Genomic DNA, 72,089 nt, shown 5'->3' on the forward strand with positions numbered 1-72,089 from the left:
AAGGTGCGTTAAATAAGGAAAATGTCGAACACCTATCTCCTCTTGTAGCAGTGAAGTTGCGTGCAGATGTGAACAGACTTGTGCAGAGTGTTTGTGCGGTGCTTTGTGGTGTGAAAAAAGGCGAATACAACGCGCAGCTACAGAGATTATCCTTACAATTCTGGCGCTTGAACGGCGACAGATGACCATACAATCGAAAAAAACTTCACTAACAACGTATTCTTAACCCTGTCTAAGTGAGTTAATACTGTAAATTGTTCCAAGCACACTCCTCAATTGTTCTAGACAAGCTTGGTCATGTCTGTAACGCCGGACGCGTTTTAACACACAAAAAAAAACACTTACCATGGCTTATACCGAGACTGATGAGGGAGCCTTGTCGACGCGGATTTTCAGTCCCGCTGGTCAGAGGTGCGAATATGCATACACCTGCTTCGATATGCTCAGAGCGGTGCCAAGTCGCCATTCGTAAACATAAGTGAGCCACAAACTCACCCCCACTTCACGATATTCTCACCGTAAGTCGCTCTGAAGGCGTTCACCAGGCGTCTTTGCTTCCTCCGTTGCACGTCGAGAAACAGTGGACGCGAATGCACAGTTGCCGCTCTGACCACCTATATAATGAGGCTATTTTATTTGATTCCACCGTGTTCGTTTAAAGAGAATCCATGGCCCGCGTGTTTGGCTGGAGGTTCTCCATTTTGTGGCGTGGAACAACATCACTCCGCTTGAACTGCTGGGCTTACGCGGCGTCTGCACGACCCCCTCGCCGCCACCCCCCTCCCCACACCCTCCCACCCCCACCGCACCCGATCGCTTGCAACGTTTGCCATTCACTACAGCTCGATAAAATTTGAAATTCGCCGCTTGGTGGTATGTATTCCAAAGAGATATGAGAAAAGCACAAAGTTCCCTCTGGCCCGTGCTTACAGACCGCGGCGGCATTTCAACCTTGCTCCAACGTAATTGCCCGTACGTAGTTTTTTTATCTCATGCATTTCCCACCTGAAGTGAAAATGGTATTGTAACGGGGGGTTTGTTACGAGGTACTGGGGCGACGGGAACGGCAACGGCAGCAGTCTGGGATCAGATCGGCAAAAGACACACAAGCGTAGCGCTGGCAAAAACTCTCGAGAACACTGTCACCTCGTCTTCGTCTTTTCAAATCATCCGACGCATCTTCTTCTTTAGCCTTACAATCACCCCGGGGACAAGAGGAGCCATCCTGGCGACTTAGGATGATGGCAAGACGGCGGGGTCGTAGTAGGGCTTGAGGCGCTGGACATGAACGGTCTCCCGTCCTCGGCGGCGGAGATCAGGAGACGGCGTGAGGGGTTCCACGATATAATTAACCGGAGAGGTGCGCTCCAGCACACGGTAGGGACCATGGTACTTCGCAAGAAATTTTGAGGAGAGACTGGGAGTTCCTGAAGGGATCCAGAGCCACACAAGTGCGCCAGAAGTGTAGTTCGGTGGGGTTTGGTCTTGGTCGAGGCGGGAGCGCTGGCGATGCTGGGTGTCAGTGGTGAGTGACCGGGCAATTTGGCGGCAGGCTTCGGCGTGTTGCGCGGCCTCGGAAACAGGCCGATATTCGGATTCATCAGGGCGGTAAGGGAGGATAGTGTCGATAGTAGCAGAGGGTTGGCGGCCGTAAAGTAGGAAGAAAGGAGAGAATCCGGTGGTAGACTGCGTAGCGGTATTGTAAGCATAAGTAACGTACGGAAGGACGAGATCCCAATTCGTGTGGTCAGAAGCGACGTACTTGGAGAGCATGTCTCCGAGTGTGCGGTTAAATCGCTCAGTGAGGCCATTGGTCTGCGGATGATAGGCGGTGGTAGTTCGGTGAATCGTGTTGCACTCTTTGAGAAGCGCCTTCACCACCTCAGATAAGAACACGCGGCCTCGGTCACTGAGCAGTTCACGAGGTGCACCGTGGCGAAGGATGAATCGGTGCAAAATGAAGGAGGCGACGTCCGTCGCTGTGGCAGCCGGAAGGGCAGCAGTTTCGGCATATCGTGTAAGCTGATCAACCGCTACTATAGCCCAACGGTTGCCGTTTGCAGTGTATGGAAGCGGACCGTATAAATCAATGCCAACGCGGTCGAACGGGCGTGGAGGGCATGGTAACGGCTGCAGCTCAGCAGCAGAACGATGGGGAGGTGTCTTGCGACGTTGGCAGGGAATGCATGCGCGCACGTACTTCATGATAAAGGTGTACATTCCGCGCCAGTAGTAGCGCAGCCGTATGCGGGTGTAGGTCTTGAAAACGCCCGCGTGACCGCTGTGGGGGGCAGCATGGAAGTATGCGCATATCTCCGAGCGTAAGTGACGTGGAATAACGAGCAGCCACTTGCGACCTTCGGAGTTGTAGTTACGGCGATAAAGTAGGGTGTCACGGATCGCAAAATGGGCAGCTTGGCGGCGGAGCGCACGTGACGGTGAAGCAGCCGTCGGGTTGGCGAGAAAGTCGAGAAGGGAAGCGATCCAGGGATCCATGCGTTGCGCTGAAGGCATGTCGCTGAGGCGAAGCAAGGGCAGAGAAGCGTCGGAGGTGAAAAGGCTGGCGACCTCGGCTGGAAGGGGGCAGCGTGACAGTGCATCGGCGTCTTGATGCTTGCGGCCGGTGCGATACACGACGCGGATATCATATTCTTGCAAGCGAAGGGCCCACCTAGCGAGGCGGCCGGAGGGGTCTTTCAGGTTGCAAAGCCAACAGAGCGCATGGTGGTCGGTCACAACGTCAAAAGGGCGCCCATAAATGTACGGTCGAAACTTCGCGAGGGCCCATACAATCGCCAAACACTCTTTTTCAGTTACGGAGTAGTTGCGTTCTGCTGGTGTGAGTGTGCGGCTAGCATAAGCAACGACGTATTGGTCAAAGCCAGGTTTTCGTTGGGCGAGGACAGCGCCGAGGCCAACACCGCTGGCGTCCGTGTGCACTTCGGTAGGAGCGGCCGAGTCGAAATGGCGCAGAATGGGCGGCGCCGTGAGGAGACGGCGCAAGGTGGTGTATGCGTCGTCGCACGCTGGAGACCACAGTGATAAATCCGCACTTCCAGACAGCAGTTGAGTCAAAGGCGCAGAAATGGACGCAAAGTTGCGAATAAACCGGCGGAATTATGAGCACAAACCCAGGAAGCTGCGCAGGTCTTTGATGGAGGTAGGTTTGGGAAAGTCAACCACAGCACGAAGTTTCGCTGGGTCGGGACTGACGCCCTGCTTAGAGACAACATGACCTAAGATGGTTAATTTACGAGCGGCAAAACGGCATTTTTTTAAGTTCAGCTGCAGGCCGGCGTCAGAGAGGCAGGTCAAGACGTGCTTCAAACGGGAGAGGTGGGTGTCAAAGTCCGGGGAAAAGACCACAATGTCGTCGAGGTAGCAAAGGCATGTCTTCCACTTAAGTCCGCGCAAAATGGTGTCCATCATCCTCTCAAAAGTCGCGGGGGCGTTACAAAGCCCGAAGGGCATCACCGTAAATTCATACAAGCCATCCGGTGTCACAAAGGCGGTTTTTGGGCGATCGGCTTCTTTCATAGGAACTTGCCAGTACCCGGAACGCAAATCAAGAGATGAAAAGAGTTCGGCCCCTTGCAAAGAGTCCAGAGCGTCATCTATGCGCGGGAGGGGATAGACATCTTTGCGCGTAATCTTATTAGGGCGGCGGTAATCTACACAGAAGCGTTTGGAGCCATCCTTCTTTTTGACGAGCACCACAGGCGACGCCCATGGGCTGCTTGAGGGCTGAATGACGCCGCTCTGGAGCATCTTGTCGACTTGGTCTTCAATAACTTGGCGCTCGGCGACAGACACACGATAGGGACGTTGTCGCAGCGGTGCGTGGTCACCTGTGTCGATGGCATGGGTGACAGTGGAAGTTTGGCCCAAGGAACTTCGATGTGAGTCAAATGATGAGCGAAACTGATTAAGTAAAGTGAGAAGCTGTGCCCTTTGCGGCGCTGGAAGGTTGTCGTCGATGGAGCGAAGGAATGCTTCGGTTGAGGAGGGATCGGGCGCAGCAGTAGGTGGGCTGAGTGCGGCTATGGAGAGGTGCGGCGCGTCGTCCGTCTCTTCGCGGATGAGCAGAGACGCGAATGGTTGTACCGTGCCGAGACATTCACCTAGGCGCAAGGCGTTGGGGAACGAGAATGGGGTAGACACGAACAGTACGTAGAGGCCAGCGGATATAGTCAGTACAGCGTATGGCAGAGGCAGACACTTGCGGTGCAGAAAGATAGGGGACGGAGTGAAGAGGACAGTGTCGTCGCGAAGAGGGCCGCAAGAGAGGGGTACGAGGACTGAAGAGCAGGGAGGCAGGTCAATGTCTTCGGCAACTAGGGCCTTAACACAGGCACCAGGAGGGGCAGTGTCCAAGACAGCTTCGGGCAGGTGAGAGAACTCGACTTCAGCTCGAGCACAATCGATGATAGCAGCATGGCGCGATAGGAAATCCCGGCCCAGGATAACAGCATGAGAACAGCAGGGCAGTACGACGAATTCGACGGCATAAATGGTCCCCTGGATTACAACGCGAGCGGTACACGCTGCTGACGGCTGGAGGTTCTGAGCGCTGGCGGTGCGCAGTGAGAGTCCAGCAATTGGCGTCCTTACTTTTCTTAAAGAACTACACAGCTTTGCGTCCATGACGGAGACGGCAGCACCAGTGTCGACAAGCGCCATGACAGAAACGCCGTCGACGGAAAGTTCAATGAGGTTAGCGGCTGACGGATCAGGCCTTTCGAAGTTCGTTGTGGACGCAGTTCTCGCCTCAGGAACTGCGGCGCCTAGTTTTCCTCCTGGTTAGCGGTGGGGCGACGTCGCATAGGCGAAATAGACCGGCGTCGTGGAGAAGAGGGCCGGCGGCTGGAGAGGGTAGAACGGTCCGGCGAGGAAGTACGACTTTGCGGCGGCGCAGCTGGTACAGAGTACTGACTCGGTGGGGGCCAGTACCCAGGAGCTTGGGGAGGAATTTCCGCGTCCGGGAGACGACGGCGGCAATGCAGAGCTACATGACCTGGGAGACCACAAAAGAAGCAAATCGGCCGATTGTCCGTTGTGCGCCAGGAATCGCTGACCCTTGGAGTAGGTCGTCGGTAAGCCACTGGCCCTCGCAAATACGCCGGAGGCGCACTATAGATTGGCGGCTGCGGTCTTGCTACGACATCGGCATATGTCACTGGAGCCGCGACAGGAGGCGGTCTCGCGACGGCTTCGGCATATGTGAGCGGAGCCGCCACAGGTTGTGGTCTGGCGACAACGTCAGCGTATGTCAGCGGAACCGTGACAGGTGGTGACGGATGAGCCGGTGGAAGAGCCTCAGCAACTTGCTCTTGAATTGTATGTCGGAGCGCTGGAGTCAGTTATGATGGTCGGTCGTGAGCGCTCGGCAGAAAGGAAAGTTGACGTGCCACTTCTTCCCGCACGAAGTCTTTAATCTGCTGTAGCAGCGAGGGGTCAGGAGCAGGCGTGAGCCCAGCGAGCGACTCAACCTGCTGTGGCCGCTGGCGTGTCAGAATCCGCTGCTTGCGCAACTGCTCAAAGCTTTGACACAGCGTGACGACTTCAGCAACGGTACGCAAGTCGCGCGCTAGAAGCATCTGAAAAGCGTCGTCATCGATGCCTTTCAAGATGTGTTGGATCTTGTCGGCTTCCGACATACGAGCGTTGACCCGCTTGCACAAGTCGACGACATCTTCAATGTAGCTAGTGAAGCTTTCACTAGCCTGCTGAGATCGTTCACGCAATCGCTGTTCGGCTCGGAGTTGCCTGACAGCCGGTCGACCAAATACGTCTGCAAATTTAGTCCTAAAAATGGACCAGGTTTGAATATCTGCCTCATGGTTGCGATACCAGAGGTTAGCCACACCGGCGAGATAAAAGATGACGTTGTTTAGCTTCGTCACATCGTCCCATTTGTTGTATACGCTCACCCGCTCGTACGATGTGAGCCAATCTTCCACATCGTTCTCGTCAGTCCCGCTGAAAATGGTCGGGTCCCGTTGACGAAGAGAGCCGGCACAGATGACAGCCTGGCCCACTTGTACGGCCTGGTGTTGGACGTCCTCAGGCATCGTGCGCGCCGGGAGAGCACGACTACGGAGCTCCAGGGCCGATGTTTTTACCCAGCACCTCCACCAAATGTAACGGGGGGTTTGTTACGAGGTACTGGGGCGACGGGAACGGCAACGGCAGCAGTCTGGGATCAGATCGGCAAAAGACACACAAGCGTAGCGCTGGCAAAAACTCTCGAGAACACTGTCACCTCGTCTTCGTCTTTTCAAATCATCCGACGCATCTTCTTCTTTAGCCTTACAGTATTTATAAATATATGCGCTCCGTTTTACCCGAGTTCGAGCCCGATGATGCGGAGTTTGAAAATGGGTCAACGCCACTAAACCTCCCATATCATGACGGCAGTCCTGTTATCCACTTTCTGGTCCCACCCTTCCCTCCCAAGCGGAGAGGAGGATTTCCTTTCTTATACTTAGGAACCTGCCCACTGTGACAGTTTGAAGCTGAATCTTGTTTGTACCCCGGGCTGACCGATAAAGGCACATGTCGTACTTGATAGGTCTCTCAACAAGTATGCGTGCGAATATGAACACTGAGATTATAAAATCAAACAGATGGGAGAGAACACTTGTCCTCCTGGAGGGGTCACTCATCACTGTGGATGCGTTTCTGCTTAGTCAATTTCAGATGAGCTGCTGCAGATGGGCACATATCACATTTGAAGCACCTCTTGCCAGCATGCGTGCGCTTCTGCAGAGATACATCCTTAATGAGCTGCTGCAAAAGGGCACAAGTCGCACTTGAAGGGTCTCTGATCAGTATGTGTGTCCATATGCACACTGAGAATATAAGACCAAGCACATGGGAAAGCACAGAGATTACCAAACCAAGCAGATGGGAAAGCATACTTCTCCTTCTTGACGGGTCACTCATCCTTATGTATGCGTTTGTGCTTAGTCAATTTCAGTTGAGCTGCTGCAGATGGGCACACGTCAAATTTGAAGGAACTCTTGCCACTATCCGTGCGCTTGTGCTGAGATAGGTCCAGAATTAGCAGCTGCAAAAGGGCGGAAGTCGCACTTGAAGGGTCTTTCACCAGTGTGTGTGTCCATATGCACACTGAGATTATCAGACCAAGCACATGGGCAAGCACAGAGATTACCACACCCAGCAGATTGGAAGGAACAGTTGTACTTTTTAAAGGGCCTCTCTTCACTGTGGGTGCGCTTGTGTTTAGTTAGTATCGGATGAGCTGCTGCAGATGCACACACGGCACACTTGAAGGATTTCTTGCAAGTAGGCGCTTGCTTGCGTTGACTTAGTTTCAGAATAAAGTGCTGCAAAAGGGCACATGTCACACTTGAAGCGTCTCTCGCCAGTATGCGTGAGTATATGGACACAGGTTTTCACACCAGCAGCTGAATAAGTGCGCTTGTACAGCCTCTCTCGCCACTATCTGTTTTCTTGAGCTGAGTTAAAGCCATAGACTGAGCAGCAACAAAAGTGTACAAATCACACATGAACGGTTCCGCCATTGTGCGTGCGCTTGTGGGCAGTGAGATCAGAAGACTTGGCAGGTGTATTTGAGGACTTGTGGCACTTGAAGGGTCTCTCGGTACTGTGCCTGCACTTGTGGATTATTAAATTGCAGACTTACCAGCAGCAAAACACCACAAGTCAATCTTGAAAGGTCAAAGTGTGCGTGCAGATATGAACACGGCGGTTATTTATGAGATCCAGAGGCTGCAAAAGAGCACTTGTCACTTTGAGTAGCCGCTCGTCACTACGTGCTTGCGTTTGGTCAGCTGAATATTCAGACTGAATAGCAGCAAATGAGCAGAAATCACCCTAGAAGGGTCCCTCGTCAGAATGCCAGCGCAGGTGGAGATTGAAAGATTGACGCGTAGTAGTTTAATATGAGCACTAGTCACACTTGAAGGGTCCGTCGCTGTTGTGCCAGCGCTGGTGGTTTGTTAAACCTGAATGGTGAGCAGCAGCATAAGGACACATGTCACATTTGAAGTTTTTCTCGCCAGTATGTCCGAGCATGTGGCGACGGAAATTAAAAATATAAATAGATGCATAAGAGCAACGGTCCCACTTGAACTGTCTCTCGTCAGTGTTTGTAGGCTTCTGCGGAGTTGTAAGTTTAGACTCAGAAGCTGTGGAAGGGCGCATTTCGGGTTTAAACGGTCGTTGTTTTGTATAGCACGGAATTTGGCTGCTGTAGTCACACTTCACAAGCGCCACTGCATCTATCGGGCTTTCAAAGGGCTGTGCTCCCGTGTGACCCTGCTCGTGTCTCCTAACATCGGCATCGTTCGCTGAAGTGTACGGACATTGCCCGCACCTGAAGAGATCTCCTCTTGCAACTGCTTTTCATCAAGGAATTCGAGAACCAAGCGCCTTTGCTGGAATTGCGTTCGCTGCTTTTCCACGTTGGTCGTTGCCGCCAATGTGCCTAGAACCGAACTTGTGTGACGAAATCGAGCAACTGCTTTCCATCAAGGAATTCGAGAACCAAGCGCCTTTGCTGGAATTGCGTTCGCTGCTTTTCCACGTTGGTCGTTGCCGCCAATGTGCCCAGAACCGAACTTGTGTGACGAAATGGAGGAACGCACGCCGCTTCTGGAAATAAAGATAGTAAAATTAGCACGGTAAAAAAACAATTGGTGTGTTTGTTTGTCTTGCTTAATCCTTCATCGTCATTTGCAATCAATGGCTCAAGCATTCCGGATATTTGGCTGCAGTGAAACAATATTCGGGCAGAGACTGATGCTAAGTTAACAGAAATTAAAAGGGCAAATTGAGGAAGCACACTACGTCGACGGCATCACGCACTATTAGCAATGTATTTATGGAGTTTTTCAAATTATGCCCGTTGTATGTGAACAGTGCTCGAAGTATATTCAATTCGCCCAGTGGGAAGGCATCTCTATATAATAACCAACTGTACAACATTATCTTTGAAACTGTGCAGCAGCAGACCACAATATAGGCAGCGGTCTTTCACCTAAACGATGGTTTTAACGCTGCAGCCTTCAACGGGACTAGGCGGAGAGAAATCTGAGTATTTTGGGATGATCGTTTGCAATGAGAGCATTTCTAAGGAGCAATGTTCCGATAAAGTTGAAGATATTTGCCTGATCTACTTCATTGTTAAGCAAACGGTACATTATTCGATGAGGCATTTCCTGTTGACGAATTCGATTATTATTGCATGAAAGCACACCTCAGTATCTATATGTTTAGCATAATCCTCACAGCATGCCAGAAGGTCATCTATAGTGTGGCAATTAAACACAGCTGGTGCAATAAAAATGTGACATACAATACGATCCCTCAAAGCAGTGTGCAACAAACTGAAGAACTAACAGGCAGAAAAGCCTTATTAATGCTCTTGAAAGAACTGCAAATCCTTACGTTTACCCTGAACACTGGAGTGAAAGAACTCAGCCAAGAAAGAACGAGTCTATTAAGCTAAAGGTATTGCGTCTCAAGCTAAGCATATCCGGCTAAGTTCCGAAGCTCCCGCAGCCGCGCAACCCATTTCACATGACGGCAGCCGCTGGTTCCGCGTTGCAGGCCTCTGCAAAAAAGCTGAAAAAAAGTATCTTCGATACCAAAACCCGATACAGGCGATAATTGTATTTCCGATACAGATACAAGGTACAGAACCGAAAGTGACTTCCGACACAGACACTCGTTCGTGTATCGTCGGTGCTTCGATACCTCGACGATATATGTAAAGCTAGTAATACAATTATCTGGAAATGTTACCGTGACATCAAGAATATTTAGTGATTTTATATAGCACACTGTTTATCGGATCAGCGGTGTCCGCAAAAGCTGTTACTTAGCGCTGTTACTTTACGCCATTCACTCTGACGGTGAAAACGGGTGCAAGCGTCCCCCGGCTCTTGACTTCGTCAGGGATGCCCTTCGGAAGCTACGGACACCCCGCCAAGCAGCGCTGCGTTGCACTTTACGAGATACTCGCTTTTTTAGAAGTTGTAACGTTGACCGAATACATGGTTGTGTTGAAGCGATCACTTCTATAAGCAGGGTGGCAAAATATTTTTTTAGCTATCGTTTTTCAATCATTCCTCGGAGCACATGGCAACTTAGAAGGAAACCTGAGAACGCCTCTAATGCTTTCTGTTTTATCTGCTGCATTAACGGGAAGCGTCGGTATATACGTATGCTAAAAGGTGCAAGCTCCTATCGCTTGGGACAACACAGCGGTTTCTCCTCAACGCAATGTTCAACTGCCACCCGTCGGGGCATTGGCCGGACGCTTAACTGCGGCACCACTGCCTCAGAAAATGGCACCGTTACTGCCCGCTATCTATGAATGTAAATAGCAAAGGGCGGTGTCTGCGAAATGACACACAAAGAGGAGCGCAGGCCGCTGAAGGGACCGTATAATGCGTTCGTGTCATACCCTTAACACGAATGTTAAGCATAGGGGTGGTGCAGGTGGCCAGCCCTCCCGCCCTCCCTCATCAATCGAGAAATTTTACATAAGAAAACTATGTTAAAGCCAATTTTCTGGCCACAAAAGTCTGAAAAATACTTCCACTTCCTTCCCACCATGCTCCCAACTTCCTTCTCCAGATGTGCCCTCATATATCTGCCGTGAGCCTAAGTGTGCCCCGAAGATTTATGGCGGACTTTCTACCAGCGGTAAAGAGGGAAGTTTATAGAGACGTCGAGTTGGGGATCCTAGCGGTATAGTTAAGAAACACAATCTTTACGAATACCTCTTGATAACTATGGCTTGTTGCAGGGCTTGCTTCTCTAAACGAAAAAGATGCGGACTCCAGGCCACTTCAGGGACCAATTTTCGACACGGCATTATACCCATCAGAAGGAGCTTAACTGTGCACTGGAATTTTTAGTGCATTATTGATTTTAGTGGCTTTTCTTGCATTTAGCAGTTGTGTGCTCCTTTCTTCATTTGTCTGTTCGGTCATCTGAAGTCTGCCCAACGGGCTGTGGGTAACCTGCCAGGCTAAAAAGAAGACAGTCTTAGATGACGCTATGGTCAGACACGCGAGAATACCTCACGTCCTGCTCTAATTAATGTACAATGTGAAGGAAGAAAGCATGTTCGTACTGAATGCTCACAAGCGCCTGGAAGATGGAAATGAGACACGCCTGAGGAGTTTTTCAATGACGCACTTATGTTCCCTATACCTAGATGAAACTCCCTCGTGGCAATGGGGCACTTTATTTCGGCTCACATTCTAAGCGGGTGTAGGACCGAGAACCTGTGGCCCAAAAAAAACTAACATTGCTAAACTGAACAACAGCACTCGACAAGACTGGCAAAGAACATTAATCTGGACGCGCACCCAGACTTGACTCTGGCATGGATTCAAAAAACGGTGTGGGTGGAGTAATTGAGCGAAAAATTGGGGTAGAAATCATTTTACACTGCACACCGTAGTCCAAAAGAAAACGTACGTTAAAACTGATCGCCTGGGATACTTTAAGAACCAGAGCGTAGCCCGAGAGAAAGAGGAAAAAAAGACGGCTCCTGCAAAATTGTTCAAGAAACTCTAGGCAGATATAACCGGTGTGACAACAGGGTACAGGCTACTGCAAACAATGCGGAAGTCGACCGATAATATCAAAACAGCACTGAGCAAGAAGGACCAAGAACAAAGGAAAAACGTTTTACGTGTGTGCTGTGTCTCTTCCGCTGTGTGTGTTCCCTTTGCTTTTTTCCTTGTTGCTTAGCGCTGTTTGAATATTATGGAGCATTTCCAACGCACTCAATCTGCCATTCTTCTGAAGGCGACCTATAGTTGCTTCACACGTGGGAGGCGAGAAGAGGGCTGACCCGAAGGTGGCGTCTACAAAAAAGATGAAGGGCAAACTAAAACTGAGGATAACACCAATAGCGACTGAGGTAGAGCTGTATGCGGCGGAGCTGACAAATGAACTGTAATCGAGAGAGTGATAAAATACAGGCATTAATGGGGACAGCCCAACGCGGGCTCTTGTCAAAGGGCTCACATATGGAACCATAACAAAAACGGAGACCTGCAAGGCGGTCCCTAAACTACTGCACAAGGAGGCGCACGAGAGAGCAGCGATCATCCACGTACTCGAAGACAGATACATAGAGAAGGGCCGTAAGCAGCAGTGCCCGAGCTAACCGTATGCGACAGAGGGGACAGTAATGAATGACGACACACAGAGGCACAGGACAAGCGCCCTTCAGAGAAATAACCAAAAGCATGGCGCGGGAGGCCGGCGAACAACCATGAAAATGTTATAACATGAGGTCGACGAACCGATAACCGCGCTGACAGAGTATCACAATGGAGTCTAGAGAGCGGACCCACTCCCAGAGGGATGGCGATATGCGGAGTTAAATTGCATCCGCAAGCCGGGCAAACCGGGCAGCCTCCAGAATCTCATCGAACACGCAGTACTCAGTCGATTACGCGTTCGCCTCGAAAACAACGAACTTTTATCTCTTCAATTTTTGGCTTACAACGCAAAAGCCAAGCGGATGTAGGGAAAAGGCGTTCCAAAATATCTGTCTAAGGCATGGCTTCTTAAAAAAAATTCCACACATTTGGCAATGCCAGCTTTTAACTAAGCACTATACAAGCTCGAATGACAAACAACATTTAACACAAATAATAATGACCAATTCAAAACGTTTACGTACATGATTGGGCAGTGCGATCTACATACGAAATAGTAAGAAGACTTCAAAAAATAGCTGGTTACGAACAAATCGTTTAAACATACAGTGTATCTGAGATTACAACATCGTGGTGAATAGCTCGGGGTAGGTATGTAAAACACGGGGAATTATAGACGTCAGCTGTTGATGGCAGTAATATATGCGGGACTTAGAAGGGTGGAACGAATTACATTGAAAGTTACAAATTTGCGGGGTGTCAAGAGAGGCTTCCTCGAAAATGTGTCCGCTTTGTTTTATTCGGTTTCTTATGTATATAGGAAGCTTCTTATGATACATTTTTTTCTATTAGAAGTAATCTAACCTGAAGAAATAACTACTTCTGTGTCTTCACTGAGTGCGAGATTGGATATTGCACGCATAGCTATCTTTCTAAGGAATATATTTTTGCTATACTAGCCAGTGTTGTCCTGCCCCACACAGGGCACAATATCACAACAAGCAAAACAAAATGCTTGCTTCCCGAAGGCATCCCTATAATGCAGGCATAATTCTGTAAATTAAACTGTGTGCCATAAAACACACTGCAAGGACCGTGACTAAACCGGTACTCGCAGTAGACCTCAACGGATCATTTGATAATGCGATTCATGAGGCTGTCCTGGAGGGCCTGGCCGCAACAAGCTGAGGAAATTGCACGTGAGAGCTTTGCTATCCTTGAGAACAGCCACACTAACCAACAGGATCCGCCTGACAGGAAAACGGACACCGAGGGGTTCGGGGAAATGGCTCCAGCTAGCGATGCTGGGGTTTTCGTCACGGCTGGATGAAATTTCTGATTTGAGGCGCGCCCTATATGCGGACGATGTACTGATATGATCAGCGAAACGGTTGGACCACCACACGCAACAAAATATACAAGAAGTTAATAAAGTAACGCTGAGAAGTAAAACTCAATGCAGACAAATACTTGCGCTGCGGAGAAATCAGAACTGTGATAAAAATACGAACAAGAACCGTGAAGAACAAACCCGGAAAAGGGCTGAAATCGAGCAGTATGCCTCTGCCGAATAAGGAAATGCTAAAAGTATTCGGCTTAAACCTCTTTCAGATGGACAACCAAACCGATTTTGCTACCCCTCAAATAATTACCCGTTACTTCAAGCAGACGAGGTGGCCTCTTAGAAAAAAAAAAACCGTACGAACTGTGCTATAACTCCTGATCAGGTGAAAACCCCACCATGCTGGCCAGTAGCGTTGCTGCCTTAACACGAATGTACAGCCTCAACGTGTCGATAATATTTTCATACAAATCTTCGTCTACATGTTTAGCCTCGAAAACATCAACCCAGCAACAGCACCATTTGGTTTTGCACAATGGAGCAGAACTAACCAAGGTCCAAAGAATAAGTCAAATAAAATGCCTCCAAAGCCTCTGGATGGGTATGACTGTTATAGGGAGCTTAGAATACACTGAAGCGAAAGACCCATTCCATGAGTGAGCACAGAAACTCTCATCGAGATTGAATGCGAAAATAAGTGCCGTTACAACACGAAAGAACATGCCCCCCTAATTACACAGAATCGCAGATAAGCCACGCCGAAGCTCTTCAGACGGTACGGAAATAACAATTAATTGGTGTACGCAGAAGCAGCTAAGTATCAGAAGAAAAAAATTAGGGGGGCAATCTCCACCTGAAGGGCATCACACGATAGCCATAATGAGTCATTTCAGTGGCCTGGTTTCCTTTTTTGCACATAATTTCGTAGACGCTGGGAATGTCGTGTACCTATTTTTTATTTCTGCCCAGTTATTGTCTTCTTTTGCACAAGAGAGAGAAGCCCCTCTTCGCCCTCCCCCCCCCCCCCCCCCCCTTTAACCATGTCGAACCAATGTTCCTCAAAGGTAAAGGGGTGAAGACACCGGCTTACGGCCTAAGGAGCAGTGGTTCGAATCCGGCTTCCCCATTTTTCCTTTAAACGAAATTGGGTGTCGGAATTTGCCCACGCTAGATCATATGGTGTTGATGCAGCAACTTGGTTGATCAATCGCGATGTTCTCGAACGCCAATTCTGATGCCGACATCTTCGCTGAACGGCCCCTTTGAATCCGTAGAACCATAAAACCAGCGGTCACCATTGCATATGACACTATCGAAATAAGGGGGCCCGGTACTAAAAAAAAACATAGAGTGATGATAAAGCCGTTGTGAAAAAAACGAGTAGTCTTACGTGGCGCACTCTACAAAGAGCTGTAATGAGCTTGAAGCGCACGCGATAAAGAGCTCACTTCCGCCCACAAAGATTCGAAGAACCAGCCACCGGCGATAGGAAAAGCCCTGCTCGCCGACCGTCTGCGAACAGAATCACCACTGCTCACAACCGCGGTTTATTGTATATTAAAAAAAAACTTCCAAGGTAAAACGTAAAAAGCAATGTCAGCAATACCGCTGTTCAAACAAAAACTTGTGCTTGGCTGCGATAATTCCAGGTAAATCTCATTGAATCACGCGCCACAACGCGATAAAGCCGCATGACGGCGTTAATGTGCCACCAAACATTCTGAACCATTTTGGAAGCTTAAGCAGTTGACTAAAATTCCCAGCCACTTTCTTTGTTCACTTGGTGGTGTGAACTTCCGCCAGAAGCAGATATAAATTCATTCCGAATTGGTATCGCTCGAGAACGTGTTGCCTGGGCGAGAGCTGACGGTTTAGCTTCTTGAGGTAATTGCATTGTAGGTGAAGGCTCCTTGCCTACATTCAGAACACATGCGGCTAACACAGTCGTAAGCACGTCCGTCTAGATGTTTTGAACGCCGCCTTGTCACACAAAGGCAGGGTAATATTTCAACAGGTATGCAGCCCTAAAGACAATGCTTGGGTTGGAACGAAGCAAGAGTAACGCACAATTTGCTCTGACGAGTGGCACCGCTCATTTTGTCCGCTTCTCTTCCCACGACCGATTCCTGTCGCGGTTCTTTTCTGCCCTTCAGCATCAGCAATAGATGAGCTGAGTGAAGGTTTCCGTTGATTCCGCAGCCCCCTACTCCAGCGCTCTAAGAAGGTGTGCTGACGACTGCAAGACCCAGGCAGGAGCGCGCGACGCTTCTCGCGATGTATGAGCATAAGTACACGAGGTGAGGGTTGCGTAAAAGAGCAGATCTACTTACTTTGGCTCTCTTCAGGTATGGCTCGTAGGTGTGGAAATCCAGCTACGTCGTTCAATGCACCGTGGGCTTGCTCAGCGGGCTAGAACTTTGTGAGTACTCTGCCTCTGCAGCAGCTAGACAGCGTAGCAAGCGCAAAAAAGTGAACTATGTGAATGCTGCTCCCAGCACGGCCGGTATGACGACCATTCCCACGCTCTCTGGATGGGTGGGTGGATGGATAAGGCATAACCCTTTTAATCGGGCGGTGGTTCAAGCCACCGAGCCATGACTTGTGAAATTTTATTCTTGTCTTGATTTTAGCCACCAATCCGATAACCTTCGCAGATATCCTCTTAACTTTAGGTGTGGCGCCATCATGCGGCACCAACTAAAAACAAAACGCACAAGTAAACAAAACCAGGGCAAATGTGATATTAACGCAGCAGTGTTAGAGCGTACGTTGGGAGGAAAAACCGTGCCAGTGGTCAAAGCAATTCAAGATTGGCGGCGAGGATTGTAACGTCATTACTGTGTGGATAGAAAGCGATAAATGTTGAGGTAAAGCATGACTAAAATGTGACTGTGACGTATATGAAATAAAGTAAATTATTCCGTGTTAAAGAAATCTGGGATAATGAGTTGGGAATAGTAGCCGTGACCCTTGCGTTGGCAGTCAGACTGGCTGGCCCGAGGCCATTGAGACAGGTTGGTTTGGTACCACGTGGCCTAGTATGGATACTGTTATAGACGAATCAGTGTGAATAGAAAGTGGTACCAATTCAGAAAAAGAAGCAAAAATTACAAAATATACTTGAGAGTGCCTTCGCGCATTGATTGCGAAAGCATTGCCTCGAAATGAATTCTGCTCCGATGCTCATTGAAGATTCCCCCCTTGCTAATGAAACGCCTGCTTATTAGCGTACACACGTAACAAAGCGGATACACAAGGTTCACCGTTATTCAGTTAAAACAACGCCGTTCTTTCGTCGGTGGGTTGCGTGAGTACCTCGAAATCTGGAGTTCCTTAGCTCGAGTCCCGGTACCTTCTGAGGAATTTTTATTTTTTCTCCTTTGCTGTAGACATCAAAATCTTATGGTGTAGTGCTGGCGTCATTTAGAGCATAGTGACATCGCTGAGGAATGGCGTGCAATCGACGGTGATGGATTCATTAATAACGATTCACACTAATACGTGATACCCGTAAGGCGGAGCTTATGTGTCCCAATAATTATTCTTTTCAAGTACACATAAACCCTAGAGAAGTAATAAGCAGAAGTCACCAGAAGAAAGCCGAAGTTAAAGGAAAGCATCTATTATATGAAACATGGTACAAATACTGACCCAAAAACGAAAAATAAATGTGGATTGGCGTAGCAAACCCAGGAGATACAAAATGAAAGCTGTCGGCGCTCATTGCGTTTGTTGACGTTGGCGTTGATAACTTTCTAGGCGCCGATGATTTTGAGGAAAGGAAGTGCGCATGCGCTGTGCTGGTAGCGGCTAAGCCGCCGCGGAGGATATAAGCTGCGGAGCGGCCGCTCGCCTTCGGACAAGGTGCAATGGAAACATACGTCGCTTCTGATGGCCGCGTGTATTGCAAGCGACATCTTCAGAGCCTGCGGGAAGCTGCCTCTACCGACCCCGAAGTAATTGCCTGGCATAAGGCTTCCCGTCAACGAAGAATCAAGCGCCGAGAACTAAGCCATTATACGATGACATAATGGTATGATTTCAGTATATGCAGAAGGTCATTCTCCACTTTACATCCCTTTAGATCCCTGACAGTTCTCATACCCCTGCGGCGTAGTGGTGCGATGGTAGGTGCTCCCGAGAGGTGCCTTGAGGGGGCAAGGTGGCTCTTCCGGAGCGACCAACCATTAATTTACTGGCACCTGCCACAGTGGCCAGTTTTCCGCCTATCTGGTGGCCAGGTTGTGATGACGCCGCAAGGTCACGTGACCTAAGTGGCCGACCCACCTCTTAGGTTGCTCTCTAGTGACCACCTGCGAGAATCATGCTCCTAATTTTTCGCTCACAACGCCGACGCCGGCAACGCCAGCACCGGATTGTCTGGGGAACGGAGGCTTTAGCGCCATCGCGCTAAGAGCCAACTGGCCGGAGTCGCGCCGTAGCTTTGACATTCGGCTCTTCTACCCACAGTCCCTGGATGAAGTCCGGACCACGGCGGCCGCATTTCAATGAAAAGCTTGCTGATATATACTGACGAGCGGCGCGATTCTTTGCATAGTGGCGCCTGTCGCAACTGAGGCCTATGAAAGTCTGCCGTAACACTTCCGCCTCTGATGTAATTTCATGGGTCGGCAACATGAAATTAAACATGAGACAGAAGCTCGTGGCTTCAGGGTTTCGCAAACCTGGAAACAATCGGCAGCGAACAAACATGAGCAGCAAGCACGGCAGGCTGCGCTTTCCGCGCATGCGCCTAGTGTCGTCCGTCCATTCTCGCCGGTTCGCAGCGGCAGCGCTCCGGGACTTCCTTAATGGCGCTACCTGTACGGCCCGGCGCCGACAGCGTGCGCTTGTGTTGGTGACGTTGCGGCCGGTGGAACTCAGCGCACACGGCAACGGACGTCGTCCGGTTTTCAAGCTGATCGGCGGATAAAGGATCTGTAAACTCAATCGCTCTTGCCATGCAACACATATCCTTACCAAGAATACTGCAAAATTTCTAGTTGCCTGCGAGTTATGAAGCATCACACGACTTGCGTTTACGCTAGTTGTGCATGCTGCGCATATTTCCTGCGATGGGTCACGTGGGGTCTGTGAGTAGTAGAAGCTGCATTGTTATATACGCTCTTCCATGTCTTAGGATCTCGGAAGTCGTGACGTGCAGTTATCCAGGCTCTCGCTACCAGAACACACGGATGAGCACACAGCAAAGCGAAATACCTGACCTCTTGATGCTTGGCTGTGTGGTGCACTTGTGCCTCTCGGGACCGGCTCATATCCCACATACAATCTTTTTCTTTCGTGTGTGTCACCTATTATCTATTTTCTGTCGTGTGTGTCACCTATTATGTCTTTTGGTCACCTATTATCTCAGACCAAGGCGCTGTAAAATGAAACTTACTGCGCTTTTGCTTCGAGTTCCTAAAACGAAGTACGAAAATTCCCACTACCCTACAGAAAGGGACAGAGGCACTCCGATAAGCATCAGCTATCCGTATTAACACAGCTCCCCCCCCCCCCCCCCTTCTTCCTCTCCTGCTTGTCATTGTAGCTTCATATGGCACGTGCATCAAAACCATTCGTCATGAGTGCCATCCGCTATAAATAACTGTTCTGTCTCCTTCCTTTCCTCTCAGTTTAATTTTCCTCCTAATGCTGATTTCTAATTAACACTCCGTAGTTACTGAGTTGTACTCACCCGTACCGAATTACTAAAACGCCCCAACAGGCATTACACGTGTCGCACCACCCAGGCTTTTGTTGAAGTTTGTATTATCCCTTGAATGGACGTGCTGACTGTTCTTTTCATGTGTTTTGTCTAGCGCCTCCGCAAGAGCCACACAATCGCGTTCTTTGATACGCAAGAAACAATCGAGAGGTTTGAAGCAGCAATCAAAGTAGGTATGAAGTGGTAGCGAAGCTTGCATAAACGCCTATGCGTCAAAATGTTGGGCTCTTGGAGATGTTCAGAGATAATTCGCGCGAAGCTGCCATCATTAGCTGCGGATACCAAAATACGCTCCCGAGTTATCGAAGCGGTAAAGGAGGAATGAAGGTTCTCGCAGATGCGTTTAAAATTCTTTAGGATTAAAAAATTTACTCTGATGCTCAATTCACATTTCGCACTTTGTCATGCTTCATAAATACCTGCCTCGCCTGCCACCTTGCTTTCACAGTTTATACCTTATATATATAAATGAAGGCAATTATTTGCTCACTTTGCTTAAATGCTGCGCTGATCAATCTGATGTTAATTTCTCCATAAATGTGAATGCATTCCTCAATATCTATTGTTTTGCTTTAGCACAAAAGGAAGCACACTCGCGTACTGGCGTGCTACTAGTTTCAAGTCACCGGTGCTTTAGTAAAAGTAATTAAAACTACTGGGGAAATATGATTCACTGCATCGAGAAGTATTCATGTTGTTAACTTAGCAGCATACAAAAAATGATTCGCTCTTGCATTATTTGAAAAAAATATATATATATATTCGTGTCGTTTATGGGGGTTTAACTTCCCGAAGCGACTCAGGCTATAAGGAACGCCGTAGTGAAGGGTTCCGGAAATATCGATCACCTTGGGGTTTTAACGTGCATTGACATCTCGCAGTACACGCGCTTGTAAAATTTCGCCGTGATCGAATTTCTAACGCCGTGGCCGGGGTCGAACCCACATCTTTCGTGTAAGTAGCCGAGCGCCATAATCACTGAGCCATCGTGGCGGCTAACAAAATAAAATGTTTCATATTCCTTTCTGGTGTGAATGAGCAAGATATCAAGCCTCTGGGTAGGGTTTCTCTGTTGAGGTTTTTCATTTTCAGGAAACGTTGCGCTGCATGATAGGAAGATATCAAGCCTCTGGGTAGGGTTTCTCTATTGAGGTTTTTCATTTTCAGTAAACGTTGCGCCGCATGATAGGAACAAAGGCCAGTCTCTCAGATCGCTTTTCAGGGGCAGAACTGCTACGTAGAAGCAAAGAGAATTCCTTGTGAGGCAATGACCAGCATCATCCTTTTTGGCGCGCCTCACGACGCCAGTCCGGCCTACCCCCGAGCGGAATTTCCCGATATATTCTCGGCTAGAGAATTCGCGCCAGTAGTTTCAGGGCAGGTTTCTTGGGCTGTACCAAGAGCAGATTTAACCAATAATCTTTTCCTTTTTGGTGTACGTCATCAAAAAACGACACACTATTAGTAATTAGTTGCGTTGTAAAAATGTGCATGAGTCAATTTCACGTGTTTCGAAGCAAGAGAAAAATGAGGACGTCACGAGCCCCGCGCCTATCGCGTGATAAGAAGAAGAAGCAGCTTTTGACGAGCAGCACCCGTCCACAGGGCCAGATTCTTTATTACGAGACCAAAAATACAGAATGGATTCCGCCGGGCAGACAGGTGAACCTTCCCTGAAGAGCCCCAAGCGTACAGGCTCATCGGCGACCAAAAGATTCGTCGCGGGAAGCTCGGAAATGAGTCCACGGAAGAAGGCCAAGACCAGGCTGTCCAGGCCTACCAAGGCCCGCTCACCAACAGCCGTAGACCGTGAACCGAGTGAGTGTAGCATGCAGCAGATTCGACCGAGTTTCGCAATCCTGCAGGTTTACCATACAGAGGATTAATCTATTTCTTTTTACTTAACTCATGATTTTTGCGACTGGATTTACTGAGGTGTTGGGCCCAACTTAGGGCTTATTTTGGCTGCTTATTCAAAAAACCGTTGCGATTAGCCGCAGACAAATTTCATAGCCGTCCGAAGGCATTATTTCAAACGGACAGTTCTCAGACTGAAATGTTAGGCCGTAGGAGTGCCGGGTCTCGCAGTCAGAGGTTTTTATTCAGCCCACTAGCCTCTCGACAGAGAAGAGCTAAAGTCGGCTTACAACCGTCGGTATAGTTGTCTCGGTCTCATTGAATCCTCGTGGTTTATACGGTCCATAAAGGGCACTACAAGCTGCCAGGCATTCCGAAATCTGCGAGGAATTTCGGCATGGATGGCGCCCATAACTGTGTTGCATTTCGCCTTCTCCCTCATGAGGACGACATCTCTGAGGCGCACTATAGACCATGCGGGGCTTTACGAAGGAATGCTACACGAAAGAAATATTGACGAAAGAGATTAACTCAGAGCCCGTTTCAAACTTCACGTAGAATAAGTCGCGAGCGCAACGGTTTATCTACGCTGGTGACTTCGCCGTGGAACGTGCAGGGCGCATATACTTTTTAAGCAGTACCATTAGTAATCATACAGCAAGAACTCCTTTTAAGTGACATCCACTGTGTAAGATGGAGTGCCAGACTGCGGCAACGGTTCTTCTAGGTTAGCACGCAGAGAAAAGTATATTCGTGGCGATACACCATGGCAGGCTTAGTAGGCATCTGCTAGGTACTCCATCAGATAGCCTTGCATGCATTCAACAAAACTGCAATATACTGACAATTTTTTTCAGTTTGATCGACGAAATAAATAGGTTGCTGCGTATAAGGCCAATCTTGTTCAGGCTTTTTCGTGTGAAACAGCGGCAGAGTTCGCTAAATTAAAAAACCTCAGCATTCAATTAAATCTAATTTGACTGCTTTCAAAGTCTATTTGCCCTATAGAATTAAAGAATGCTGTTCCTTTTCGGGAGGAGTTCTTTGTTGACAGGCTTCTTTTCGCAGCCACCGGTGCGTGGAAAGAGGCCTCACCGAGTCCAGTACTTCCGGACGCGGCAGCGGAGGCTTCGAAGAGTTCGGGGTCAGGGTTGGGGCACGGCTCAACTTCAGGACAGGCGCTTGTCCCAACATCGGCACCTGTGGCTGAACATCCTGCGGCTGAGCAGAGTCCTAGAAAGACTCACGTGAGATCTACCTTCTTTTTTGCTTAAGTTTGTAATCATCTTCAGTCTGCACCGAGAGTTGACGAAGAATTTAATTACAACATAAAAGAATAGAACTTAGACAAGTTGAGACAAGAACGCTGACTCCTGACAACTTGTGCCTTAACCTATCTGTGGGTTGTTTTTATGTTTTTCGTTGCAATATGTTGTCATGGATGACCATGTAGTCCTTACGTTTACCTTTGTTACCGAAATTTGGGCATGGGTGCTTTTATTCTACAGACATCAAATCATTTTTAGGTAACAACGCGGTGGCTGCTCAGTGTGTGTAGAAAACGAATCGAACGTTGCAAAGGAATCCCAGTTAATTGGGGACGCGTTACTGTGACATTTCGCTTGCTGTGCTACTTAAAAAAATTTCATCTCGCGTGCGTAGCGGTATGCTAAAGGCATATTGTAAAGAAAAAGTTTCTTATATTGATCTTTGAAAATGCAGAATAACTACGAGAATCCGAAAGCTGCTCGTTCAGTTCATCATGAGCTATTTCCTGCTCCAAGAAACGAATCCAAAAAGTTTTCTCCATCTCCCAATGAAGGTTTGAGGACCAATTGAAGTTGATCTTGTCAACAGACGACTGCGTTTTAATAACGGAGGATTGTTTCACTTATGAAGCTTATTTATTTACGCAACGATAAAAAAGGATAATACAGGTGCGCCCTATGCTGGCTGTTATCAAAAGTATTGAATGAACTTTATTTGCTCGCCATAGCGAGTGGAGATTGGGAATAAAGGTACAAATGACCTGACGAAAGGTCCAAGTCCCCTACAGCAAACAGTTTCGACAGCAGTGATAAAAGAAGGAAATACATACAAAAGGCAAAAGTACAAAATTTACACAAGTACAAACATATTACACTTGTAATACGCACTACACAGCCACAATGCACACATATCACAACTGCACTGTATATACTCATTTTGTGACGGGATATATGTACATACAAACAAGCATAAATGGAACTGAATGACATTGATCAAGAAAAGGAAACAACATCGGCTAGTAGCAATGCGGTTAACGCTTTTTTGAAAGTACCCAATGGAGCGCTAAAGTCTAACAGTTCCTCAACCTTGTTTAATATTATACTTGACATATAAAAAAGTTTCCTTCCCATAATTTGTTCTTTTTCTCGGCTTGTGTCGGAAGTTTCGCCGTAGAAGGTGCCGAGATGTATCTGTATTGAATGTTTTAGAGAATAATTTATTTGTGTACTCTAAGCAGAAGCTTCTTATAATAAATTTTGTCTGCGCGAAGAAGTGAATAACGCTGGAATAATAGAGCGGTTTCAAGATCTGCGTAACGACCATGGTAATTGCTATATATACGAAGAATGCGTTTTTGTAAAAGACTTAGCTTGTAGTTCGTTGTTGTTTTTTCTATACTAAGATCGCATAGCAGAGCTTTGAATAAAAAAGGGCATTGTATAACTGTTGTTTGAGCCAAAGAGGAATTAGGTGGTCTATTATTTTAATAATACCTTCGGATTTCGAAATATCATTGCATAACCTGCTTATATGTGAACTCCACGACCAATGTTCATCAAGCCATACACCTAAGAATTTTTGTTACTTAACGCGTTTAATTTCCGTGTCATTAAAATTTAAGTCAGTCACTATGCATGTTTTTGTTACGAGGCCTGAATAAAATGTATGTTGTTTTTGCTGTATTGAGATCGAGGCTGTTTTTGCTCAGCCATTCTGACAGACGATTTAGATAAGTATTTGCGCTGAAAGCAAATTCGGAAATGTCACTAGATATAAAAAACACATTGCTATCATCGGCATACATTGCCATGTCTGGTGGGTCAGGTATTCGTACAATGTCATTTACGTATAGGAGAACAATAGTGGGCCCAGTTTTGAGCCTTGAGGTACACCTTTTGTTAAAGACAAAATGTCAGAAGAAATAGAGTTTACCTGCACAAATTGGCTTCGATTCGTTAAATAACTTCTTATTAAATCACCAGCAATGCCACATATCCCGTAGATTTGTAATTTTTGTAATAACACTTTATGATCAATTGAGTCGAAAGCCTTTCTTAAGTCTAAAAAATGTCCGAGTGTTAACGCGTTGTTTTTCAATGTTTGCAATATTTTATCTTTAATACTAAGAAGTGCTTGATCGGCCGACTTATGTTTTTGAAAGCCATATTGGCAGTCTTAGATCACATCGTGTTTAACGAAAAATGACCACAGCCTGTCAAATATCACACTTTCAAAAATCTTTGAGAATATATTTAGGACAGATATTGGTCGGTGATTTGAGACTAGATCCTTCGTGCCGCCTTTGTGGATTGGTGTCACTCGTGCAGTTTTTAAGGCCTCCGGAAAAATTCCTGAAGATATTGACAAGTTAACAATGTAAGCTAGAACTTCACTTATCTCGTTTGAGACACACTTAATCGGCACCGGCCGAATTCCGTCGGGTCCGGGCGAGGCATTACTTTTCAGTTTGTCTATTAATTTCGTATCTCTGCGCTATCTGCGGGCTGCATGAAAATAGTGCTAGTCACAGGTGTGATATCGATTGCATGAGCCACACTTTCATTACCTGCTCTTGAAGCACAAGACCCAGCTTGCTGGAAACTTTCGTTCTTGCTTGTTACTTGGCTTTTGTCCAGATACGGTGTTCGTGACCTGATACTTGACTTTCTACTTGTTATTTTATTCACAGCATCCCATATCAGTTTCGGTTCATTGCGTATGTCTGAGAAGAGCTGTTCATAATACTCTTTTTTAGCTTTTTAGCAACAACATTTTTTTAACGGTACATTCCTTTTACTTAAAGGCCGATTTGAAAAAGGGATTTCTGAGGTCTTGTTGTTTACCATTTCACTTTGTAGGGACGTGGCGCTTTCTTTTTTCGGATCGTGAGCAGGCAACCGCCACGGAGGAGTAGAGTCCTTGCAAAGTCTGCTGATTTCTTCCAGTTGATTACCACCATATAGAGAAATGTAGATTGTCTCGCAATGGAAAAAAAAACAGCGCTGTATGCTCGCAACGAAATTGCTACAAGCGCGGCTTTCTTATTACGAGAGAAGGCTAATACTAGGTGCTCCTTCGCGCAAGAAAACGCCAAGGACATTAGCAGGCCGTTCAGATTATCTATTCCAGGGGTTGTCAGCAGCTACAGCCTTTCGCTACAGCCTTGCGTGACTTGAAACACAAGTTCAGAGTGCCTGCTTGTCGGGAGCAGCAGCGTTATCAATTTTTTAAGCGAATGTTTGACCGACGCTTACTGCTTCAAAGAGATACAACCGACTACTCTGATGCGAGACAGTGTAGATATGTGGCAGTGTAAGAATGGTATTGTATTTATTAACTCCGACAAAGCTTGAGTATTAAAATGTGAGTAAAGCACTATTAAGCATTGATATCAAGTTAAGTCGATCACTCCTGAAAGTATTTCTTCATGCCCCCCTTCCACCTAGTCTGACCTCCACTCCTCTGATTACCGAGCAAAAATGGTTTGGTTTATGGGGGTTTAATGTCCCAAAGCGACTCGGGCTATGAGAGACGCCGTAGCGAAGGTCTTCTGATATTTCGACCACCTTACGTTCTTTAACGTGCACTGACATCGCACAGCACACGGGGCTCTAGAATTTCGCCTTCATCGAAATTCAACCGCCGCGGCCGGGATCGAACCCGCGTCTTTCGGGCGGGCAGCCGAGCGCCGTAACCACTCAGCCACCGCGGCGGCTCCACGGAGAAAGAAAACAGCCAGCCTCGTCCTCCCATTTTTCACGATTTCGCTGCACCGCGCATCTCAATTTCCTCTTTCGTGCATTCGGTCACTTGTGGTGGCCCGTTCTCCAGAACATCCGTTGTTGGCGTTGGAGTCGTGATCGAAAAATAGCGAGCATGGCTCTGGGTTGTGGTCCCCAGGGAGTAAACTAGGAGGCAGATGGGCCGCGTAGGTCACGTCATCTTGCGGCGTCAACACAACCTGACCACCGGATACTGAGCAAACTGCACACGATGGCAGGTCTGAGATAAGAGAATGATTGGTCGCCCCCGAAGAGCAACCTGGACTACAAAAGGCCAACCGCTGGGAACAACTGCCATCGTAGAACAGTGGCGCGCCGCTTAACCACTGCACCACTTTGCCAGGAGGGGTATCAGGACTCCTAAGGATCTATGAATGTAAAGTAGAAAATGACCTTTTCATACATGGGAATTTACCCATTATGTTATCGCAACATTTGCCCCTATGGCGAAGCTTAAGTGTCCCCTCCAATATTTTTGTCTGTGCACTTTTCGTCCCACTAAAGCCTGATTCGCCTCTCGCAACCCATATTACGCCAACGGACGCCAAATGCTAGAGACCATTACGAAAGCTTATATCGACACCTCTACACTTCAGCGCGTTGCACGAGCCGGAGTATCGCATCCGCAAATAGCTTTGATGCTCTGTATACGCCAGCTGTACACGCCGACCGAGTAGGGATCAACACTGGATGGACGATTGGGGCTCGAGTTAAGAGGCAAACGATGCAGGTGACTGTACGCGCCAGTTCTCCGGCATCGCACCATAACAGCGCACACGCGAAACAGGGGACATGTCTCCATGCCATCTAGCAGTCTGTGTGTCAAATTCATCTGTCCTTCATACAAGCGATCGTTCTGGTGCAAAAAATCAGTATGTTTCCACAGATGCAAGGAGTTTCGTTGCAACATTTGCCATGTCCACGGCGCTTTTGTGCTTAAGGTCTAAACTACGGAATGGTTATCAAGGAGTGCTTTCGGTCTTGACGTCGCTGGTTCGACTGGAGCCACTGGAAACAAATGTTGCATTTTTATTCTATTTTTTCCAGCGATAACGTGCATGTTTTTGTTAGTTCATAGAATGTGCTGTGGCTGTATTTCTTTGTATTCACGGGGTACTACACAAAATGCTTATTTTGTTAGGCTACAACATATTAAGAGCGAAAAGGAGGACGCTCTGTTGTTTTTTTTTCTCGTCTGCTCCTTCCTTCGTGCGGGATTAATCAGTTGTGGCAATGAGCCATCCAGCCCAGACAAAAATCCAGTTTCTTATGGGTACTGTCTTTTACTTTGGGTGGTTTCTTATCATGCTTTCTAAACTATACGTCAAAAATGCCGATCTAAATTGAGTGCCTTGGCCTAATCATGCTATAATGAAGGAGTCTTTTTCGTTGCAAAAATGAATTAGTTGAGTTCTATTCAACGCCTATCAATTGCCGCAATGATCCAAGGGCCGATTTTTACTATGAACAAAGCTGTAAGCGTCCTCCGTGTTCCCATAAACGAGCGAATGCAATCGTCATTCATCGTTTCTAGGTGAAGTTAACTAAATGATTTTGCTTTTCAGATTTTTGGTGTCTTCAAGTGCTTATCGGCACTTCAGATGAAAATAATAAATTCAACCGTTGTGACAATTGCAGTTATGTACAGGTATTTAAATTTTATTGCCCAAAAAGATGCATGCAGATAGTGGGAGACAAAGAATCGCAATAATTTAAAACTCATGGGTTTCTTTAATGTGCACTCAGAGGCTTTTTGCATTTCTCTTGCATCAAAATGCAAATGGCACAGCCAAATAACGGAGCCGTCACGGCTACATTTATAGCAACCAGATAAAAACATGCTTGTCTTGCAGGCAGCACTCTTCAAGGGCACGACGACACCAGGATCGAACATCCTCAGGACCATCGTGCGGGGTCCGGCGAAATCCGAACACTCGAAAAAGGAACATAAAGGTAAACCTACTCGTATATACACAGACTGGACGGCGACCAGAGATATCATACACGGTTACTTTTCGTGCACCGGTGCGCCTTTTCCGCCACCAATCCGTGCTGCCACCTTTGTTTGATTTACATTTGTCATGTTTCTTTACTATGCCGCTCTACAGTTTGCTTGCGTGATATGCATAGGAAGTTAGAATGCTGAACATAAAAGAACTTATTCAAATACGCTGACTTTGGGCAGGCGCTGTTGATATTATTAAACCGCTTACGTTACCTTGACATAGTTATGAATGATTTTGTTAATATGTTCAGGCAAGAGGTTCACCTTCAAAAAACGTGGTTTCAGACAAGAATGCCAAACATGAAGTGATAAAATATCGCAGAGAGGATGATTCTTAACTCTGCGTTCAGTGAACAAAGAGGAAATAAGAACATCAGCATCATGTTCTCCTTGTGTGCGCCAGCAGGTTTTTGGTCCCATATTCCAGATCCCGAAAGTGTCCACAAAACCATAGGAGTTTTCGAGTGCCCAGCGTAAGCCGGTGCCCGTGCGGTACTAGAGCTGGTGCCCAAAAACATGCCCATGCACACTCTGAGTTCTCTTATGTCAGGCACAGTGGCTCCGCCCATCGCCATGCAGGGTACGAAGAGAGTAATCCTAATTATTTAAAACGTTACAATGGCACGGATGAGACTAGTTTAACGTGGTAACTTTTAGTCCCAGGATATCAGGAATGCGTATGAGTGCAGCTTACTTGATGAATTTGAAGGTTGTGCACGTCGGAACATTTGCCATCATAACGAACTAGTACAGTCCGGAAGAAAAGTCTCTGAACCACGTGTTCCTCTAACAAAGCTGATAGCTCTGCTATTAGCCGGCAGTTGGAGACCAGACTTGGGGAGATGAAAGAACAAAATATTGTTCTCTCATCTCTACAAGTCTGGTCTCCAACCTGCTGGCTAATAATAGAGCCATCGGCTTTGTTTCAGGAACACGTGGTCCAGAATATTTTGTCCGGACTGTACATATTAAGATTGATCGCGGTGACACATGCAGAGAAACGCATAGTCTACAGCGTTTTTGCACCATTTCGCATATCCCCATCGATGGGAAATCGAATTCAACAATTGCACGCGAGTGCTAGCGCGGAGCGGAATTGCACGCTAGTGCTAGCGCGGAGCGGAGTGCTTAGGATATTCTCCATTTTGTTTCTTCTGTGCTTCCTTCAGGCTGAATACCTTAGTCTAAACACATACATCATTAAGACCACATATCATAAGCCGGTGGACATTAGTACAGTATACATGAAAAGGGCACCATATGCCCAGCTGAGTGCACGATTTTCGTAGGCTAAATTGAAGCTCGGGTCAAACCTGCTCTAAAAACACGCACACCGTGAGAAGAAGATAAGCACAAAGTAGAGCTTTGTTTGTCTTCTCCTTTCGGTGTTCGTCCTTCTCGAGGTGATCAACCTGAGTATGAGTCCTTACGAACTAGACAAATTCGACGCCCTTACAGCTGAATACAAAAGTGATTCGGCTGAAAGATAGCGATCCCATTTTCCTGCTCATTGAACGCAGCGCCAAGCCCAGCCAAGAACAGTGCACCCAGTTCACCACCCGAGGCACCCTCTGTCCGCCCAGCACCCACCCCGTCGTCAACCCTGAGGGCCTTCGAAGGGGTCGTATCGTTTTTTGCGCTTCGGTCAAAGGTAGGCGTTAACGACAAATAGTTGGCGTAAAACATGCCGTGGTTGTTGGTAACTAGTCTCAAATTTATTTCCAGCCGCTGAAGTAAGGTCGACCAAAGGACAGTTTGTTATTCGTTGCTGTCTTTTATGGAAGGCAGGCCGATCGAGGCTCGTACATACGCTAGAAAGTTCAGCCGGAACGGCGGTCTATAATTCGCGGGTTCTCCAGCGACAGCCAGCAAGGCGCCCAGTTAATGCTCTTCACCCCAATGTAGCCACAGTGGCTAAGACGCCATTATCTGCTCTAGCAGGCGATCAGTAGTTTTGTTCATTAGGAGAACGAGCTGCAACGGTGTCGTCTTTGCGGCACTCGTTGTCGAAGCAATCAATGACAGTGAGTAAAGGCAGAAATTACTAATTGCTGACTGCTGACCCGAAAGATGCGGGTTCGATCGCGGCTGCGGCAGTCGAATTTCGATGGAGGCGAAATTCTAGACGCCCGTGCACTGCACGATGTAAATGCACGTTAAAGAACCCCTGCTGGTCTAAATTTCTGGAGCCTTTCACTGCGGCGTCCCTCATAGCCTGCTTCGCTTTCCAATATTAAACCCCTATAGACCAAACCAAACTGAACAAGATTTTTAGATGCATTGTTTTCATTTTGTAGTTTTATAAAGGAGGCCTAAGCGTTCAAAGTTGGCGCTTTTGCTCAACTAGCATGTTTCATCACGTCGGGTCGACAATTTAGTTGACCGTGAGGCGTCAGGAATGATAGGCCCTTCCACTTCACCACCTGTCCACCTGTCACCGTGGCCACAACTTTACAGCTGCCCCTGGCAATCCGGCTTGATTACATGTTCAAACTTTGAAGTTGCGTGAAACAAATGTCGTAGGTTTGCGTGTGACGTTTTAGGTTTAAAGGAATTTTTTGTTGGCTGCTTAGTTTGTTGTCGAAATCTCTACTACTCTCATAAGTTTTAAGTTATACCTGCAAGTCTCGCAAAAGTTACGTTGCATATGGTTCCGTGACTGCCGCGTTCGTTCTTTTAACAGAATTACTCTGAGAACGCACTTCCACTATTGAACGCATTTACATGAAATAAAAATGCTTAAGCCCCTTTGTAGCTCTATTTTAGCTTGCTTTAAAAACTTTGCTATTCAATATCAACCTTAATACTGTCGCATCAGCGTGTTTCATACAGCCTGCAATATAGCCTTGGCACAAAAACATGCCTTGTTCTGCAATTTTTTTATGAGAAGTCTTTGACACACCCCAAAAAAATTAACGCGGGTAAGACCTCCAAAAAATCTGACCCTTAAATGCTCAAAATTTTCTTTCTCGTTGAACAAGCTGCACTATATTAATTATTAGCAGGCACGTTCACGTGTGTAAATTGGCACAATTGTGAAGCATTTTACGTTTCTCTGATGTTCGCGCCTTTTCTCTTGCTTGAAAATGCTGGAGTTGCGAGATTTATCGTAGTAAAGCCAAAAGTATTCCCGTCGATTCGCCGTGCGTGTCGTCATTCCTTTTGTTGCAGTGGGTATGCCTTGTAGGGAACGTGCTGAGTAATTCATCTCTGGACAGCAACATATAACCTCCAATTTAAGCAGTTCTTGCGACGGTTGTACGAAAATCAGCTTCAGATGTTGATTGGTAATAAGAAATCATACTCATACCGCAACCGTCCGGTCTGAACAAAGTTGATTTAGTCTTCTAAATGTGGGCACGCCTGAGCAATATAGTTTGTGAGGCCAAAAATGTACAAAATTCTTCTTTAGTGTGATGAAGGTGTGTCATCGAATTCTCACCCTCCTATAGCTCCCGAGGGTGGCGCAGCGATCAGCTAATTCTCGCTTTACACTTCCATTCAACAGCCGAATTTGAGTTCTGCGTTCTGCCTGCAGCTTTTGTTTTAAAATTCCAAAAAAACAACAAAGAAACTTGGTGCGAACGGTGTCATGTGGCAAGAAGAACGCAAATATCTGAACAAATACGGCAGCTGCGTTGTTCTCTGGTTAACACCGTTCGACTGCCTTCGTTTTTATCAACTATAAAGATCTGCACTCTGCCTGTCCGTAGAGAGTCGCAGTAATCATGAAATGTTCCGCTGAGAAGGCGTAGATTATTATACGGTCGTTGGTGAATTGTGCAGGTTCTGCGCACGGCTACTGGCATGTTCCTCGGAAGCTGGACGTGCCACTCTGTATTCAGCTATGCATTTTGTATTCAGCTAGGCAGCGCACACTGACCCCTTGGCTATTTTCGCGAATCTCAGTCAGAACACATAGCTTGATGAACCGTGGTAATGGCCGAGTGGTCTTACGCGTAGACGCATCGTCTCTGTTCTTTCGTTTCCGACGATAGATGGCGCTGGTGGAAAAGCTTTTGCAAAAATTGTTTTCCGAACGAAATCAGCGCAAAAAAATCAAGCAAAGGCCTCTCCGGAACTCCAGGCGCAAATAAAGAAAACACTCCACCATATGCGCGAAACTTTCTGTGCCCGCGGCCCTTCGAAACGCATGGAAGCTGCAGATTCGATGGGTGCGTTCGCCCTATCGATGGCTACGCAGCATTTCGGTACAGTCCTCCTCCCCCCCTCCCCTGCCCGACATTACGACAGACAAGGGACCGCAGCAAATCTATGAATGCCAAGCCGCGCACTGACCTTCTTTGCAATGCATGTCGCGCGTAATCCATTCGTTCCCAATACGCCCCTCAAGAGGAGACCTAATGGTATCTTTGAGCCGGACATGTCTGGAAAATTCTGTAAATACGCTACACGCTTCCAAGTTCCAACCTCACGTGCCATTGCTGGCATGCGGCCCACAAGTGTACTGAGGAGGAAGTGGGCGCGGTAATAGCTAAGGAGGAGGATACCAGCTTTCGTGCAACGTTGTCCAACGCGTTTTTCTCGCAGGGAACTTCTCATGTTCCTACGCCGCAAGCGGAGCCTGCCGCCAAGGATGAAGATCTCTCAGTCTGCCTCCTTCCCGACGAAGAAGTGAAAGAAGCCCAGGCCTTGTGGCAGACCACCTGCAAGCTTCAAGAAATGGTAACGAATATCTTCTAAAGCTTGGATTCAGCGGTGTCGTTCCAGCCCAGCTGGGGTTCAGTGCTGTCGCTTCCGTCCAGCTGGGGTTCAGTGGTGTCGTTCCAGTCTAGCTGGAATTCAGTGGTGTCGTTTCCGTCTATCTGGGATTAAGTGGTGCCGTTCCAGTGTAACTGGGATTTGTTGGTATCATTTCTAGTCCTCCCTCGGTCATATGACAGTGGTCCTACTAGCCAATCGAGCTGTCAGTCAGCTCATTTAAGCACATTAGTCCAAAGAACTCTGGAGCAATGCCTCATTGTAATCACGTAAAGCTTCGCACATGAATTTGTCTCTAAATAAATTACAAGGCAAAGAGAAACGAAGGCCATATACCAAATTGTGTACTTCCCCCTACCTCCAAAATAAATATGTAAAGGCAGGCCCTCAAATCATTCCGTTCTCCCGAAGGATCAGCAAGCCGCAGTGGCCCCATTTCGATTGAGGCAAAATGCCATACCGTCTGTGTGCTGTGGCATCGTCTGGGCACGTTAACACAATTGTTTAAAATAATTTTGAGCTCTTTTTTATGGGGACACCGCATAGCTCATGTAGCCAATATTAAAGTACCACTGTATTACAAAAGGCTCATCACTACACATCGCGGTTAAACAGCGCTATGAAGACAACAAATCGAACAAATTTTCCTTGAACGAATAAGAATGCAAAGAAGAGAGGTAGTCTTTAAACGAAGAGAATTCTCTCCTGTCAGTTCTGTGTTGTTGTAGATTAGCGCTAAGTTTACAGATGAGCAAACTGGTGGTCAGCTCCCCTATGTAAATGCGACTTCATTGGGTATTTTTTTATTTTGCATTCAAAGTTAATCAAAGAAGACTGGCACAAAAAATCTCCTTTTTGTTGACCACTTCAATAATTTTAATCGAAAATCATCGTTCAAAAACCTATCAGACGACCAGAGAGCGTAACGTAAAGGCTTGGCTCAGTGATCTTGAGGGAGATGAATTCTGCCATGCCGTCTAATTGGCTCGCTAATAGGCTCACAAAAGGCACACACACATACATTTTTTTGCGAGCGCACCACTTGTATAGGCGCCTACAAGAGTATTTAAGGTACGAAGAAAGCAATAATGTTCGAGTTCCTCTTGCCCAGACTGGTCGTTTTTGATTGATTTGTGTATTGCATAGGTAGGGCACGAAAGAGCATTACATGTTGTTCGTTTAGTTGCAGCACGTTGCAGCTTTTCCAAAGCATTTCTGATTAGGAATCTTATGTGGGCGCAACTGCGCTTGAGATCTCGACCTCCGTATTATGAGGCGTTCTCCAGACAGCCCTAAAAGCCCACAAAAAATTGCCACAGTCTTTAAAGTCTTCCAAGACTGTAAAAACAGCAATAGCGTCACATTGCCTGGAGTTTTCTTTCAAGAAATCGTGCCCGCATCAGTTCCAAGATAGCTTTCACAATTAGATGAGCCGACTTTCGGTGGCTGAGTTCCCCTGCTCTGTGTTGGTTGCTGTTTGCGAGACCCTCCTTCAAAAACATAAGCACGGAACCCGAAGAAATACCGGGGAAGGTCGTTTCAGGACACAGAAACCGCTAGTGTTGCCTTATGTACACAAGACCTCGCACAACTTGAGGAATGCGACCAACAGGTATGGCCTGAGAGTCGTTTTTTCGGCTCCTAACAAGCCGGAAAAGTTGTGCCCCCGAATTCGAAACTCTAGGAAGCGGGGTTGCCAGATAAAGCACGACACTCCGTTTATCGAGTGTTCGGTAAGAGTGGTGTACGCTGTCTCCTTGATTTGTGGGAAGTTTTATGTCGGTCAGACTGGCCACTGCATCAACTATCGTTTGGGGGACCATCCCCGACATTTGTCAGACTTAAAAGATAACGCATATTTTGTGGCGCACGTAATGAGCTACGACTGGTGTGAGGCGCTTTTTAATGAGACGAAGATTCTCGGCAAGAGATTAGATAAGACGGCGCGTGTCAGCCTGGAGGCTTTCTACATAAAGAAATTTGGCTCTAGGTGCATCTGTACTCCTTTCTCTTTTTTTGCCTCCACTGAAATGCGACCACCGCGGCTGGGTTAGAACACGCGTATTTCGGGTTAGCAGCCGAGGACCATAACTACTGAGCCACCATGGCGTCTAGTCGGCACATTGTATACCTGCAACTTGTGGATACTGATGTTTACCCTCCAAACGCCTAAAAGTGATTCCATAGTACTACCTTCTGTAACCGAGGAAGACGAGTATTTGTCAAGACTGAAGATAACAGGGGCTTTTCCTCTAATCCATGTATTGGTTTTAATCTAGCACCCATGATGTGTGAATTTCTTAGTTTCAAGATTCCAGTGTCTTAGACGGGTGGCGGTGAGTTCCGGATCACACAGCACGCCACACACACTAGTAATTTCATTAGGCTTTGCTTATTACGAAAGTTGTATTTGTGCGAGGTATCAAGTTGATGCCACATGTGTTGTCTATCCTCTCCGCAGATGGGACCCGCGGCCCAGACGTCCCCTCACGGCTGGCAGTTTTACCTGAAGGCACACGGCGCCTGGTTGGCGTTCATAGTCGGCGCAGGTCTATTTGTGGCGTTTATGTTGGCGCTGTCCATGTTCGCGCGTTACCGCAATGCGATTGTGACAGCGCAGAAGATCTGCCGAACCGAGGACTGCGTGATCCACGAACGACTCCTGCGCCAAAACATTAACGGCAGTGTGGACCCGTGCCAGGACTTCAGTGCTTACGCATGCTCGGCATGGAGCCCGTCCAAACAGTTTGTGAGCTACGCCGCGGCCACCACAAGTGACGCCATTGAAGCGTGGTTCAAGGCACGTGCATGAACGCGGTCTCTTATCTCTTTAAAACGCATATTCTTGCAAGTTGTAACGTTTTTGAGCGTCTCATAGGCTTTTTTATCACTTAGAGCGTGACCATTAGAAAGCTATTGTCGGCTTGATAGTCGACAGATTTCAATGAACGTTTCTGACAGCGAATAAAATGAACTGCTTTTAACTTCCGCATATTGAGACTCAAAGATTTTTCAGCAATGCCGCGGGCAAATCTTAAGCACCCTACTACACGAATCATCCCTCGCGCAATTCCATATCATGACCACTCCTGGAAGATTCTCACGGCTAAGGCTGTAAAGCCGGATCGCAGAGACTGTTCAATATATGTTTTTAAACAGCAGGTTATTCTCTCCACTTTTCAGTTGCTCTTTACTCCTTCTGACGAGCCTGACTACTGAAAAATAACTGGTTACCAATATGGAAATGAAGTGATTTACATGTATGTATCATTGCAAAAAAAAAAATCTCGGTCAGGGCTCGGGTTGTCCGCTCGATCCCCGTTTACGTTCTCTTTTATTTCCTTCTGGCGACTGTTTCTGGTCTAAGACTTCCCGTTCCTCGAGCCCCCCCCCCCCCCCCGTGTTTTGCTGCTCGTCGCCACTCCTGGAAACGGCACCGGGTGCCTGTCAAGTTCTTGGAAGGCCCAGCTGCAACGTCAACTATGTTCACTTGTAAACAGGCGGGCCTCGCTGGCAATGGCTGCGAGAGGATTCAGTGTCTCTTTCAAGGTCGTCGCGCTCTCCTACATCTGTTCCCACTTCCGCTATCCTTCTGTCCGGCTTCAGCTTTCCGACCCCCTTCCACTTAGAGCTGTTCTGTGACAAGTTGCGACCGCGAGACATGGTCCCTACAATCCAAACACACACACAAGCACACATTCGCGGTGCGCTTTCCGTTCGCTCTCTGACGCGGTTGAGATCTACGCACAGTATGTTCTATTGGTCGTTGTTTTACAAGTGAACTTTGGCTTAGCTGAGTACGGAGAGCAAAAAAATTCCAGTGTCGTGTATTTTGCGGAGCCTGAAAACGCACAAAGCGATGTAATCGGGGTTCAGTCTCTCTCAAATGCTCACAATAACCTCCAGGACGAGCGGTGCTAATTCTGGTAGACTGATATCTGGTGCGTATGAATGTAACGTGGCAGTATCGAAGGAAATGGCAATAAAATTTCTTAATGCGACATCAAACATGCACCGTAGTCAGTCCTTAACCTATAATGTTGGGGCATGCCCTTTAAAGGACAACATGTACTAGTAAAGTGAGCTAGCACCATGAAACAGATTGTCGCCATTTTCAGGGCAATGTCCAGTTAGCATCCGTTAAGAATATTTCATGCAAGCTGCAGGGTATCCACGCGGAACCCTAACCCTTTCGCCATTCGGTTTGTCACCGCTTCAGGGCTTCGAAACGCTCCTAAGCAAGGGATCCCAACTGAGAGTCACAGGCAGGAAGGCGCTGGCCATGTACAGAGCCTGCATGGACACAGAGCGCATGGGTTCCACTGATGACACCGGCATGGCGGACCTCAAGGCGTTCATGCGGGAGCGCCGCATCCCGTGGCCCGGAGAGCCCGATGCCAGTGCGAGTCCATTGGGCATCCTCCTGGACTTGGCCTTCAACTGGCAGACGCATTTCTGGTTCCACGTACAGGTGCTGTTTTCACAAATTGTGGCCTTGACAGCACGTGGCATTTGGAGTGGTGCGTGGCATATCAGGTCTAATGTCGCCAAGGTCCACGTGGCAACGAGAGATGATGCAGGGGGGAAACGGGTAAATGTCGACCGCTGAGCGTTCTTTAAAGTGGGTTGCAAATAACACGAACGTTTATTGCGTAGAGTACTTTGATATGGGGCCGCCGCGTCCGGGATATCATACAGTGACCTGGGATCCAGCAGCTCAATGTCAAGTCTGCTAATCTGCCGCAGCTTATGTGGCATTTAACTTGATGAATTGGTAACATTAAAGCTTACAGCAGACACCATGAATCGCAAGAGGAGCCTTTTGTCATGTAAGGTTTTCACCAGAGAACGGAAGAATTGTGGAAAAAAAATAATTAACCACGAATCTGTGCCATTTCAGTCGCACGATTAGCTATGACAAGCATCGAATGACTCATTTGCAACTTTTGGGGGTGGCGGGTTCGGCAAATGAAAATGCCTATGCAGAGAAATATCAATTTTCAAAATTTTTTTCGTAATCCACGAGTTTTATCCCCTTCCGTGATTGAAAATTATAGAGAAATATGCCGTACAAATTCAGGACAGGACATTTTTTAGTGCGCGGTGACTGAAGATTTTAAGCAAACCATGCTAGTAATGGTGCCGGCGCTCCCGCATTCGTATCTTAGCGACGATCAAGAACCATCATTTTAATAAAATGGTAGTTAGGGCTTCTTGGCAAGGAGCACCACAACTGTGCTCTCCTTTTCTCTGTTCTCTTGTGCTGCGCTGTTCATTCAACTGACACCATTTCAATGACACGATGAAGAAAAATTGTATCTTCAGCTGGATCCCATGAAACACTTCTCTGACCAAAAGCAAATTCAAATGTTGCGATAAGTGAGGCAAACCAGGGAATAAGATTTAAGGGCCCTTTCCTCATCTTTTCCATTTTCTGCAATTGCTAGCAGTGATTACTTTGTCATCTCTTAACGACGGAATTCACTGAATCCAAAGACATTCAGGAGTGCAATAGAGGTCTTGATATTTGTGTCCACAGGTGCCTTAAGTTCTGAAACTTCTGACAGTATGAAACGCTCTCATTAAAATGTGCACGCTGTGGTTTAACAGATGTTTATGAGTATTGTGGAGAAAAAAAACCTAATAGCCTAATTGCATGCTAGTGCGCTTTATGGAGCTGTCATCAACTCTTTCTCGCTGGAAGTTTTACCCATTGTGAGGACTTTACGATGGTGTGAGCTGTGATTACTGGTTAACTACTAGAGATAACCAAAAATGTTATACACTTCAGAAATAAACGTACCAGCTTGCACGTCTGTGCCAATTTTGGTTTCAATTGCCACGGGCCATATTTAAAAACTCTCATATGCTGCAGGTGCGGGAGAATCATAGCGGAAACCGGAACGCGCTCATGCTTCGCTCGGGGAACTTAATGGTGTTCTGGTCCAAGTTCCAAGAGAGCCTGATAGCTGAGCGCGTCTACTACAAGTACTACATGAGCTACTTCGAGGCCTTTGCTGGCGTTAACGAGTCGAAGCCTACTGAAGAAGAAGTCGCGAAGACGGCGGCAATAGAATCGGATATCCTCAGGCGCTTCATGGAGGTGCTGATTCGGAAGAACAAGGCAGGTGATTTAGAAAGAATTGTGAACGCACGAAAAGCAAAGCTAGCGGCCAAGAAAAAATACCATGAACTCTTAATATTCTTATAGGCGGCTAGGTCTCGTATCTTCTTGGTTTTGAGGCGAAAGAATATTTAAACACATATGCTGCGAAAACTATCGTGACATGAAAAAAACAGAGAGCTATCTAGGCTAATTGCCTAATGTCTTAAGCCAATAAAACTACGCATGCATGTAGTTAAATATCATGTAGTTGTATCTATGAAAAGTTTTTTCTGTAGCTGCTTGCTCAGGCCATCCAGTGCTGACACTTACCTAATGGTCCTTTCTATTGTTTTCCATGCAGGGTATATGTACAAAGTAGTCATTAATTATGTCGTGCAAAGGGCTATTTCTTATTATTTCTAATTTTGGTTTCGTACGCTTATTTCAATTCCCGCAACATCATACCACCATTAAAAAATGGAGAAATGTCACGCGACAGCAGTGCATCCTGACGCAAACTCACAGCTGCAGACTCGAAACCCCTAAGAACGATTCTTTCCTTGCCCCGACGGGCCTTTGCGCAGACTCCGGCTGAATTCCCTCTGTCGGAGATCGAACGTCTGACGCCGAGTATCAACTCCTCTGAGTGGTTGTCCGAGATCGGCTTGCACTTGGCGTTGTGGCCCGATTTTGGTGCTGGTGACCACGTCCTGGTCGAGGACACAGCGCTTCTCACGACGGTCGACCAGCTCTTCGCCAAGTACAGCCGGCGCGAGATGGCGCAGCACATCGCGTGGTTCTTCGTGCAGGTATTCAGTAACTTGAAATGAGGCAACAGTGCTGCAGTTTTCGGGTCCTCAGGCTTACGGGGAGTCAAAAGAGCTGATAGGAGGGCACAGTCAAACCTGACGTCCACCTGGCGACATATCTGTTTTTACATAGTTTTACAAGAGGTCTACACATCGTTTTGCCTGAGGGATGGGGTATTTTTGTAAGTGAAAATGTAAAATAGTCACAACGACATGTATATCTCTAACACTTCCTCTGCAAGCAGAAAGGCGAAATATTCTCTTCGCAAGCTGCAAAGCCTTTTTGGTGACATAGCCATTAGACGCACGTACTCTTCTACCACCACCGCACTCGTGTTCACAAACCCTTCTAGAAAATGATGGTGGCCATTTTGCATCATTAGGGAATATGCCAAGGGCACACTAGTCGCATGCAGCGAAATTTGCGCAGCTGGTGGGCACATCATCGTATGAGATGCAAAATATCGCATGGTATGATTTCCTTACTGGTGTCCCTTTGTCGCCGGTGTATGTCCGGTGACATTGTGACTTTTCTATGTGATGTCGTAAATTAATTCTTAACGGGGACAACTAGATATCGGGTAAACTGCAGGTTTCAACAGCTAGTGTTGTAAAGAGATTGGGACACAGAAGAGTGCAGCCGCAGAACAGGTTTTGTGCCGCAGGTGTTCGCCCCACTTGGTAACATCGAATTGCTAAAGAACAAGTTCGGCGAATTCGATCGCGGCATCAGCAATCGGCCGGTCTTCTGTGCCACCGAGGTTGAAGCATCCTACGGCGTGCTGATCAGGTTGCTGTTCCTGGAAGCACTCATCACGACAAAGGTTAGCGTCATGATATTGTACCTTAAGGCAGAGATGCTTAAAACCAGCAACCATAATCACATTTGGATTGTGTAATAACCTGAGAGTATTTTTGCTGACCGATTCTCACTTATATAGGGTGGTAGGCTGGGGTTTAGTGTTAAGAGAAATAACCGGAAACGATTCGTAATCTCACTGGCTATAAGAATCAGATATGCAAATGACTCTGGGAGCGGTGAGGGCTAATTTAGACGACAACAAAACTTTCACCTGCCAAGCTGCAATGTGCTTTACACAATAAAGAACTTGCAAAAAGGTGTGTGTTTTAAATTCCACGCTTCCTTTAAGGGGAGACGCGGGTATTAAAATTGACATTTTTATTATTAATGATTTAGTAATGAAATCAGATGTGCATAAGTGTGTTTTCTTCTAATTCTTAAAACATAATTAGTTTTAGTATATTTCAAACACTTTGTAAACCTTCTAAAGCCATCTAAGCATGATTGCTTAAAACTCTGCGCTGACGAACATTCATAGCGCGCATTACTGTACAAATTTTGGCAGATGTTACCTGATATGCCCTGTATTAAAATGGCAGCGCAGTATATCATCACATATGATTTTCGATTCAAGCATGTTGAACACAAAATCTGTTTGCCATGCAAGCATCGATACTTCAAGCATGAGTAAAAACCATTATGGGCTTTGTTTTCTTTTTCTGAAAACTTACCTTGACACTTATAGTATTTTCCGTCATTCATCCTGGATGTTAACATAAATAGATTTTCTTGGGCAGGAACTAAAGACTTGGTTGCGTCTATCGGTCATTTTCCTAAATAAAAGTTGTCACACCAAGACACTGTCAGCCGTGGAAGAGCGCAGCTCTTGCACCTCTTAAAATGACAGAAAACCAGCTTTTGTTCTTGCATATGAAACGTTTGTTACAACCTGTTATGCCAATGAATTGTCAAAATACCACCGATCATTTACTGTCTTCTTATGTACTGCGCATCGTTTTACATTTGTCACATACATTAGCTGCGCACTAAGTGGTTCCGGAGACATTATTGAATGTGTCTGCGAAGTAGATTTATAGAGGAGGAGGATTCCAATGCTATATTCTGTCATTTTTTGTAACGCTCATCAGTTTACGGGAGGAAAAATGAATGTTGCATACTTACTCTTCATTTACTTCATTTTGAATTGGTTCAGGAGCGATAACATTGAATCTTTTTATAAATTCATAAATTTTCAAAGGCCCGCTCCATTGTGGACCGCACTCTGGAGGACATCACAGAGTCGGCCAGGGAAAGGTTCGCCACAGTAGCCTCGGGTAGCAATTCGTCGGGTTCCAACGCTTCCGCCGCCGCCAAGAGCAAGCTGGACAAGCTTCGCGTCTCTCTGTGGCCTCCCGACTCGCTGCTGAAGTGGCGTGCCCTCAGCGAGATGTACAGCAGCTTCGCTCCCGCACAGGACTCGCTTGCCCGCTACTGGGTGCACGGCCACGAGCGCCTGAGGCAGCTCTCAGAGCAACCGCAATACGCTCAAGCGCTGGCGCAGCGAGCGAACTTCCTCATGCCATTGATCCGCTACGACTACCTCCGCAACGTTGTGTCCGTGTCCATGGCGACGCTGCAAAGGCCACTGTTCTACCTCTACGGAACGCCCGCCATGACACACGGTGGCCTGGGATTCACATTCGCCAAGGAGCTGGTCAAGGCCGTGGACAGCACGGGGCTCATGGTGAGCGGTGCAGTGCACAGGCTTTGCAGATCGGCGAATATATATGACCAAAACGTTTGCATAATGAGCTTATAATAAATGTATCCCAGGATATGTGAATATTACTTGTTTAAAATAGGTGGCGTTCTGGGTTGAAACGCTTGTAAGTGGAGAGGCGCACCAGAAGATTGGATGCTAGAGTGAACACTTTGTACAATATAAAATTCTAAAATAGTGTCAACGCATAGTTAAGCGCAAAGAATATTGTATCGTTTATAATGTAGTTACGACCCAATGAAAGTAAAACAATCTAGTCCACGCATTGCCTTCCTCTCATGAACAACATCGGTCGGTTCCTGTCTTTCATGCCAAACAGTCTTTCAGTACCGTCAATGCAGGCCTGGCCGATATGTCACTCTCCATACCAATGTTGTGGAATATAGCTCTGTCACTATTTTTACAAAAAACACTCATATGCGAACCTATCTGACTGGAGGCTTTTTCACGGATCCAGAGTAATTTCTGGAAGGCATTAAATAAACTCCTCTGCTAGTTCGTTATGTCTGGACCATTAAAATCCGCTCGAAAGCATAAAAAGTTCCATCGCCAGAAAGGTCTTATTACCTTTTTTGGAAAGGCTTATTTTTGGAGTTTCGAGGCAACATTGAAGAAACCGAACTCATCCTAGGGCACGTCTGGAATCATCTTGCAGGGGCGTTCTTTATCCGCATTATCGAATCAAACTTTCCGCTGTCGGGAACGAAACACGCACATGCTTCTCAGAGGCATGGCTGCTGTAGCCACTTTGTCAAGGTGAATGTTGATGAAGAGACATCAAGGCGGCACAGGGCTTCCGACTTGCGCTCCTAGACCTCTATTATTGCAGGTGGATCCGTCCGGCCGCATCGATGATTCGTGGGTGCCGGCCGAGTGGCGCGAGCACACAGCGCAGAGGGCTCGCTGCCTTCCCTCCGGCGACGACATCTTCCCGGAGGTGCCCGCACTGCGCATCGCCCACGATGCGTTCCTGCGGTGCCGCCGTCGAGAGGCGGGTGGCACGCGCCTCTCCCCGCTCTGGTCCGACCAACAGGCACGCCCTACTTTTGCCGCTTTCAATGTGACAACCGCCAATTCAGGACTTTCTCGAGAGTTTGAAGTACCACCATCGGTTTATTCCGCCGTTAGTTAAACCTCTCGACCTTACTAATGGTGATCTGGAAATGAAATTTAAGGCCTTTGTAATCAGGGATTCTTATCGACATGTGTCAGAAACTGGGCGCTTTGAAAACTGTGCCCTTTGTAATCATAACAGGGTGGGCCCTCCTGTAGCACCTGATACGCTAATGGGGAAGCTGGAAAGTGAAGAAGTGGATAATGACTTTGTGGGGCATGACACACTCATAGTGTGCAGTTCATTTGTTTGGAAAGCAAGCAGAAACTCATCTGGGGATGAAAGAGAGGCCACGGAATATGTCTGTAGCATGATAAGACGCGAAGCTTAAAATATGCAAAAAATTGCTGTCCTTAGAACACGTAAGTGGGCAGAACGGCATGTGCGATGTTTAGCCTGTCTCCTCGGTGCCATCCACGTAGCAAGGTGTGCATACGGAGTCGGGACAAAAGTAGTTCGCAGTCACGAGCCAGCAGCCCTCTGCACGAACGGATGCACGAATGTGGTAGAGATTATTTTCTCGACTTGCTTTCACGCCTTCCCATCTCCGTTAAAGTGTCGACTAGAGTGAGACACATTCGGCTCCTTCTCGCCACTCATAACCTAGAGCAACGAAGTTTGATCTGTCCGCATATAGTTACACATTTTCGGCGCCTTTGCTTTCTTGCGATGGCAGACGATAGAATGCATCGTGCATGAGTTCTGCCAATCGACTCGCCGCCATGGCTATTAACGGCATTTCGTTAATGACCACGTAGAGCGAGGAAAATATCCCGGCCACGTCAACCGCACTTCGATGGAAGCAAAATCCTAAAGTCTGCCACGCTCTGTGCAGTGCAAGTTCGCTTTATCATTTCCGCGTGACAGAAATTAATCCGGAGGCCCCCGCTCCAGCCTCTAATTCTCACATACCTTTTAATTGCTTCCTTTATTGCTTTCCTCATGACATATGGTTAAGGTGCGTTGAGTTTAAGTGTATAATTTTAAAAACTACAAGTTTGGGCTTTAATATACAACAATATTTATCGCTTTGATTATTCATCTATATAAAGACTTGGTGAAACCAAGTGTAGATGTCACTTAGACGAATGATGTCTCATATGCAAGAGCATTATTGCCAGAAACAATCCAAGCTGCCGGCAAACAGCAGACCGCCTATTATCAGATCACCATTGTCCTTAATTGAAGGCGGTTAGCCTGTCAAATTTGCGAATCAGATTACATCGTATTGAATTAGGCAGAAGTGTTATAGAGGTATTTATATTTATTTTAAAGGCCACTGTGTTAAAAACGCCTTAACTGTCTTTTGCAGGACGGCGGAATTTTCAGGTCAAAATTTCGAACTGTATGGGTATCTGCCAGAACCCAGTAAGAATCGCTCGGATAATACAATCGGCATAATGAGAACCACTCATGCGAAAAGCGTGTTGCTCTCCCGTCTGTGTCACTGAAAGCACCGTTATAACCTTGGGCATCTTTAAAGGCCCGCTTTGAGGTTTTTTTGATAAGAAAGAGCTTTTAGTGATCAGGCACAAATTGAAGCTCATCATGAAGAAAGTAAATACTTAGTAGCTGGCTTACTTTCAGTGTGCAACTTAAATATAATCTAACCTACTATAATATAAAGGGTACTGACATTTGAAAGCACGTTTAGTTTTTTGCATTTAGGCTTCTTCGACAGGCAGCTTCCGCTGTATATATTCGATCCTCAGGAATATATTACTAGTTTTTTTTTATGAGGAATCTAAAGCTCTCTAGGGCTATTTCATTCCCGGTGAACACTTTAGCCACACTGTCAGCGAATGGGTAGTAGAAGATGTGAAAGAGCGAAGAGAGAGAAAGAGGCGCCACAGTACAGACCTGAAGAATAATTTGGCTATCTTGGGTTATTAAACGTGTGCCGATATTGTACAATATACGGCTATCTTTTGAAGTCGACTTGGATCAAAACATGACTTCCCCAACCAAGACTTAACCCCGACTTTCTTGCTCGGGATAAGAGCGCACAAAACATTCAAACACTACTACAGGTTCTCGTCAACACTTGCTGCGTGACATTCATGACAACGTGACGATTTAAATCAACTTCATAATCACTGGTCGAAAATTGATGCCGGTTTGACCTAGCCGCAGATATCCACGTCCCTTCTTTGACGAGTTTCCTTTTTCACACGCAGGTGTTCTTCATCACGGCGTGCTTCAGCATGTGCGGCCGCAGGAGCTCTGCCGGCAGTCTGGAAGGAGACTGCAACAAGGCGGTCAGCAACCTATCGCCTTTCGCTCGGGCCTTCCAATGTCCCAGTGGCTCACCCATGAACCCGGAGAGGAGGTGCACCTACTTCGATTGACCCGCACCTCTTCACACCGAGAGCAATGCTTGACATCTTGCTGCGCTTAAGTTATCCGTTTTCTTTGTGAAACCTGTGTGCACATCTAAGTAGGACTTCTTTAAATTGACAGCGCGAAGCCACTACCTTCGCTTGTTCTCAGCTGTTTCCTGATATTGCTGATGTAAGCCATAGCTAGTGCCCTGCTCTATTTGAACGGTTGCTACTGTACACTTTTGCATCTAGGCGTTGTTCTGCTCATTGTGGAATAGCACAGAGAACTTGTAAAGTGTTTGTGAGAAAACGCTACTGTGCTGTGATTGTGATGATGATCACCCTAGTGATGTTTAGTGAATGTCGCTCCTCAGGACCTGTTTTTCTGTGAGTTCCCAACCGAGCTTCTGGTTTTCTGCCTTCAGTTCGCCTGTTACAGAACTATTGTGTTCTACACTTTTCTCTTTATTGTCAACGCTGTGTTTGTGTTGTGGTGGATCAGAGGTGATAATGTGTTATTAGGTAGCGCAGTCTTGGACAAAAGTATGCGGGTGTCAGATTCGAGGTTTAAAAACTTTATTTCAGCCAGATTAGGCAAAATCATTTGAATGAAAATTTAGATTTATGCGGACACATGCGCACTCTATCCAATGGAAACAATACAACCTAACTGGATAGCGAGACGGAGCAGAAATCTTTGATGAATCCGAATCCTGCAAACTTTTGTCCATGACTGTGCATGAATGAGGTGCTAGTGTTCATACCTTGATATGTTCAGTATAACTCTACACAACAAAGTATGATCTCATCTCAATTGAGAGGTGAGAGGAAATGTCAACCATTAACGCGTTGGTTAATTGTTACGTGAGAAGGCGATCGGACATGTTTGTCTTCGAATACGAGCCTTCATTCATTTGGCGCTCATTATCATGTGACATGATTCTGTATGTATGCTTTTAAGTCTTATTAGGCCAATTCAGCTATGTTCAACCCTCCGCCAATGTGTGACGGTGTGCATACTGCAAATTACTAGCATTTCTTCGCGGTGATTTTACGCTTTTTAATATTTTGACCTCCAAGTCGAGCACAATCATTACTCTTGGCTTATATGTATGTCACTATTGTCCATAAAGGCTGTGTACTGTTTTTAAGCATACGCTACTTTGTGTATTCGTCGTATTTCGTCCTCAGTTTTTTTCCCTGAAATTGTTGTCTATAGTTCAATATTTCTTTGACACAGATAATTTACAATAAATCACTATTTAAACGATCGGTCACGTAAATCTTAACGTCGTATACCTTCTCCATACCATACCATGCCGTCCACCTGGGGTCCATTATTAGGTGATGGCATCGCAATCCAAGACCATTATTAGGTGATGGCATCGCAATTCAAGAATTTTCTACTGGTTTTCTTATCAACCTTTTCTATTAAAGTGCCGAGACTCGCTCCCTTGGCGAGTGTAATTGACGTCTACTCGAATGCTCGCTTTCGAAGCTCACTTGCTTCACGTCAGTACCGGTTTTCTACCCCCCCCCCCTCCAAAAAAAAAACACCTGTCCCACACGTCCATATCGTTTGTGTGAGTGCCTCATCAAGCATATTCTGGGAATCTAGTGGATTCTGCTCAACAGTTGTTTCTGAAAGATGCATTAATGGGATTGACTTTCAACTTCCTTGTTTTCCTTGGCTCAATCAGCTTTCGACTGCACACTTCTGGATGCAACAATTGCACCTGCTTGGCTTCTGAAGAGAATGTAATCTGAGTGAATTCCTGAAACGCTGTCGGGTAGGAATTGAGCAGGTGGCCCTCCGGCGGCCACACACCGCCCCTTTCATTATTGCTTTGCATGTTTTTTTGACTCATTATGATATTGAGTGCCGACAACTGTCCCCACCATCGACCCCACACTCCAGCGACGGGCTGTTTTCAGGGAGCCAAATCTCGAGGTAATAAAGGATATATGTCAAGACGATCATGAAAAGGTTAATTTCGGGCTAAATGTCGGGCATCACTGCACAGAAATGTTCTGTATATTCTTGTTTTCGTCATCTTCCCAATATTTCTAAGATATTTGGAAGAATACTCATTTTTCCGCGTGTTTATTTTGCCTTTAAAAATTTTCCGCACATTTTATACTTTTAAATGGAAGAAAAATGGCTGCAGCAATAACGCAGCACCGGAGGTTACGGTAACAACGCCTCTCTCCGCTGGCAGCGCGAACCCCGTGACCTATGGTTTTGTCCCTTAGCCGAGAGATGACAGGAAAGGTATTGTTAACGCGGGGAACACTGCCGGTGGGCCGAGGAGGAGGGAAAAGTTTTTTTGAGGCCAGCACTAAGGCCCAGTTAAGACCTGCGCTTGTTCCGCCAAGGCCTACTGACAATCTGCCGAGCCCGAGTGAAGCCAAGCACTCCAGTAAAGAGGGGGAGGGTAAGGCAAATATGGAGAAGCCATGACGATGTTACATGAGTAGAGAATGTAGTCAAGGGTTCGACAGAATCCTGTCTGACGAGGGGAAACATAGTGGATGAATAAAACGTACACTCGCCAAAAATGGGTTCTGAAATATGACGTTTCGGGACCACTACGAGTCCCTTGTTGTGAAGGACGCGTTCTTGTTCCGTCTTCTGTGACGGGTGAGGTTGGAGTAGCATTTTGCGATTTTTTATGGTGTTGCAGTAGTGTTCAGCTCTATGCGCTTATTATGTTGCGGCGTCTTCCACTGACGTTGCATTTGGACAGGAGATCGAAGGCACCGAATGTTGATGTCGTGGGTCCGTTGTTGCACAACTCATTTCTCCCGATCCCAGAAACGAGGTGTTAACGCAGGGTGATTGTAATGTTCGAATTACTCTTATAGGATTGCACTAAAATGTCATGTGGGTGGGTTTCCGGTAGTGCGCGTTGTATATTGCGGACGGCTTTTCTGTAGTCGGTATAGATGCTGTTGTTAGTGCTGTGATGTTTATTGAATAAAGAGGCGTCCTGTATGGCACATCTTATTTCGTGAGTTTCTTGAGTGGTTAAGTTGGAAGGATTGTAAAATGACCCACCTGTGCGGTTGATTTGGGTCTCTCTGTCCGAATGCGTATATTGGATACGCTTCTGAGCTCTCCTCATTGCCTCTAACAATGGCCATTGTTCTAGGTCCCTTAGCCTGCGCTATAGGGAACAGACATGCAATGAACTTTTTGTTTGCGCATCCAAAGGACATTGGATACCTTGACACGCTCTAATTTCGCCTTGCATGTTGCCCTCATGCACTCTTTACGCTGTGAGTTTTGTTAGCTCATTTATCAAAATATGCACTTCATCATTTGATATGTAACATCATTAACCGCCGATGTACATTTGTACGCATTTAATGGCTGCATTTTATTTTTTAATATTTTTAGTTGTTTTATTTTACTTTTTCCGCCTCCCTCTCCTTCCGCCTTTATCTCCCAATGTCCTTCCGAGCGCCGTGTAGCATGCCAGTGTTTAAACACCGGATAAATTCTCTGTTTTTTTCATTAAAGAGCTTCTCTCTCTATCTCTCTTACTGGCGTCTAGAACTTGTCGATATGAGCGGTTGTCAGCAGACCCCTGAGCGCTAAAGGACATGTACCGAACTACGGACACGAAAGTAGCAACATGCACCACCTCAGCTTTCGCAGTTCTCGTCCTTATCACGTGCTTGTTCTTTCCTGGACCAAGCACCTTTCTGATGTGATCGGCCAAACACTTTCAACACACACCCTGTTAAGCAATATGAACTTTTTAGGCGCTGCGGCTAGCATGAAGGTTTCATTGTAAACACAGAGGCGGTCGCATTTCTAGGCCACTCTCTTTGCTAGGGTTCTACTAAGTGGGGTCCAAGGTATTTGCCCCCCAAGGTAACCACTCGTTTCGCATAGTTACGCACGCATGGCGGTGGCCGTCGGCGTTAAACTCCTGCCTAGTGTGACACAGCTGCTGCGTTGGCGTTTCGTCTATTTCGACAGCCGAAAGTGAAAGGGAAACAGGTATTTGCTTCCCCGGTAGCTCTGCGCACCGTAGTCAGACTAAACGCAGCGTCACGCCGAGAAGAGTTTAACCTCGATTGCAACCACCTTGCGTGCGCAATTACGGGAATCGAGCTGAAAGCATGGCCGCGAATATCTCGAAACACAGGTGTGCTAGGATAGCGACTCTTGTTGCTGGACGGAAGCTGCGATCACATCCGATTATTGCGATTTGTGTTTATGTCTGAGAAAGTTTAAGAATTAAGCGGATAATTTTTGAGCGTTTCTGAAAGTCGAGAGGAAAAAAGCAGAAAATAGATTTGTGCTCATATGAAAAACGCCCGGCACGCATGCGTCACGCTCTCAACAGTGCGGCGGCAGCCAGGGGCAAGAAAATCCAGCTGGTTTCGATCTCAAGTACTCCAGCACATTCTGGTGACTGAAGGACTTATGGCTAAACTGGGACAATTTGAGCGGATGCAATTAGCGCCAGAAACGCAGAGGTGGCCTAATTATCTGAGGCACCGGAAAATGAATTCGCTTCGCGTTCGAAGACAGTAGTTCGAATCCCGCACAGGCGTGAAGTTTTCTCCGCGTGATACCGTTGCCTTGACAGCGCTACGAAGATCCGGTCGGCTTTTTTTCGGCCGATATGATAACTGGCGCTGACGTCTGGGTTATCTGGACAATGCTGTCAAAGTTCCTAACCTTGGCGGTGGGAGTTTTCTTTGAGGCAGTTTCCAAGCGCCAGCGACGGTGAATGTGTACGTCGGGACATTGCCTCGGATGACAGACATCTGGTCAGTGTCGGGCAACTGTAAACAAGTGATGCGGAAATGATGAACGTACTGTTTAGCAATATCTAAGCAAGCTCGCCGCGTACCAGCGCAGTTCGCAGTTCTTGCGCACGCTCCAAGAGCATCTGCCGACACTCACAGAAAGACCTCGCCACGACGGAGCACCTGAAGGTGAGTGCATTTGATGAAAAATTAAATTCAAGCGAAGAAATTTGCCGACGCAGAGTGGAAAGAGTGCTGAACATCTTATTCGTTCGAGCAGAAAAAGGGATTACTTGCCTTTATTCGGACGCGTGTAACTTACACGTGTCTGACTAAAGTGTAATAAGTGATGCGTAGTACGAAAAAGCTGCGTTTGTATTCCTCAGAGGTAAGCGAATTCCGGATTCGAACCAGAGTAGGTAGTTCATGAATACTATCTACCTGTGGCAGCTTAGGTGTTCATTTATTTGCATGTGCTGAACGATAGTGCAGTGTAATGGACATTTTGTACGCATAAAATAAAAGTGACGATACAAACGACTGGTTACTTCGACTTTCGCCCAAGCTGAGGCGCCAGCGACAGCGCTAAGATATGCACTCAGTCGAATGGTGCAAAGAACAGCAGATGAAACGAGTAATTTGAGTTCTGCTCCGCAAGCAACGCTGGGGTGCAAGCAAGATATTTGGAAGAAATTTGGTTTTTATAACTTTCGACCAGATTGGATACACGCACCCACTGAGCATGCGCTTCGGGTAGCAAGTGGTGGTGTAGCGAATGCTCACGAAAAAAAAACATGAATCCCGAACAATCTCGGACTAGTGGCGCATGGCGCGACTGGTGACAGGGTTGTCCTAGTGGCTCAGTGAAGCGGGTGCTCTCAAAGATGCAGGGTCCACTGGTACGCATGAGCATAGACGATCTGAAAGGCGTGCCCTCAAGTTTTTGCGCAGACGGACCAGCTAGCATAGAAGAGGGCGCAGTATTGCGGACTATTACGAAGTATATCTGGCCGGCTCACGAAGTACTGGTTGTTATTTAACGCTACAGCATTAAGGGCCTGTGTCATAAAAGCCGGCGTCGTTGGCTGTGAGCGAAAAATTTCAGAAGTATTAATAGATAAAACCGTGAAGGAAATTGGTCGAGTTGGGAAATCGAGCCAGGGCCTCCGAAGTGCGAAAGGAGCACGCTAACCACTCCGCCACGCCAGCTCGATGGTTTGGAATGAACAAAGGCGCGTTTAATGAATACGGTGTTGTCTTCGACGGGCGTTTCAGAGGCATGTACTGTGGTGTATATTAGTAATTATGAGAATGGGAATTACAGAAGGCGCAGTAAAGCGAGTAAGTTTTGCGCGCACGAAGCGCCATCAGGCGGCGTGCACTAAACCCACTCCCTCATTCTCCTCCTCGCAACGTACGTCACACCGCCACCAGATGGAGCGCGACGGCAGCGCCTCCCTCTCGTTTTCGTTCGGGCGCAGTGGGGCCGTGCGGGGACGCAGGAATCGGGCGGTGCACTTCGAAGGCAGTGCACTTCGAAGGCGCGTTCACCACGAAGCTTGCGGCTCGGTGCCCGCTCATTCGGCGCGGAATCTATGCGGCTTTCGTGGCATGGGGTTCGTCAAGAACGATGTGCAGACGAACTACGACTGCAAATTGAGTCCCACGCGTTTCGTCAAGGAGCCTGGCAGCGCTTCTACGTCGTTTACCGCTCCACGCGTCCGTTTCACCGTACGTAGCATCAGCGGCATCAGCTTCACGCGGCGTCGAAGGCGTTGGACGTGAGCGAAAAATCCCGGGAGGACTAATAAATAAAAAAAGAATAGCAAGTTGGTCTAGCTAGGGAATCTTCAACCCATTTCCATTTCGCTACATACCCTCGAGGGGGAGCTGATGTGTCCCCTCCAATTTTTTAAACCGATGTATCCATACCCTCGGAGGAACTCAGCGACCTTCGAGAGCAGATGACCTTTGAGAGGGAAAAGTTTAGGATGCTTTTTTCCTGTTTCTTTGTTCTGAGAGAGCGGGAGAGTGTAGTGTCCATTAATTCCTTTCGATAGACCAGACTGAGTAGGATCAACGATATTGAAGAGATTTTGGGATTTGCGTGAATAATAACAAGAATTTTGCTAAGAGGGGCATTATGCTGATCTCTTCAGAACAGGCTCGTTTTTACTGGGTCAAGATAATTTTCTAGCAGTGCTTCCGGTTATTAAGTTAGTGAGAACTTTTTCTCCTGCCCAATTCCATCTGTGTCTCTTATTTTTTTTCTGGAGAAGATGTACGTCTGAAATTATCTGTGTAACAACGTGATAAGAGAGATATTCATGTTATGAACATGAATATTTGATTTTGTTTTGCGGTGTTTGACGTCCCAAAGTGAATCAGACTATGAGGTACGGCTGCCGCAGTGAAGGGCTTTGGATATTTTTGGCCTCTTGGGTTCTTTAACGTGCACTGAGATCGCGCAGTACAGGGGCCTCTAGCACTTCGCCGCGACCGAAATGGAACCGCCACGGCCGGGATCCAAGTTGATGTGTTTCGGGTAACCAGCTGAGGACCATAACTACTGAGGCACCGAGCACCTTGGTTGAAAGCTCAAAAACATGCGGTCTGCGTGGCGAGCACGCAGTTATATTTTTTGTTCTTTAAGTGCTAGTGCTTGCCAGAGAATCTATTTAATATTTAATAATTCATTACTTACTGGTACAATACTCACGTTTTCCTCCTCTGAATAAAGTGTTTCTACTTCAGAGTTATTGTGTCTGGAATGTAAAGTTTAACCAAGCACTGTGCGAGAAAGTACCGTAATCCACACTTGGTTTAGTCGAAGTGCAGTAAGCCATATAATCATAATTTAGGTAGTCGATCCAATGGTACTTTGAAGACTGCGCTTCCCTCAAACGGGGGCTGTCTTAGAGCATCCAGGTACGCCTCCAGGCATGAGATTCCCGGTGCAGACAATCATGAAGTGAACACTGGGTGTGACTGTTTCAGAAAAAAAAATGTCCTTTCTGTGCATGTGGTGCTGACCGGCTGTAAAGAATGGCGCTGTCACAATGTTGCAGCTTGCAGATACAGAAAAAGACCATTGGATACTCCTTTGTCATTTCTTCATACCCAGCTTTTCGGCACAAGAGTATTTTTAAAGGATAGTAATTAAGGAGGTCTTTTCATATATTGCGAGATTCCACTGTAATAATCAATAAATCGGCAGATCCTTCCTCGGAAGGCTTGCATTTTTTGCTATTAAGGTTCCTGCTGTAGTCGAAGACGTTACTGATTGGTTTACTATTGCTGTCCTAACTACTCGATGCGAACGGTAGAAAACTTGAAAAGAAAGATTTTGCCAGGCATCAGAAGAATAGATCCTTACCTGAAGTTTGTTCCTAAGTGTACATTACGACATCCCACTAGTCAAAATTTTTCACTAAAAAATCTGGTGAACACCGCTAATTTCTGGCATTTACTTACTAATTCTAGTGAAAAGTCATGGTAGTGAGCACCTCAGAGAGTGCTTTCGCCACTCTGATTTTTACCGAGCCGAAGGCAATGCAAAATAGAACACGTGCATCCGTCGTCGGAGATCAGTGTAGGCGGCTATCTGTCGATGTGCGTGCTGTCACCATGTGAGATTTTCTGGTTTCTGTTTACTTAAACTATTTACTGTAGCTCGGCTCCATGAATTATTGATACGAAGATTTTTTTTCCCGCCTGCACGATTAAAACAGACGGCTTTCAGACCTAAAACGATCCGTCATGCCAATATTAGAGTGAATAGTTGTACAGCACAATCTCAAGCATCGGCGCAAAAGTGCTTCGAAATAAAGGAAATCTATTTCAGAAAATATCCTGCGATTGTGATGCCTTTTCTACCTTATAACAACTCCGCGTCCATTGAAATTGCCTCTTCTTAATTAGAACGCGGAAATCTACTGATACATGCTAGCATCAACTGGCAGTTGGAGTCTTGTTAAGTGTCTGTAATCAGATTGTCCCGGGACAATCCTGTTCGCGCGTATGCGAGAGTCCAATCGGATGACGTCTGCGAGTTATTTTGGCTTCGTTTTAAAATCACATTGCAATGGGAGGAAAGAAACGGAATTGAGTGTGTTTTTAAATGTTTGAGATGAAATATTCAGTGTTCAATTTTTTTTAGAACGAGTGCTTTATTTTCCATAAGTATGCACTGATGGAGTTGAAACTGATATAATAAACTCTAGTTCCTCACGCGCATGGACACGATTGTTTAAATACTTTTATTTTGAAGCTATGTGGGGCAAATTTACGTAGGTTTCTCTATGCGTCAGCCATCTTGCAAAAAAAAATTGGAGGGGAGAGTTGAGGGTATCGCGTGAAAACTTTAATGGATCAATGTCCAAATGTGCAGAACTGGTCATTCTCTCTTTAACGATGCACCACTCCCGTCGGAGTGGTGCAGCTGTTGAGTGATGCAACATTACCCTGCGATGGCGGGCGCTGCCATCTGTGGGGCTTTTGCGACCCATGTTGCTCTTCCCGAGGAACCTCTCGAGACCAGTCATCAATTTAACGGCAACCTGCCACGGTGATCAGTTTTCGCGCAATCCTTTTTGCTGTGTGTGATGACACCACAAGGTAGCGTGTCCTAGGTGGCCTACCTGCCTACGACGTCGACACTGGATTCGCGACCCGATCTCCTCACAGATACCTCTTTAAGGAGTTCTGATTATCTTTCGGAGGAAGTTATCTAGCAGTATGATTTTGAAACTTCCAACCACCTGTCCGCATCTTATCAACAGTAATTTTCTCTCAACGGGATCCGAACGGAAATACCTCAAATCCTTGCATTAATAAAATCTGCAATAAGAGTTTAAAACATCCCATTTCTCCTGGTTTCCCTGTGGGGCCGACTGCATACATTAGTCCACGGCACTATTGATATCTTACAAGCTCTAGCGGACCCGTTTGTCCGTGTGTGCTCGTAATCCTGGCTATGCTCGTGAACGACCGAATGATACAGAGCGAATTAATGTCAAAGAGACTGTGTGCGGTCTTGTTCTATTTCGTGACCTGCCCTGACTGCTTGAATCGCTGTGGCTGTATTTCTTCCTTTGAGGATCTTAGCAGCTTTTCGGCAGGTTTTGCAAAGCACTTAAGGTATCGAATGCACGAGACGAATGTTCTGATGCTGAGTGTATAAAGAGAAGGTTTATATCTTCCTAGTATTTCATCGTCTACATCCTTTATAGTAAAAGCGGTCTAATGATTGCCGCACATTATAATGAATTCAGCCTCAAGCGGCATCATTAACACTAATGGCTGTAAATGTATAGGTGCAAGTTTGTTGCTGTTTACCGGAATTGTCACTTTTTACTGTTGCCAAAAATAGGAATGTTTTTGAACGATCGCAGTACCAAGTGCGATTCACGATTTTAATCAGCTTCGGACTCAGCGATTTCGTAGCAACAGCCTTAAATGAGGTGCCGAAGCATACTTTGACTATGGCCAATGCGACGGTGTCCTCAAACTTGTTCCTGGTCAATATCAACATTGGCCCACCTCGATTCCCAACATTTAACCCGCCCCAACCCCTGAAATTGGTATTTCGTCGATTTAGAACAATATCGATAACCAGGCTAATTTGACTATGGCCAACACGATGATGGCCTCCAAATTTGACCTGGGCTAATTTTACCCGGGTTAAGCAATTAAATCTTGCAAATGTGTAATTTAACTTTATACAAATAGCAGCCATAAACAATTCAAGACAAGAGATAAGAAACAGCAAAATATTAGTAAAGCAGGCAAAGGCTTTCACTTGGCCATTGTTTCGGAGGTAAAGCACTATCATTCTTTTAACAACTCGACGAACACCTTGACAGCTAAGTTTATTCTGCATCGTGGGTGCAAGAGCAATAGCGGAACTATTCTGCCTTTTTACAAGCAGAATGTGCGCTACTAAGAAACAGAAGTCAGGCACAGAGTGAGAAAAAAAACGCCATGTGGTGTTGCATAGGATGCAACTTCCCTCCATCACGTTGCTATAGTCCGACGAAAGCAATTCTATTGAGAAATAGGCGTTTTTTTTTGTCGAAAAGATATTAACAGGGCTAAAAACGAGAAATAGAGGGCCGTGGTTGGCACAAAGCACCTGGTAAGTATTTTCGTCTCGCAGAAAAAGCGCGTTATATGCATTTCTTCGAAATATCAGCTGTGGCCGGCATTTCTTTAACAGGTATAATAATTATGATAGCTGGTGCTTGGCATTACTCCATGAGCTTCATGACAATACGTAGCTCTAATGCGCTTGTCTGGAGACCTTGTCCCGCCATTTGTGAAAGCTGTAATCACCTCCTATATCTGGGCTTGGAGGCACGCGTTAGTGAAATGCTCCGGATGTGTTTAGAGCATTCTAAGGCGCTCGTGTGCTGTGTGATGTCAGTGCACGTTAAAGATGCCTAGGTTAACCAAAATAATTCGGAGCCCTCCATTACAGCACCTTTTACACTCTTTCTTCTTTCACTCTCGCCTTCCTCGCTCTCCTTACAGCGCGGTTGAGGAGTCCACCTAGGTTAGAGACAGTTGCTGGGTGATTTTTCTTTCGTTAAACAACCAAAGAATCTTATGCATTAGCATTTTTGCTTCCGACTTGTTGAGACGCCACTTAGGTAGGAATGGCAGGTGTGTATTAATCACAGAATGAGTTCGACGCGGAACGAAGCTAAAGTTGCTGCCAGCCTTTAGGACACAGGTACCTTAGTGGGTGCTCTAGACTGTCATCAGTTGTCAGGTGCGGCAAGCTCATGATGATGAAGAGTTGTTGCCTGCAAATGGGTGCTCTCTTAGGTGTACATCTGCCACTTATTTTTCGGTGTGGCTCCTCGATAATGAGGGAAGGAAAAAACTCGAAATGTGGATCCGAAAATAATTTACTACAATTTATTACGCTGTAGCCTTCATGCCACTTTTTGCGAAAGCTGAAGTAGAAAAACTTGGCCATAGCAATAACGACGTAGTTTGTGACTACTGTTCAGCGCGCGTGCACAAGATGACATTGTGGACAGCGAGCATTCGGGTGAGTTCTCCTTATTATTCTGGAAGGATTTTTGGTTCAACTCGCCGGATATGCCGCTGTAAGCGTTAAAGCCCTTGCTGGATTATTGTCTACGCGCAGATTCAGGCTGATTCTCGAAATTTAGAACCCGGAAAAAATGGCTAGCAAAACAACTTGACTTCCGCCAGTATGAACATTGATTTGGATTGGTTATTGACCATGTTGTACATTAGTTATTGGCAGTGTATCTAAGGCGCATTTCTAGTATCGGGAGCCCAGGTCGTATTTGTAGGTTTGTAAAAGAGATACTTCTATTGTAAGCGTTAGAGATGAATTCAAGCGCCTCATTTTGCTTCCCTTCAATGTGGCTTATTGAGGCAACTCTCATCAGGCCACATGAGTGTTGCAATTCAACTTGCTTTGATTGCCATTGGTGACACTTGTGGTTAGAAGGCTTTGATTGTGCTTATAATTGATGAATGGAATGTGCACTACTCACTCGCATGGAGTGATCATAAAACCCATTGTGGCTGCTCTGTGCCTTTCCGTTGAGCTGCCAATCCCAAGGGCGCTATTATTCGATGCCCTGCGGCGGCGGCCGTTAAAAAACTATAGACCTCCGAATCAATCCTGAAGCCTCCATTATGGCGTCCCTCGTTGCCCGTGTGTCGCTCCGGCACGTTAAAGCCCGCAGTGTATAATTTACAAGCGAGCATGAAGCTTTAGTTGCACTTATATGGTGGAATTCGCTATCTGCATGCATAAACCAAGCAAGTCAAAAACCCCAGCACTATACCGTTAATGGCTGGTTTGTGGTAGATCATGTTGAAAATATGGGACAATACTTGTCGATTAACTGTCATGATTCCCTGAAATCAGTTTATTTGTTCAGGGTGGTCCTGAGCTGTGTTATCTACTGTTTTAGCCTTTTATATGCCTAGCTGCCAAAGCTTAAGCTATGTCTTTTGCCTTAAGTGTCCATTTGGTTATGAACCCAGTGAAAAAATGCAGGAGCTTACGGAATAGTGAAAGTCCGGGAGCATTATTGCAGGGACTTGTGAAACATTTTTTAAAACTGTTGAGAGCTCCTGCACTGAGGTAGTCTACTCAGTGTTGCTGCTCTTTATGTATGGAAGTGCAAGGAAGTGGCCTCTTGGCATGTAGGGCACCTTGACTTTTTCGGTAAACCATTGCACCGTGTACACGTGGCATTGTCCCTACTTCAATATTATAATAAATTTTGGGCATAATCTGCTCATCAGTGGTCTTCAGATGACCGCCTGTCCTGCTGAATTTCTCAACTTTTGTAAACACTCCTCACTCTTGATGCTTTTTTTCTTTCATTTAATGCTTTCTTGTATAGGGGCAGGCTGTTTGCTAAAGTTTGTTTCACAAATCCTGTTTTCTTGACATGATATTTTGTTTTTGTTAGATCTGCTACAGTTGTGCAGAAGAGCAAGGCCTTGAGCTATTTTCATGCAGATTCATTGTGGCAGCTTGTGCATGGTTGTTTAATGACACCGTATGCATAAACTCAATGAAAGAGCAAACAAAGAACCCAAGCCAATTAAACTTGACGGCTTATGCTACCAAGGTGAGTGACAAACTTGGTAGTAACAATGCAGCCATAGTGCGGTTAAGGCGCTCATTTTATGTGACTGCTCGGGGATAAATTTTTTATCTTGTTTGTTCATCTCCATACCTAGTTCCTGGAGCTTATGTGGACATATTATATACTGCCTGAGGTCTGCTGCTGTTGCCTATAGGATAAATAAATTAGCTGAAGGAACTGTCTGTCAGTACAACAGCCTGGACCATTTGTCAAACTTTTGTTCTAAGTGTTCAATGTTCTGGCAGCTAAGCGATCTGATTCAAGGTCATATTTATGTATTTTGGCACGTTGTTTATTCTCTTGGACTGAGCTGTGCTGCTCTGTGCAAGTGCAGGCTGTTAAAGGTTTTTAAATGTCGCCTGACCAGTTGGGCTTCTGACATTTCTGAGCCAGATGTGCAGCTGGCACAGTCGCTGCCTCAACCAGGAGTGGATTGTCACTGAAATACTACTTATTAGGTTATGCTCAGGACTGACACCGTCACATCGGTAACTTTTAAAAGGCTTCGTATCTATAGCATGTCAAGCTTATTTAACACAAAGAAATTGAAGAATACGAATAATGTAACAAACTAAAGATATCCAAGATTGACATTCCTCTAAAAATGTAGAGAATAAACGTTTGTAGAGATATTAGAAAAAGTAAAGTTGAAATGCGCACCTGAAACTAATCAAAGCAATTAACGGATAATCACGATAAACAATGCTGACGTGAGTTCGGCGCTTATTCATTATAGTTCAGGCTAATTGTGGCAGATAGCTAAGGCAGTTTCATTTTCAATAAAATCGGAGTCTAATTTCTCGTAGCTAACTTCAGTATGCGTGAATTCAAAATTATGGGGAATAAAAATGGCAATCACAGATAGTGTAAAGCAGTGCACTAAATGTAAACCCAAGCTAAACAGGTCTCACTGGCACCAAAAATAACTAATCTTCGTGTTTTTTAGAAGCGTAAAAGGCAATTAGTTTTAGAAACAGTGCAAATACAAATTGAGATGCACATGCCCTCACAGAAAAGAAACATAGTAAAAACACTCTTAAAAACGTATGTATTTGCAGGCCTCTGCTCTATGTAATGTTTCTGAGAACAAAAATACAGCTTAAATATGAACTGATGACGTAGAAAGGTAGATAGGATTGTACGAAACAACAGGCACACACGGGCACTGCGTCTCAGAGGAACTGATAAAAAGTGGCTCGATCCTTAACTCGAGGACCGAGTCAATCTGGCATTGCCGTTACTGCAGGCATTGCAAGAAAAGGAAAGCCACATGGCAAGAGGGAAGTCTGTGAAAGTACGGATATTGCGCTTGAAGGAAAGGCAAGGAATTAATTTTCAGTTTATCACAAAGTGAAAAATAATGCAAACACAAAACTTCCCATGGCATCTGAGCAACTACAAGGACTTGTGATTTGATGAAAAATTGACTAGCTGAATTCCTGAAGACCTGTGAGCATGCCCATTTTACACTTGAAAGCACATAGGTCTATCAATTCCGTCGTCATATCGAGTTATTCATGTTTATTCAGTGCGCAACATGTATAAATGCCAGGAACTCCGCCAAGTTTGAGCATGGAAAGACGACTGATAAACTGTAAAGAAAGACTGAGCTGATGATTCCAGGAAGCTGTGCGAACTAAATTCAAAAAGACTGACTGAATAGCCTACAGTAGCGGAGGACAGAGGGAAAATGCGGTGACAATTTACAGCGTAAAAACCGTTATGGGTTTCTTATTTCTCTTTCGTCTTTCTACAGTGTCACATAACACAAGTACAGCCTTTGTAACAAGTTTATAAGCCAAAATTTTGCTTCCCCGGCTGGAAGTGCATGGCTTGAATTCTCTTCCTGACCAACCCGAATGTTAGGGCGTCTAAGCACGCTTTAGGGCCCTATTACATGGCTTAGATGTTGGAGCCTTCAGCTGTTTACGATTCACAAAGGCTGTAAATCAGATTAATCACAAATTCTTGATATAGTTTTTCTTTTAATGCAATTTAGCCAACTGCTTAATGTAACATGTTAACTTCATGAGATAATGAAAGAACAGTTCTTGTTCCATTTCCGTTGTTCGAAGCTGTACTATACAACTAGATATATTCACTTCGACACGTAGCTGTGGTTCAGTTCGGCCGGACAAAGCAGTTCAATAAAAATCAATAAAGCACGAGGAGACATAGGTGTTTCTTTTCGAAAAATATCAGCGGAGTGGCTAGCGGAGAACTAATATTTGTTCTTACCCGCATATACGTGTCACGGAAACATTTGTCCATGCCGGTGAACAATGCACAAACAGCTTTTTCTGGAAGATTGAATGGTTTTTAATAAATTTATGATTTGAAAACCATTGCAGAATGACTTATATTAAGGCAGATCTATAAAAGCGGCTAAAAAAGCATTGAAGAGAGATTGTCTTCATTAGGGTCTTTCACATGAAATACTCGGAATGCTGCGAGGAGAATGCGCTCCTGAAGCGAAGGGGTTTTTGATGAACAGGAATGAAGAGGAAAGCTGCGCCTTGATTTGTGAGGAGACATGGTGTAAGAAGTAGCTGGAATTCTGAAAATAAAAACAAAAAAAAAACATTCAGAAATCTAACACCGGTAGCAGAGAAAAGAAAAACTCTTATAGTTAAATGTCTTGCATATTACCTGGCGGTCCTATCCTAAGGACGGATTTCTCTGAGCGAAAGCTTTTACTTAAACGCCCAATCTGAACACAATTTTTCCAGAGAACAAGCCATAAGAAATGCATGGTTCAAACGTGGTGATAAGGAAGTGACTGGTATTTAATGATAAATTCGACTAAGTCAATGCACTTCGAACAACCAACGCTTTGTGCAGGTTCCGCTTTACTGCCCACTACTATGTGCTGAAGCAAGGTATGCACGAGCTTTAACTAACAAATTTTGTTGTCTTCTTTCGTGATTCGTTATTATGGATGATTCGCTAGATGGACTGTTTTGATCGGAGGCCGAAATGTTCACACAAAAAGGCACAACTGTACACAATATTTACCTCTCATAGCCACGATCACAAGTAGGGGATCTACACATCTGTCGAAAAAATGAGGAAATGCGGCAATCACTCCCCAACAATTAAGTAAAAATCCTTCCATTGTAAAGGCCGCACATGGACCAACAACACATTTTTATGCCTAAATGTCCATAAAAATGATAAAGCTGCCCTTGTACCATATCTAAGAAACTGGTGTAGAGTGATATAACCAAAAACCCTAAGTACATTCTAGGCCAATTGACTGGGTCGAAAGACAAAAAAATGGGAGGCTCAAAAAGATAAATTTTGAAATTCGACCTGGCCGTGAATTACACCTTGCTTATTGCTCATACGAAGCTTCACAAGAATAGTTTCCTGAAAATTGATATTTGATGCACTTTAATCGTTGTATTTACATGCAAAAAGGCAACCTAACGCTAGCCGCCTGCTTAGAAGCAATGTATTCATAAGCTGTTTAAAAAAAGCTACAAACTAGGTTGCAATCTGCATGAAGTACAAGGTTCATCTAGCAATCACTTACTCACTGAAACAAAGAGCCATTCCCTGTGAAGTTCCGCAAAGAAATGAACAAACTCCCGATAGGTATTTTCTCAAAAAATGAGCCGCTGCGGCTTTTGAAGCGAAAAACTGTTCCACTTCCTAACTCGAATTTCATACCTGTCTTATTGAACTCATTCGCATGTTCCCTTGCTCAGGGCAACCACCAGCTCTTTTTGTTCAGAGAGTAGTGCTATTGTTTAATGAATCCCTGAATGCTTACCACATTTATTCAGCGTTCCACAAACAAAATATAAACCCGGTAGATGTGACACGCACAGACAAAGCGAATTATATACCACGAATAACCTAAGCTGGGCTTATACTGCGAAGTGTCAGCTGAACACTTGGGGTTTCCCGACAGGAATTAGCCATTGCGATTGCCTACGGATTAATTTATTTACACTACACGTTTAAAAAAGTAAAGGCCCACCATGTAGACTGCGGTTCTCTTGATGTTAAAAGCCTCTGTAAGTGAACTCAATGTAGTATCTAAAAGTTCCATCAGGGGTCTGTGAGAACAAGCGTCCAAACAAGCAGACAGCACTGCGCATTTTCAAATGTGCACATTGTGTAGAGGCTCGTTACCAGGCACAGGTAGGCTAGCCATATGATTGATACAGGCCTATTTTATTCTGTGATTTGTTGTTGTTGTGTGTTGGGTTTTATGGCACATAGGCAGCTAAGGCCATCATGCGCCAAACTCAAGGTGTAGAATTGGCTTTCTGTAGAATGTTTACGAATATCAAAAAATGCCGATGGCGTAGATGACCTAAAAACATTGTGCTGCCTAGTAAAAGAAGAGAAGAAATTTGGAAATCGCTAATGGTAAAAGCCTTAAAGAAGGTCAGGCAGCCTTAGCGGCTATCCTTGGCTAGGCAAGGATCCTGAGGCTCCCAACCAATCAAATAAAAAGCCTCAGCCTACTTCTCAGGAATGAGAAAGTGGCTGAGGTGTATCATGTAATAAAGGGAACCAGTGGTTCAAAGTTTTTCGAGGACGCCCGCTGCTTTTAAAAAGCTAAAAACGGAGGGTATGTTAACAATGGCATTATCAGCTAAGAGCAATGATGGGTGAAAAGGAATGTATTCATGATAAAATTGAGTGAAGTACTTTTTTCTTAGTTTTTCTAGTTTCACACATGAGAATAGAATGTGGTTAACAGCAAGTTCTTCTCCGCATTCCTCGCAACCAGGTTTATCTTGTTTTGTTAGCAGGAAGTTGTGCGTGAGGTGCGTGTGGCCTATTCGCAGACGGCATAAAACCACTTCTTTAAAACGTTCCTGGTGCACACATGACTTAAATTCACCCAAAACTGGTTTTACAAAGTGCAGTTTATTATTCACTTCGCTGTTCCAACGGGACTGCCATTTTTGTCTTAATTTCTGTTGAACTAATTTCATGCAGTCATTAAAGGGTATATCTACTTTTTTTATTTCCTTGCCCCGAGCTTGAGCGGCACACAAATCTGCTCTCTCATTTCCTTTTATTCCGACGTGGCTCGGGCACCCAGCAGAGTTTAATGTTTTGTCCTCGAGCTGTTGCTGTTACAATGTTGTGTAGGATGTCCCCAAGTATGGGAGTGGTTGCGTTTCTAGAGTGGAGGGCTGTAAGTACACTTAAAGAGTCTGTGTAAATAATAGTGTTTTTGAGGTTCTCATTTAATATTTTTTTTGTTGCCACACATACTGCGTAACATTCTGCGCTGAAGATGGATGCGCACTGTGGAAGTCGCATTGCTGTCTCCGAATTTCCTCGCACCACTGCGCATTTATTCTGTGATTTAATTATCCCTCCGGCCGTATATATCCCACATAGCCCTGAGTGTTCCTGATGACAGCCACGCCTGTTGTCAAGAAAGCAATAATTGTGGTCATTATGCTGAACATGTCACTACTTCTGAGGCCACAGGAGAAAATATAAGAAACGCATTCAGAAGGAATTTTAGCCTATACGATCATCTTATTAGTTAAAACTCCCGCTGCACCCACTATATGACAAAAAAAGCTCCTGATAACCTGTGTTAGGCATCTCCCGTGCCAGATTCAGCCACTTCATCTCCCCAAATCATATAATCTCTTGACTGCATCCCTGTTCCTCGAATACAGTACGCTTCCTTCCTTTATCAAAATGATCATCGAATATATGATCTTTAAATCAGACGCCTTAGTCAAGTACATCGCCTTTTGTCGATTTCGGTAAGGATATCACTAATGGTGTAACCTGAGAGCGTTAAGGCTCCTTTCCTGCTGAGAACCCGGCATCGTCAGAGTTGTCGTTATCGTGTGCTGAGTTGAGGGCAATAATCAGGTGGCCCACCAGCTACATAGTTCACGCAACCTTGTGACGTAATCAAAACCTGGCCACCACTGCGGGTCGGAACCTGCCCACCGGAGAGTGAGCAAACTTCTCACCGTGGAAGGTGGCGTTTAACGATTGGTCGAGAGAGGTTGGTTGGCACGAGCATCTTGGGTGTCGCAGACCCCACCGATCGCTGTGTTTACAACGGACACCTGTCGGGCCATGTATTGTAAAGTAGAGAATAACAAATTACGTATGGATAGGAATGTAGGAAGAACATAGGCGACAGAGGAGCACTTTTGCGGGAGGAATCTAATTATATCACGTTGTAATCTCCTCTCAAGGGAAGGTAAGCGCTATGGGATGATGATAAAAAGAACAAATGTGTTTCCGAACCTATGCAGAAAGAAGGCTCCAGGCCATCGAAAGGACCGATTAATGCTATTGAGTAAAATCACGAAGCAGGAGCTGGAGTGCCGTCTTTTAGTGCTAGCGTTCTGTAGTGATAGTGGCATTACGGTAACATTATGGTTTACCATAGCCTCAGTTGGTTCACTTCGTTTTGTATATTGTGTATTTAGCCCTGTTCCTTTTTTTTTCTCGCATGCACTTTGTTCTGTTAATAGCCTTCTGCCATCGTACCCGTTCAATGTTTCTACGAAGGGTGATGTTCTAGTTCATATCTTTGTGTTTACATGAAATGTTTTCTGACTGTTTTTGTGAATTTATTCGTTTTGGTGTTGGTATTCCTAATTATTGTATTGTTTCGCTTTTTTGAATCATGTATTTTCTTGCAGCTAGCTTCTTTTTTTTGTAGGCATGCCTATGTATGCGTTAACCCCCTTTTTGTAAGAGTTTCATTTTATATCTATGTACCACTCCCCTCAATAATGCCCTGTGGGCCATGAGGGTATCAGAAATAAATAAATAAATTTGCGCCGTCAGCGTGGCGAGGCCGCCACCCTGTTGTTGCACTGCCAACCCGCGGCTGCGCCGCCACGCAGTCACGTGTAGGTCACATGGTGCAGAGCAGCTACCGGCGGCGCAGCGCCGTGTCTGATCACGTGGTTCATCACCTCGTTGGTCATGCAACCAGCCACGTGGCGCGGAGCAGCGGCTGCTGCCGGCGGCGCGGCGCTCCGGCGAATTAGAGCTGCCACAGCTGTGTGCATGCGCCCTGTCAAGTGGGATGACGATGAAGAAGAAACGCCCAGCGAAACGGAGCGGAGAAAGACTGACTTTGAATTTCAACTGAACAAGTTCTACACGGCCAGCTGTAGCTATCGCGTTACTCCACGTATAACCAGAGCTAAACCACCACAATTTTTTTATATCACTTTTCCTGTGAATTGTACAAATGGCTCTTATTATTAATTGCGCACTTGCTATGCCTTCTTACTTGGTGCTTGATATCTGTACTTCTAGTAAATTTGCCTATCAGTGCAGTGCACAAGCTGCATATTTACTTCGTTCACTGCCGATTATATAAGTAGAGCTTTTGCCTAACCTCTCTGTGAATGAATGTCTGGGCGCTATGACAAGGAGAGCCTTTTGTTGTTACCTTTTACTTAAACTTTATCGGCTAACTGCTACTGCCATTTCAATTTAAAACAGTTTGTGGGTTCCCCCAGCTGCAGACTATTTTTATTAAATTACTACTTTTTTTTCGCCCTCCTTTTTCATCCATGGTAGTTACATTCCAGCCTTCAAACACTGTATATATCTCATATGTAAGAATTTTGCTAGTGCTTCAGCTTTTTGGCATATTAACAAGTGTTCTCCCATCTCCTAAAGCATGACTTCCATGGATGTTAAAAGAGCCCCACTACAAAATTGGAACCTACCCCTTTGGGACCTCTGCCTCTGAGCAATGCCATGACATTTTGGACAAAGCTAGTGCTTCAGATTTTATACCTATTAACAAGTGTTCTCCCTTCTCCTAAAGCAGCACTTTCATGGATGTTAAAAGAGCCCCACTGCACGAATTGGAACCTAACCCTTTGGGACCTCTGCTTCTGATGAATATCATTACATTTCGGACAACAGTGAGAAGAGAAAGTGTTTGTTGCTGTATTGGAAAGACTAAATATTGCTTAAAAGTGTGAATATTATCATGGATGAAGAGAGACGCTGGTATTGTTGGAGTGTCTAGTTAAGTGACTATGGTCCAACAAGCGCCCTCCTACCACCTACACTATTAAATGGCACTCTCACAACCAGTCTGTAAATGTGCTTTATTAATTGTCCACTGCAACCCGTTCCATAAAAAGGTACATCAAGATTTTTTGATCATTTCAGACAGTTGGTAGTATGTGGAGGATTTTTAATATTTTGTGACTGTGAAACGTTTGCACGTCTGCGTTCTATAAAGTGCGAAATTGAGAGATGGCGTAAAAAGACAATAAATAGCCGCCGTTTAGTACTCGTAATTGGGCGTGTTAGTGCATATTCCGGAATACACAGTGGAAAAGTGCGCACACGGACATAGTGAGGCACACAGGATGTAGTGAGCGGTCGTCTCGTTCCCACACTACGTGCGTGTTCGTATTTTTGAGGTACCGTGGCTTTCCTGAATATGCGTGCACACTGTTTCCAGCAGCAGAAGGGCTCTCTTTATGACACGGACCTGAGGACAGGTTTTGCGCTCTACAGAGAGGCACATGTCTTAACAAATAGCGAAAGGAACAAACAAGAGTCAAGACCTAGGTACCGGAAAGCTTCTTGACCGGCTTGTATGATCTTCTCTGCAATACATTTTGCAATTGATTTTATCCTCATTCCCGAAGCAGGCAACAAGTCTTAGTTTCAAGACTTTTCTAACGCAGACACAGTTGCCTAGAGAGACATGCTGCCGGAATGACAGCATGCAGTGGGCAAGCAAGTTTGCATCAACATTTTGGGCGACTTCTATGTTCGGTTGCCAATGCACTGGCGGTCAGCTCATTTGTACCTACCAGACTCGCTTCTGTGCTGGCTTCAAGCTTTGTTTTCTGATGTTTATGCCAGTACTTTCCTTCAGAGAAACCGCGTATTATCTTTGCATATAGACCAAAGTATTGCACTAAAGTATTTGCTGAAAGCGAGGGCTCATCCTTGTCGAGCTTTATTTTTCTACTCTGGTCGCTCTTTCATTGAAGCATTGATATGCCAATTCGTTTTGCAGCCAATTTCTCGAACTACGCTTTCCCACCATATGTTAACATTATTTTGCTCATATCACTAGTATTTTTAATATACAATGTGATATTGCAAATTATTATTGCTAATTAGAGATTTGATAGTACAATTTGTTTGAGTAGTTGGACAACTGAAGAGCCGTCAGAATATAGCTGGCTGCACAGTATGTTTTAAAGTGCAATATCACTGCCCCTATTTTTCAAGGGTACAGATTTTGTGTGTCGGTTCAGTATACCGCAGCGCTACATGAATGACACGATTAGAAAAAACAGTCACAAGGCGTAGTGCTTACGCACCAAGAGCTCTGCATAGTTCGGTAAGAAATATGCAGACACCTGGCTAGAAGCAGTATCTCAGGGGAGGTGCTGAGAAAGGTACCTGCAAGGCAGATCGGAAAACAATTGTAATAGAGAAATTATAAATACTTGAGGAGAACTCTGCAAGTAAATTCGGTGCGTAAGAACACTTTCGTTTGCACTTCTCCCTTTTCTACTGATGGTCGGAGCTGCACGAACAACAATGTTTCATTGCCCAATTGGCTTCAGCACATATGTTGCACATGAATATTGCCGCGAAGCTTGCTTTTTGTATGGAACCTGCTGCTCTCGCTCACGGGGCGAAATTTTGGCTCAGTCACCCCCCGGCGCTGCTTCGCTTGGGGGATCTTCTTATCGCGGCAGGCACGCCGCATTATCAATTTTCTGGGACGCGAGACGCGACCAGAGTTATCTCGATTTTTCCTGGCCTCGCGCAAGTGTGCCTACTATGTTCTGGAACTTTCCTTGCCGCCTTTAAAATCGAGCACGGCTAAGAGCGGCCGGCATTCTGTTAGTCGACGACCGCCGAGCACGTTCGCTGCTATCGCCGCCGCTGAGTTTTCAGAGCTGTTCTTAGTGGGCGTAAGCCAGTCTATTAAAGTATTCTTTTACGAGCTGCTCTGTGCCTTCCTCAAGACCGGACCCCAGTCGGTGCTACGTGACCCCGGCGGAGTTCCCGTCACCACCTCGTGACATCTGGTGGAGGTGCTGGGTACATGCACCCAACCCAACCTGGAAGATCCACCGTAGAGAACGAGAGCCAAGAAGATCCCGAGGTACGACACAGCCGCCGTCTTCAAGGCCTGCAAGCTCAGCACGGATTACTACCGGATCCTACTCGACAACGACAACAAGCTCCAGCGCCCACCATGACCGAGCCAGCGACGTCCACCCCTGTCATGCTCCACCAGCCACGGGTGCCTCCAACCTTCCACGGCTACCCTGGCGACGACCCGGAAGATTGGATAGACAACTTTGAGCGCGTGGCTACATTTAACAGGTGGGAAGATGACATGAAGCTCCGCTATGTTTTCTTTTCCCTTGACGGTCCTGCAAGAACGTGGTACGAAAACCACGAGACTACCTTGAAGACCTGGAAATTATTCAAGTCTGAAGTCGTGAAGGCGTTTACCAACATTCTCCGGAAGGAAAAGGCGCAGATGCTGCTGGACTCACGGATGCAGCACCCAAATGAAACTGTCAGCATGTACGTCGAAGAAATGCAGCGTCTTTTCCGCCGAGCTGACCCGAATATGACGGAGGAGAAGAGAACCGGATATCTAATGCGGGGCGTAAAGGAGTCTCTTTTCGCTGGCCTCGTACGAAATCCGCCCAAGACTGTCGCCGAATTCGCCGAAGAAGCGTCAACGATTGAGAAGACCCTGGACGCCCGCACAAGGCAGTACAACCGACCACCGCAGGTCTGCTCCAGCTTTCCGGACACGACGACTACAACCAGCGACTTGCGGGAGATCATCCGTGAAATCGCCCGCGAAGAACTACGCCGGCTGCTGCCATCATCTTCACAACCTCAAGTAGCGAGCCTGACGGAAGTCGTCCGTGAAGAAGTGCGGCATGCGCTTGGCTCCCCTTCTGCGACGACTGAACCTCAAGCTCCAGCCATGTGTTACGTCGCTGCAGTACGCCAGCCCGCGCCTCGACGTGCCACCCCAAGCCCTATTCGACGTGAGCCAGCAGTGCTGGACCGCCGCCCTCCGAGCCCCGCCCACCCGACCTACGAACAACGTTCGGGCCCAAGGAAATGCGACACCTGGAGAACCCGTGACAACCGTCCGCTGTGCTTCCACTGCGGTGAACCCGGTCACGTCCTGCGTCACTGCCCGTTCCGACGCATCGGTCTTCGCTGATTCGCCGTTGACGCACCACGACCACGCTTCGGCCAACATCCACAAGAAATCGACGACTACCTGCGCCGCGACGAATACGTGTCGAGCCGATTTTCCCGCTCACCCTCGCCGCGAGCCTCGCGCTTCACGTCGCCCCGCCACAGCTACGCAGCGGCTGTGCGAGGAAGGTCCCCCAGCCCCCGTAGGGGAAACTGAAAACAGCAACCTTAGGAGGTGAGGTTGCTTCCCAGCAAAAAAACGAAGACCCTCCAACGACGAGAACTCACGGCGACGCCGCACCGACGACGACACGACGCAACTTAGAGACCCCCAGGCCACCGACATCGACAAGCCCCTGCAGCCGCAGTCGCAATCACCGACCAAGCCGTGACCCGACGCCGAAAGTTACGTGCAACGCAAGAGCAAGGACTTCCAATCTAGAGGTGACTGTCGACGGCCGAAACGTTACTGCTCTAATCGACACGGGAGCTGACTATTCCGTGCTGAGTGGTTCCTTCGCCGACCGGATCAAGAAAGTGACGACGACTTGGGATGGCCCGCAGATACGCACAGCAGGCGGACACCTCATCACGCCATCAGGAAGGTGCACTGCGAGACTGACTGTCAGCGGACACACATATCCGACAGTATTCGTCGTACTTCAGAAATGTTCCCGTGACGTCATTCTGGGGATGGACTTCTTGACACAGCACCGCGCAGTCATCGACCTCAAGTCCAAGTCCATCACGCTTTCGACGGACGAAGCTTTACCTCCGAAAACGACCCCAGAGCAGTCCAAGGCCCTCAGTGCTCTCGATGAAGAACTAACCATCCCACCCCGGTCCAGTGTCATCGTCCCCGTCTGTACAAGAAATTTCGAAGACGCAGAAGGCATCATCGAGGGAAACACGCAGTTGCTCTTAGACAGACGACTTGGCGTCGCAAGAGGCATCGCTCATTTGCGGCATGGAAAATCCGAAGTACTGGTCACGAACTTCAGCGAAGAATACCGACACCTCAACAGAGGCACTACAATTGCGTTCTTGGACGAAGCAACTGATTTACTGGACGCCTTCATCATCTCCGACGAACCTGCAAATGACAGCCTAAAGCAAGACCATGCTCCCACGTTCGCCATCAACCCAGCATTACCCCGGGACCGACAAGAGAAAATCATCCTTCTTCTTCAAAGTTACAGCGAATGTTTCGCCTCATCATCAAAGGTGCGACAAACGACGATAGCCAAACATCGAATTATAACCGACGAACACACCAGACCTCTCCGCCAAAGCCCTTACCGTGTGTCGCCGCGAGAACGACAGGCCATCCGGGACCAAGTAGAGGAAATGCTTCGCGACGACGTCATCCAACCTTCGAAGAGCCCATGGGCGGCACCGGTCGTCCTAGTGAGAAAGAAAGACGGTGCTCTTCGATTCTGCGTCGATTATCGGCGACTGAACAAGATTACGAAAAAAGACGTCTACCCCCTCCCGAGGATCGACGACACTCTGGACAGGCTCTGCCACGCCAAGTATTTCTCGTCGATAGATCTCAAGAGTGGATATTGGCAGATTGAAGTCGACGAAAGAGACCGGGAAAAGACTGCCTTCATCACACCGGACGGACTGTACGAGTTCAAAGTCATGCCATTTGGGCTTTGCTCCGCA

At 46.3% G+C, this 72,089-nt stretch overlaps 2 protein-coding genes across 2 annotated transcripts; both read left to right on the forward strand.

Annotated features, from left to right (window-relative positions):
* The first annotated feature begins 20,886 nt into the window (after positions 1–20,886).
* LOC144108474 (uncharacterized) lies at positions 20,887–35,693 on the forward strand. The gene is made up of 6 exons (XM_077641697.1): positions 20,887–21,064; positions 22,172–22,350; positions 28,008–28,107; positions 29,680–29,810; positions 32,711–32,845; positions 35,343–35,693. Exons 1-6 carry the CDS (start codon positions 20,887–20,889, stop codon positions 35,691–35,693), a joined length of 1,074 nt encoding a protein of 357 aa, XP_077497823.1.
* A 1,376-nt stretch (positions 35,694–37,069) lies between these two features.
* LOC144108475 (endothelin-converting enzyme 2-like) lies at positions 37,070–45,840 on the forward strand. Its single transcript, XM_077641698.1, has 7 exons — positions 37,070–37,352; positions 38,757–39,005; positions 39,572–39,796; positions 40,462–40,620; positions 41,857–42,342; positions 43,208–43,501; positions 45,670–45,840. The coding sequence occupies exons 1-7, from the start codon at positions 37,164–37,166 to the stop codon at positions 45,838–45,840; spliced, it is 1,773 nt and encodes a 590-aa protein (XP_077497824.1). The 5' UTR covers positions 37,070–37,163.
* Positions 45,841–72,089: the final 26,249 nt, after the last annotated feature.

Source organism: Amblyomma americanum, chromosome 10 (genome assembly GCF_052857255.1).
Source record: "Amblyomma americanum isolate KBUSLIRL-KWMA chromosome 10, ASM5285725v1, whole genome shotgun sequence".
Taxonomy (NCBI): domain Eukaryota; kingdom Metazoa; phylum Arthropoda; class Arachnida; order Ixodida; family Ixodidae; genus Amblyomma; species Amblyomma americanum.

What these genes read in the sequence shown, in the direction of transcription:
- LOC144108474 (XM_077641697.1), top strand. Translation starts at nt 20,887, where the DNA reads ATGGATTCCGCCGGGCAGACAGGTGAACCTTCCCTGAAGAGCCCCAAG. An exon ending in CTCGAAAAAGGAACATAAAG is followed by an intron (nt 28,108 to 29,679) that starts GTAAACCTACTC and finishes CATTGAACGCAG; the next exon opens with CGCCAAGCCCAGCCAAGAAC. An exon ending in TTTTTGCGCTTCGGTCAAAG is followed by an intron (nt 29,811 to 32,710) that starts GTAGGCGTTAAC and finishes TTTTTCTCGCAG; the next exon opens with GGAACTTCTCATGTTCCTAC.
- LOC144108475 (XM_077641698.1), top strand. Translation starts at nt 37,164, where the DNA reads ATGTACAGAGCCTGCATGGACACAGAGCGCATGGGTTCCACTGATGAC. An exon ending in ATTTCTGGTTCCACGTACAG is followed by an intron (nt 37,353 to 38,756) that starts GTGCTGTTTTCA and finishes CATATGCTGCAG; the next exon opens with GTGCGGGAGAATCATAGCGG. An exon ending in TGCTGATTCGGAAGAACAAG is followed by an intron (nt 39,006 to 39,571) that starts GCAGGTGATTTA and finishes GCCTTTGCGCAG; the next exon opens with ACTCCGGCTGAATTCCCTCT.